Source organism: Schistocerca cancellata, chromosome 5 (assembly GCF_023864275.1).
Source record: "Schistocerca cancellata isolate TAMUIC-IGC-003103 chromosome 5, iqSchCanc2.1, whole genome shotgun sequence".
NCBI classification, from domain to species: Eukaryota; Metazoa; Arthropoda; class Insecta; order Orthoptera; family Acrididae; genus Schistocerca; species Schistocerca cancellata.
The window spans coordinates 638,251,584-638,323,672 of NC_064630.1; the positions used below are offsets into that span (position 1 = coordinate 638,251,584).

The 72,089-nt window shown below is 43.5% G+C and overlaps 1 protein-coding gene across 1 annotated transcript; it reads right to left on the reverse strand.

The window, feature by feature from the left end:
• Positions 1-11,181: 11,181 nt before the first annotated feature.
• Positions 11,182-60,675, reverse strand: LOC126188729 (c-Myc-binding protein-like). Its single transcript, XM_049930337.1, has 2 exons — positions 60,466-60,675; positions 11,182-11,424 (listed from the first exon to the last, which is right to left on the reverse strand). The coding sequence occupies exons 1-2, from the start codon at positions 60,673-60,675 to the stop codon at positions 11,182-11,184; spliced, it is 453 nt and encodes a 150-aa protein (XP_049786294.1).
• Between the last annotated feature and the right edge of the window lie 11,414 nt (positions 60,676-72,089).

Below are 72,089 nucleotides of genomic sequence, written 5' to 3' on the forward strand. Positions count from 1 at the left end.
AACAGCAGTGACTTTGCTTGTGACAACCTTCTCTTGATAAGCGGAATAGAAATTAAGAACAATAAACTAACAAGGTGGTGCTGAATTAAGAATTCACACTGCTTAATATAATGTTTTCAGACTATTTTCAATTTTTAGTCTTATTGCTGAAGAATAGTTGAAACAACTAAATCTGTATCTCAGATGCATAAGGTGAATGAAGTGATAATAGAAGACAAAAAGTGGCATATTGCATCTCAGAATTCTCCTTACAGGTATACTCTTGCTATTGAAGGATCTAACAGGCAGTTAAATGTCACACAGACAGACATTGTTTTATTTGGATCTGTAGATCCTCGATAATGGGATTACATTTGACAACACGTCTTCCATAATAAAGAGTAGCCAACATTTTTGAAACTGTTTCAGTCAAAGTAGAATAAGTCTTTTTTTGCCACGTAACATTATTCACCTAAATGAAATAGCATTGCAGTTATTGTTAACCGTCTACAACAGTTCATTAATTAGTTAGTTACAGTAATTACTCGTTCCATAGACTATATTCACAACAAATGGTCTAATGAGGAATGTGTCAAAAGAGAAAATACATTTATGATTATATATAACTGAAAAGTAGAAGAAAAAATATCTTGTAGATTTGTGCTGGCCATTAAAAAGTTTGTTCTGTCAGAATGACTATTTATATTCAAAAGTTCTTCTGTGGTACAGTAGAAGTTACGCAGAAAAAATGTGTTGATATACATTTGAAAACACTTTTGGTATCTGTCAGACATTTTATTTCCATGGGTAGATGGTCAAGGGGTTTTATAGCTGCATATATCACCCCATTCTGTAATAAAGTTAGACTCAATACATGTTAATACAGATCATTTTTCTCTCTGGTGTTGTACTTGTGACTATCTTTGTTAATCGCAAAACCAGATGGAGTATAGATGACTATTTTTGTATGTGTATAAATATACTGCAAGACTGTGGTTAATTTTCCCAGATGCTTAAAGAGATGCCAACTAGATTTATATATGCGAACCCCACACATAATTCTAATTGTCTCCTTTTGTGCAACAAATACTTCTGGCCTAAGAGAGGAGCTGCCCAAAAATGTTATTCCACAAGACACCAGTGAATGAAAATATGCTAAATATTGGATGTGATTTGTTTATTTCAAAGGTTAAAGCTAGCCAATTTGTGCAAAACCAGCCACTACTTTCACAAAAACATTAATTTATATTTTATCTGTTGGTTCTTCTTTGCCCAGCAAGATTTTTTCTGCTATCTAATTTCTCCCCATGCAGATGATGTAGCATCACTCATTGTATTACTCAGACAGCCTAGCATCTTTCGAAATTCTATGTCTTAAATAAGAACTAAACCAGGCACGTGCTGGACAATGCATTCTATAAAAACTTCTCTAATAGAACATTATAACTGAAACAATCCAATGTCTTCAGTAAGTCACGGAGGATCCCAACTGTGAGATTTTATCATTTAAAAATTTCATTACATGTTCTGTAAATGTATATGTTACTGTCAATGTAAGATGATTGGTAAATCCTAGAATTAACTGATGAAACCTAAGAATTACCACGTAACGAGAAATTTCGGACTTCTACCACATCGAAATGGTAAATCTTAGGTTTCACCAGTTAATTCTAGGATTTACCATTTATCTTACTTTTACAGTAATATATAATATAGAGCTTATTCAGAAAAGTGGCGTTTTTGAAATCCAAACTGTGATTTGGCTAAGTAGTCTATCCCATTACTTACTTATGTGGGTGAGGCAATGGGGTGCATTTAATTTCTCAAAAATTTCCGACTGTGTTGTAAGGAGTAACACTGGGCAGTTGTTACTGACATCTGTGGAGTCACTGTTCTCATAGAATGACCAGACAATATCATATGTAAATTTGTCTGGGGTAACACCCAGAATTAATTATGCAGTCACATAAGTGACTAACAACATCACATATTATAGAGCCCTAACTTTTGACTGTCTTATGGAGAGTCAGTTCGAGCTCAAGGTTTAGTCCTTCAGTGGATCTCAGTCTTTAAATTATATACGAGTGAGTATTCCTGAATTTTGTGGAAAAGTCAGATTGTTTTCTTTTGAAACCAGATTAACTATAAGGAAGTGATAAAAGTAATGAACTAGTCCGTTACCAAGGGTGTAGGTAAAGATGTTTTTTGTTTGTGGTAACAACTTCTGAAAAGTATTCTGTTAAGTGTTACTTCATAGCAAATCTTACTTAATTTTGGGGCAGGAAGTGTGGTGCAGTAGGATGTTGTATTATGAAATTGTGTTATTGTGCGCAGTGTCACAATTGAGCGCTTTGTTTGCAAACAGGAATGAATTGCAGTTTTCATAAATATCTATACGTTTATTTTTGTGAGTTGGTAATTTTTGCTTAAGTGTCCAGGAGCTGTTGCGAGCAGTGTGACGCAGGTGCCAACGTCGCGGAAGGTGGGCTGGCTAAAGTCTTCCGGACTCCTGAAGTTCTAGCAGTGCCCACCAATGAAGAAGTGTGATAAAAGCTTTTTTTTTCAAATATTGTAATTACCAAAAAGTTTATATAATTTGAGTCTTTTATGTGTAGCTTCTACCTGATCTGTAATGTCCATAATACGCAGAGAAGAACCCTTTTTTGTGTGTTAAAGTTTCATTCTAAAGTGAAAGGTGAATAAACTGCAATAGTCAACAGGACTCACATAGTGAAATACATATGAGAGTCATCCATAAAGGGTCATCCACAAAGTAAAGTACGACTGTGTACCACACCCAGTGCTGAACCCCTGCCACCGTGAATGCAAGCGTGCCAGTTATCTCCTTCCCCCATCTTAGCGTGAGCCGAGTTCTGTTGCCGAGCAGTCACGCCTCTATGTTCTGTAAACTTTTCAGAATAGCGACACTCTTTGAAAATCGCGCCAAATGTGAAGCGCGGAGTACCGTTCATTTAATGAATCCACAAAATATTTGGCAAACTGAAATTTGTAGACAAATAAAGAATTTTTATGGTGATAGAGATATGAATGAGTCTCAATTGACGTGGAATATTGTCTGCAAAGGTTTTTTTGATTCACTACTATATACCACTCATACAGGCCTGAACAGGCACCAAGTAATTTACACTTATTCCCGAAACTAAAGAAATTTTTGGGTGGAAAACAGTTGGTAACAGAGGAAGACCTCAAACAAGTAGTGACATGATGGCTCAAATCTTTGGTGGTAGAGGAGTACAACAAGGGAACTGAAATACTGATCCCGTGTTGCAATAAGTGCCTTGATAGTTATAGGGACTACATTTAAAAATAGAGTAAGGTATTGTAAGTTCCGAAATAAAATTTTATGTGATTACTTTAGTTTTTATTTAGTTATGCAACAATGTTATTTACAGGGCTATTACAAATGATTGAAGCGATTTCATAAATTCACTGTAGCTCCATTCATTGACATATGGTCACGACACACTACATATATGTAGAAAAACTCATAAAGTTTTGTTCGGCTGAAGCCGCACTTCAGGTTTCTGCTATCAGAGCGCTCGAGAGCGCAGTGAGACAAAATGGCGACAGGAGCCGAGAAAGCGTATGTCGTGCTTGAAATGCACTCACATCAGTCAGTCATAACAGAGCAACGACACTTCAGGACGAAGTTCAACAAAGATCCACCAACTGCTAACTCCATTCGGCGATGGTATGCGCAGTTTAAAGCTTCTGGATGCCTCTGTAAGGGGAAATCAACGGGTCGGCCTGCAGTGAGCGAAGAAACGGTTGAACGCGTGCGGGCAAGTTTCATGCGTAGCCCGTGGAAAATTGGCTCATGCCACAACTGGAGACCGACAGCGCCGACTTCATCTTTCAACAGCATGGTACCCCACCGCACTTCCATCATGATGTTCGGCATTTCTTAAACAGGAGATTGGAAAACCGATGGATCGGTCATGGTGGAGATCATGATCAGCAATTCATGTCATGGTCTCCACGCTCTCCCGACTTAACCCCATGCGATTTCTTTCTGTGGGGTTATGTGAAAGATTCAGTGTTTAAACCTCCTCTACCAAGAAACGTGCCAGAACTGCGAGCTCGCATCAACGATGCTTTCGAACTCATTGATGGGGACATTGATTATCGGCTTGATGTCTGCCGAATCACTGAAGGGGCACATATCGAACATTTGTGACTGCCTAAAAAAACTTTTTGAGTTTTTGTATGTGTGTGCAAAGCATTGTAAAAATATCTCAAATAATAAAGTTATTGTAGAGCTGTGAAATCGCTTCAATCATTTGTAATAACCCTGTACTTTCTGGATGATCCTCCTATATTAAAAGCTGATGACAATAATAGCGGAAGTGTAGGAATTCGATTTTACACAAATGTTAAAAAAAGAATAACACTTCGCTGTTTCTTCAAATCAATTAAAAGAATGCCAAGATAATGGCACTGGAAAAAATGGCTTATTATCTTCTGCATCCTTGACACATCTCCATGAGCTCCATCGCTAATGAGCGCATTGTCAACAAAATATTAGTATTGCTTCTTTTTTCTCCGGTAGAATGTATCACTATTAAGTCTTTCAATTGTGCTTCCCTTTTCCATGCATTTCGTAAACAAATAACTTCGGAAACACAGCTTGCTGTTGTAGACAAAGGCGTCGATGCTGATGCCGTGTTCTTTGACTTCCGGAAAGCATTCGATACAGTACCATACTGTCGTTTAGTCAACAAAATACAAACTGGTTTCAGTACTTCTTTGCAGTTATAACACAATACATGGCCAAATGAAATTATGGTTCCCGAGACCTTTCCAAGTGTTTCTGGTACCGCGTGCTGTGGGTTTTGAATCCGCGCCAGTCAGCATGGACGTTGAAGACCACTAGAGGTCTCTGCACCATCACGCCGTAAGCCGCGGCAGCGCGCGCCTCCTGGACCGCGTATAATGTGAGGGCGCCACGGCCAATAGCGGCGTACCCGATCATGTATTTAAACGCCTACCTCTCAGCCAGTCAGTCTGATCTTTTGTGTGCATCTATTGACATCTCCCCAACAGAAAGCTTGTTTACGTTACTTCGTTCCGTGTACGAGTGGATGTGGTTGATTTCTGGGGTTTTCTTGTGACTCTGTTGCTTCTTGCGTGTTGTTGTTCATAAGGCATCGCTCGGTTGTCCGTCATTGTTTGTGTCCGTCCTTTCCTGTTTGTGTTGTTGTTGGTGGGTCCCGCCGCGCTTTCCTTCACTGCAACCCACGACCGTTCCGGTCACGGTTACGACATTGTTAAACATGTCTGATGTATATATGCAGACTGAGCGATGAATGAAAATTTGTACCAAGGCTGGAATTCGAATTTGCCTCTCCTGTCCACTAGGCAGATGCGTCAACCACAATGGCGTCGTAGCACAATGCCTTTGCACAACTGGATGAACTACCCTAGCATGCCTGTCTCCTGATTCCAAATTCCTATTCACGACCCAGCTGGGGTGTGTCACATTGGTGAAGTGGTTAGTGCATCTGCTTATCGAGCAGGAGACACAAGTTCAAATCGCGGTTCTGGCACAAATTTACATTAGTTGATTCAGTGTGCGTATATACAACAGCCTACATAGCTTTTACTGGGTCCAAATAATGCAAATGTCATGTTAGGAGTACCCAAAGGAATGTTATAGAGCAGTTACTGTCCTCAGTGTACAAAAATTATGTAGTGGATATTGTCAGGAGTTCCAAGAGACCGTTCACAATTGATACTGTTGCTTACAAGTTTGTAATTCCAGAAACTGAAGTGAAAAGCAGAAACACTTTAGAAGTGTGATGTTAGTGCAGAGGCTGGCTGTTTATTCTAAACGTGAATAAATTTAGAGTACTGCGTGCAAATAGATGAAGAGATCCACTACTGTTCAACTACACTATTGGTGACAAATTACTGGAAACAGTAACTACCGTAAAACACCTAAGAGTAGCTATTTAGAATGACCTACAGTGAAATGACCATATAAAACTATTTGTAGGACATATACAGGTCAGGTTGAGAGTCAGCGGAAGAAATATAATTCAACCAAGGAAGAAGTGGCTGATCAAACACTTCTTGAGTAGTGCTTGTGAATATGGGATCCTAAACAGATAACACCAATGGAGGAAGTAAAGAAGATCCATAGAGGAACAGAGCATTTATTCGAATGATTGCGTAGTAAGCTCTCAAGTGTCATGGAGTTGCTCATCCAGTGTGAGAAGCAGACGTTACAGGAGAGGCGTTGTGCGTTACTAAGTAGTTTACTGCTGAAATTCCGAGAGAGTACACTCGAAGAAGAGTCAGACAGTGTACCAACTCGTATGACATAAATCTCGCAAAATGACTACTACTAGAAGATCAGAGAAACGGGAGCTTGCACAAACGTTCATTGATTGTCGTTCTCTCAAACATCATTCTTGAATGGAAGAGGAAAATTATAGTGGCATCAAAGATGTCCTCAGCCATACCCCATTAGGTGGCTTGCAGAATATAGATGTAGAAGTTCAGGTTATGCACAAATATCTCCAGTGTTTCAGAAGTCGAATGAACGAAACATAGAAGAGACACAGCAAAATGACACATGTCAGTGTATAGAGCATGCCTCCAATTTTGGTTTATTACGCAGCATGGTGTAGTTGCAGAGCACACCACTAGGGGGCATGCATGTTAGAGAATGGTGTACAATGGAGCGATGTGTGTAATTTTTTTCCCTTGAATCCGCTCTATATGAGTCCACAGTGACGGTTCAGCGAAGATATCGTATCATATATCTGGTAAAGTTCCAACAAACAAAACAACCGTGTGTGGTACAACACATTCCGCGAGAGTTGATGCTTATGTGGTGAGAAGATGTTTGCCAGGAGCGTCAGCAGAGAATGTAGATCATGTGCAGGATTCATTCGCCAGGAGCCCAAATGAATCGATGACACGTGCGAGGAGAGGACTCCAGATACTGTAGTCAATGTCTGATACATTCTATGTGAACATTTGCGTGTAAAGCCTAGCCAGCTGCAGTTGTTACATGTGCTGACTACTGGGGACAATGAGCCTCACTCTGATATTTGCAATGACTTTTCACAGAAGTGGATTTTCTCATGTGTCTGGAGGTGAGTTTTCATAATGTGTGTGTTTCAGGCATCGAACATCCTTGCGAGACTGCGCAACAAATTCGTGATTCACCTAAAGTTAATGTTTTTATGCCATAAAAGTGTTTGGATCATTTTTGCCTGCAGAGCAAAACCATGACTCATTTCGTGTATCTGCACATTATAACAATCGTAGGTTGACACTCTGTGGCCAGTACTGAACCTAGTAATGCCATATTTCTAAAGTGAAGACATGAGTATCATTTTTTAACTTACATGCTTTTCGTTTTTGGCAGGTGAGATTTTTTTATATGTTCAGAAAGCGTAAATGGTGTAACTCAAAAAAGAAAGGTTTCCAGGTACTGTACATTTGATTAAAACCCATTTGAATAAGAACAGTGATTGAATATATTAACAGAAATAATGTTTTAAAATAACGCATTAATTTCTCCTTTTGATGTACAAAAATTTATTTCACAATTTATATTTTCATACCTCTGTAACTTCTTGGAAGCCTATCTTTGTCATACGTGTATCTTTGATTTTGGAAGGGCAGGCTATTTGGCATATATGTAACAAAGTATGAGGAAGGAACTGAGTTAGCGTGCTTGTACTTCGGTACTAATTGGTTATTGCCTGTGGAGAGTTGTTGGATATTTGGATTATACAAAGAAAAGTCTGATTTCACTGTCATTGTGATGAAAATAGAATGTATTGTCTGTGTCGAATGCATACAAAGAGATTTCCCTTGGATTGAATAAACAGCCAAAAAGGAATTATGCATTTTATTCAAGCAATTGATAAAAACCTGAACCATTATTAAAACCAGGTTAACAGAAGAAATCACCCTCGAGACAACGTTGCTACAGTTAAGTATCTGCAATCAAAACTGGATTGTACTCGTCTCCAAATCAAGTCAAAGTGCAAAACAGAATCTGTTTGCTCTGAAATGTCTTAACTAACTACTTATTCTCAGGAATATCATTGTGGGATCTGGGTACATCTGAATGTGCTGCAGCAATGGATTATGCCACAACTGTAACTAGACGGTGGGAGATTTTATTTTGCCAACAAAACGGTGCTCTACACACTTTGTTTCAGGCGTTCGTGATTACCTAAAAGCCGAATTACCTCAATGTTGGACTGGGTGTGCTTCCATCGTAACTCTCCACTTCTTCAGTGATCGACATGGTCACTAGATTTAATTCCATGACATTTTTCCTTAGGGGTAGTGTCTGCAAAAGATTGTGTGCGTCCACGGTCACATAATCTGGAAGAGTTGCAAGGAAGGATAATTAATGCGGTAGCTGATACTGACCATGACATTTTGGGACATGTGTGGCAAGAGGTTGACTAATATATTGACTTGCATGAACGAAAGATCTCCTCGCTAAGCCATGGAGGCCCAATTGGCGTCTACCGGTTGCTGTGTCACCCTCTGTCTTGCGGCGTCATGCAGATGCGGTGTGGAGGGTCATGTGGTCAAGCACACCGCTTTCCCGGTAGTTTTGCAGATTTTCCAGATCTTGGAGCCACTACAGTTTTGTCAAGTAGCTCCTCAGTTGGCATTACGAAGCTGAGTGCACCCCTTACCGGTCCTCCCACCAAGGAAATATTCTTAGCAGTACCGTGCATCGAACCAGGGTGCTCCACACGGCAGTTATCCACACTGGCCACGCAGCTACGGAGGCAGTTGCATTGACATGTACTACATCAATATTTAGCACCTGTAATTTCATTGAACAACGTGGAGAGATGCCCTATCCACCAATGTGTGTCTAGTTCCTGTATGTCTTTCAGTGTTTGCACAGTCGCGTTCTGAAACCCCGGAGATATGAGTATCATTCGAAAAGTTCTACACACCTTATGACAGCTTCCCAGCGCTTTGGAAACTTCTGTATTTCGAGTAGGGCACCTTCATTGTTGAGTTGTCTGATTGCTCGGGTCATATCACAGGAAGCTTCATCAGTTGTATCAAAATGTTATTCCTTCAATTTCGGAAATAAATCGAAGTCTTGTGGGCTCATATCGGGACCACATGGTGTCAAGTATTTCCTATCCAAATTTGTCGAGCATTTCTGTCACTGGTAGGGCAATATGCGGTCTTGCATTATCGTGCAAAATGACACCAGCTCCGAGCATGCCAGATATTCTTTGACGAATTTTCGGGTGGAAAACATTATGCAGAAACAGCTTGTAGTACGAGCCTGTTACAGACGTCCCCTTGGGCACTCTATTTGCGAATATGAGTCCATTCATGCTATACGTAAATATACTCATCAGTGTCATCTTTAACTGTTGGTGACAAATTTTTTAGGGTGAGGGGAATCGGAACTTTTCCCTTGTGACATCTGTGACTTCAGTTCTCCGCCAAAATATGATATTCAGGTTTCGTCAAGTCAACAATACTTTTCAGAAGCTATTCTCCCAATTCTTTTGCGACCTGCTTTCCATTCTTCACTCAGGTGATGCGGAACCTCTCTGGCAGCAACTTTTCTCATTTTTAACTTTTCAGTTAGATTCTCTAAGATGAAGTGAGAGACATTCTTGCCTCATGTGCAATTTCCTCACAACGTTTTAGTCTATCTCATCTCAGAATGTCATTAATAATAACTTGAAAGATGTAGTCTGTTGCAGTTGATGAGCTTCCACTTCTTGTGTTGTCCTCAGTGCTTACCCGACCTTCATGAAAACAGGCAGACCATCGTGATAATATCCACTACGATATTCCCACAAACCTCTTCCAATGTGTTATAAATTTCCGTTACTGTTCTTTCCACGTAGGAATTCGATTTTGGTGTAGGAACGCTGGACACTACGCATAATCCGAGTTGACTTGGTTTCAGCTTCCATTTTGAAACTGAATTACGATACAGCTACGTGAACCAGTGAAACACATATACGACCGTCGCGCCTAAAGTCTCGGTCACAACTTACAGGGTTATTACAAATGATTGAAGCGATTTCACAACTCTACAATAACATTATTATTTGAGATATTTTCACAATGCTTTGCACACACATACAAAAACTCAAAAAGTTTTTTAGGCATTCACAAATGTTCGATGTGTGCCCCTTTAGTGATTCGGCAGACATCAAGCCGATAATCAAGTTCCTCCCACACTCGGCGCAGCATGTCCCCATCAATGAGTTCGAAAGCATCGTTGATGCGAGCTCGCAGTTCTGGTACGTTTCTTGGTAGAGGAGGTTTAAACACTGAATCTTTCACATAACCCCACAGAAAGAAATCACATGGGGTTAAGTCGGGAGAGCGTGGAGGCCATGACATGAATTGCTGATCATGATCTCCACCACGACCGACCCATCGGTTTTCCAATCTCCTGTTTAAGAAATGCCGAACATCATGATGGAAGTGCGGTGGAGCACCATCCTGTTGAAAGATGAAGTCGGCGCTGTCGGTCTCCAGTTGTGGCATGAGCCAATTTTCCGCGGGCTACGCGTGAAACTTGCCCGCACGCGTTCAACCGTTTCTTCGCTCACTGCAGGCCGACCCATTGATTTCCCCTTACAGAGGCATCCAGAAGCTTTAAACTGCGCATACCATCGCCGAATGGAGTTAGCAGTTGATGGATCTTTGTTGAACTTCGTCCTGAAGTGTCGTTGCACTGTTACGACTGACTGATGTGAGTGCATTTCAAGCACGACATACGCTTTCTCGGCTCCTGTCGCCATTTTGTCTCACTGCGCTCTCGAGCGCTCTGACGGCAGAAACCTGAAGTGCGGCTTCAGCCGAACAAAACTTTATGAGTTTTTCTACGTATCTGTAGTGTGTCGTGACCATATGTCAATGAATGGAGCTACAGTGAATTTATGAAATCGCTTCAATCATTTGTAATAACCCTGTACAAGAATTTCAACCTGATCGAGTGGCTGTAACGGTCGGGGACGCGCAGTGTGCAAGACTTTTGAAATGACCCTCGTACTTACGAATAACACTGTAAATGTAGATTTAGCTGGCAACTTCCAACCACGGTTCAATAATGAAAAAGAGTAGCTCTCTTTCCGGAATAAAATGGTTGCAGCGAGACGTTAGTTTAGCATCGGTTTTATTGACGGGAAATTAGCGTGGCGTGGCGCTTCAGTCGGCGGGCGCGGCCACGACCTCCTCGGTGACCTCCAGCGCCGCAGCCTCCGTCTCTTCGGCGTGATGCTCCTCGGCTGGCGGGGCCTCCGCTTCGCCGCCCTCAGCTGGCGCCGCCTCCTCCAGGTCGTCTCCGGGCCGCGGCTGCGCCAGGATCTCGTTCTCGGGCTCCAGCTCCGCCAGCTTGCCTCGCAGCAGGTCGTTCTCCTCGCGCAAGTTATGCAGGGCCGCCACGCTTTCCTGTGCGCATTTTTATTTATTTAACAATTACTGGCAGTGGTCAAATTGGCTCTCTTCAGCTATATGATTACATACACTACTGGCCATTAAAATTGCTACACCAAGAAATAATGCAGATGGTAAACGGGTATTCATTGGACAAATATATTATACTAGAACTGACATGTGATTACATTTTCACGCAATTTGGGTGCATAGATCCTGAGAAATCAGTACCCAAAACAACCACCTCTGGCCGTAATAACGGCCTTGATACGCCTGGGCATTGAGTCAAACAGAGCTTGGATGGCGTGTACAGGTACAGCTGCCCATGCAGCTTCAACACGATACCACAGTTCATCAAGAGTAATGACTGGCGTATTGTGACGAGCCAGTTGCTCGGCCACCATTGACCAGACGTTTATAATTGATGAGAGATCTGGAGAATGTGCTGGCCAGGGCAGCAGTCGAACATTTTCTGTATCCAGGAAGGCTCGTATAGGACCTGCAACATAGGTGGGGCATTATTCTGCTGAAATGTAGGGTTTCGCAGGGATCGAATGAAGGGTAGAGCCACGGGTCGTAACACATCTGAAATGGGGTCAACAGAAACATCCGATCTCACGCGTCGGCTTTGACCCGTGACGTAAGGGTGTTGTGGTGTGTGACGTCATTTCAATCTTTATGGTCTATATGTTTTGTCGCTACTCGTTATGTCTAATGAATCAATATTGTTTTTTTCTTTTTTTTTATTTGTTTCTTTTTTTTATCTTTTGATTGACCTACACATTGATCTGTAGCGTAGCCCTGAATACGAGGTTAGGTTGGGAGTTTTTTTTTTGGCGGGGGGGGGGGGGGGAGTCAGGGGGGGGGCGCAGCCCCCCCCTGCCTGGCCTTGAGTACCACTTGTTTATTATTATCTTTGTTTGCTATCAATGTTAGCAGATTGTTCTTGTGAAACCTTTGTGTGTGTTCTTTTTCTATGTGTTCGTCTTTGTGATACGTATGCAACGTTTCTATATCCGCCATATTGGAATTGTCGTTTCCGCTATATTTGTGACGTCATGGGTCAAAGCCGACGGGTTAGGTCGGACGCTTCCGTATTTCCCTGAAATGTAACGTCCACTGTTCAAAGTGCCGTCAATTCGAACAAGAGGTGACCGAGACGTGTAACCAATGGCACCCCATACCACCACGCCGGGTGATACGCCAGTATGGCGATGACGAATACACGCTTCCAATGTGCGTTCACCGCGATGTCGGCAAACACGGATGCGACCATCATGATGCTATAAACAGAACCTGGATTCATCCGAAAAAATTACGTTTTGCCATTCGTGCACCCAGGTTCGTAGTTGTGTACACCATGGCAGCCGCTCCTGTCTGTGATGCAGCGTCAAGGGTAATCGCAGCCGTGGTCTCGGAGCTGATAGTCCATGCTGCTGCAAACGTCGTCGAACTGTTGTCTTGGAAACGTCCCCATCTGTTGACTCAGGGATCGAGAGGTGGCTGCACGATCTGTTACCGCCATGCGGATAAGATGCCTGTCATCTCGACTGCTAGTGATACGAGGCCGTTGGGATCCAGTACAGCGTTTCGTATTACCCTCCTGAACTCACCGATTCCATATTCTGCTAACAGTCATTGGATCTCGACCAACGCGAGCAGCAATGTCGCAATACGATAAACCGCAATCGTGATAGGCTACAATCCGACCTTTATCAAAGTCGGAAACGCGATGGTACGCATTTCTCCTCCTTACACAGGGCATCACAACAACGTTTCACGAGGCAACGCCGGTCAACTGCTGTTTGTGTATGAGAAATCGGTTGGAAAATTTCCTCATGTCAGCACGCTGTAGGTGTCGCCACCGGCTCCAACCTTGTGTGAATGCTCTGAAAAGCTAATCATTTGCATATCAAAGCATCTTCTTCCTGACTGTTAAAGTTCGCGTCTTTAACACGTTATCTTCGTGGTGTAGCAATTTTAATGGCCAATAGTGTAATTTGGTAAAAGTCTACATCAGGGCCAGTGGCCGGTCTTTTGTGTCAGTGCAGCAATGTTATCAGCATTTTCCACAAAGTATGATGAGAACAAAAATACGTGCTGCAATAGTCTACAAGGGTTTGCCGCCGGATGATGTTGTGCAAATTCCACAATATTTCCTCGGAGCAACTGTCCGACAACTTCAGGAGGTTGAACCTTGCTGGTGGCTAGGTACGACTGGCGGTATCTGTACGTCGACGTCCCTTTATATAGAACATGCACGCAAAGAGTGTTCTGTGTACAGGGGCGTCAGTCGTACCTAGCCACCAGTAAGATTCAACCTCCTGAAGTTGTCGGACAGTTGCTCCGAGGAAATATTGTGGAATTTGCACAACGTCATCCGGCGGCAAACCCGTGTAGACTATTTGCAACATATCCACTGGGAAAGCTTGAACAGTCACAAAAGTGGGTGTGTCCGTTGCTCTATCTACACAGCTAATGAGAGAGAATCGGGCAGAGAACACGTTTGAAAGCAAGAGAGGAAGGAACATTGTCACTCTCTCACTTCAATATTGATGCGAAATCAGTTGAGTATATGGGATGAAAAAATAGCTGTGCCGTAAGGTCCCAGCCTACCCTCAAAATCTTATATTGTGGCATATTTGAAAAGAACAATCAAATGTTTCTGACAACAAAGATTATATACATTCTAAGGTAAAAAATAAATCAATAAACAGACGCATTACGAACGAATTATGGAACTGTCCGAATGGAATGGAAATCGGTACATGTGATGCAGATGTACAGACAAATAAATGATTTTAATTTCAGAAAATTTGTATGATTTATCCAATTAAAGAGCTTCACAAATCGAACAAGTCAACAACTCGTTGACCCACCTCTGGCTCTTATGCAATAAGTTTTTAGGCTTGATACTGATTGATAGAGTCGTTGGATGTCTTCATGAGAAAATCATGCCAAATTCTGTCCAATTGGCGCTTTAGATCGTCAGAATCCCAAACCAGTTGAAGCCCCCCCCCCCCGCCGATGATGACGCTCTAAACGTTCTCAATTGCGGAGAGATCATGCGACCTTGCAAGCGAAGGTTGGCTTTGGTAAGCATGATGACAAGTGGGAGAAACCCTCGCTGTGTGCGGATGAGCACTGTCTTGCTGAAGTGTAAGGGGCTACTATCATCGACGTACTCCTGTTCTGTAAGGCTGCCACGAATGACAACCGAAGGGATGCTGCTATGAAAAGGAATGGCATCCAGACCATCACTCCCGGTTGTCGGGCTGTATGGCAGATGACAAGTCATGTGGTATCCCAACTCTCCACGGCATCTTCACGCACGTCTTTACTTTGGCTCAGTTCGAAGCGGGTTTCAATTCTACTTCAGTTAATGAGATTCCAGGCCCCGATGACTAGTGATGATGTTTTTCAAGACGTCCCAGACAGCAATGGGATACCAACCTGAATATTGCCCGCCATGCTGCCCGACAGCATGCCCTCTTTAGTTATCATAAGCGGCACCCTCACAGCACAACGGTACATCGACGATGTTCTACGCCCCGTTTCGTTGCCCTTCATGGCAAGTCATCCTGAGCTTACATTTCAGCAAGATAACGCCCGTCCACACGCGGCAAGAGTTTCTACTGCTTGCCATCATGCTTTACAAACTCTGCCATGGCCAGCAAGGTTGCTAGATCTCTCCCCAATTGAGAACGTTTGGAGCATTATTGGCATGGCCCCCCAACCCTCTCCGGATTTTGACGATCTAGCGCGCAGTTGGACAGAATTTAGCACGATTTTCTCAGGAGGACATCCAACAACTCTATCAGTCAATGCCAAGCCGAAAAACTTACTGCGTAGAGGGCCATAGACACGGGTTCACAGGTAGATGCCGTGTTTCTTGACTTCCGCAAGGCGTTCGATACAGTTCCCCACAGTCGTTTATTGAACAAAGTAAGAGCATATGGACTATCAGACCAATTGTGTGATTGGATTGAGGAGTTCCTAGATAACAGGACGCAGCATGTTATTCTCAATGGAGAGAAGTCTTCCGAAGTAAGAGTAATTTCAGGTGTGCCGCAGGGGAGTGTCGTAGGACCGTTGCTATTCACAATATACATAAATGACCTGGTGGATGACATCGGAAGTTCACTGAGGCTTTTTGCAGATGATGCTGTGGTGTATCGAGAGGTTGTAACAATGGAAAATTGTACTGAAATGCAGGAGGATCTGCAGCGAATTGACGCATGGTGCAGGGAATGGCAACTGAATCTCAATGTAGACAAGTGTAATGTGCTGCGAATACACAGAAAGATAGATCCTTTATCATTTAGCTACAAAAGAGCAGGTCAGCAACTGGAAGCAGTTAATACCATAAATTATCTGGGAGTACGCATTAGGAGTGATTTAAAATGGAATGATCATATAATGTTGATTGTCGGTAAAGCAGATGCCAGACTGAGATTCATTGGAAGAAACCTAAGGAAATGCAATCCGAAAACAAAGGAAGTAGGTTACAGTACGCTTGTTCGCCCACTGCTTGAATACTGCTCAGCAGTGTGGGATCCGTACCAGATAGGGTTGATACAAGACATAGAGAAGATCCAACGGAGAGCAGCGCGCTTCGTTACAGGATCATTTAGTAATCGCGAAAGCGTTACGGAGATGATAGATAAGCTCCAGTGGAAGACTCTGCAGGAGAGACGCTCAGTAGCTCGGTACGGGCTTTTGTCAAAGTTTCGAGAACATACCTTCACCGAAGAGTCAAGCAGTATATTGCTCCCTCCTACGTATATCTCGCGAAGAGACCATGAGGATAAAATCAGAGAGATTAGAGCCCACACAGAGGCATACCGACAATCCTTCTTTCCACGAACAATACGAGACTGGAATAGAAGGGAGAACCGATAGAGGTACTGAAGGTACCCTCCGCCACACACCGTCAGGTGGCTTGCGGAGTATGGATGTAGATGTAGATGTAGAGAGGTGGACCAACTCGTTATTGACTTGCTCAGTTTGTGAAGCTTTTTCACTGAATAAATGATCCAATACTTTTCAAAATGTAATCGTTTGTTTGTCCACACATGTACTTCACGTCTACAGATTTTCGCCCCATTCGGATAACTGTTTCTTGGTGCGACGTTTTTGTTTTGTTTTGGAGTGTATTTCATTACTGCTCGTAGAAATACAGTGCCTCTTTTCGTGTCTATCGCTGGTTATGGAAAACTCGCTACACGAAACTGGTGCATTGCAAATGAATGAGCTGTAGAGAAACACTATTGTAACTGTCACTGGCTTCAATCTGGACTTTAGTCCACACTTTTTATGATTAATATAACATAATTCAAGACATTACAACAGTTAATGATCATTATGACAAAATGATGATGATGATGAAATGTGCACTGGAGAGGATGTTATAAGGAAAAGTATGTGCGATTTCTGTATGGAAAGCACCCGAAGGATATGAATGGAATGACAGTTGGGCAAGAAAATTTTTGTCGCAGCCTTCATTTGGGATGGGCTCGTTAGGGTATGTCATTGTTGGCAGGATGAGCAGATTTCAGGAATGAACTCAGGTTTTTGGAAGGATGGACTATTGAAATCCCGCTGAGAAAGGACGTGAAGTATTTAGAGATGGAGGGAAGCTGGGGCATGGTGATAGTGGCGCAGCAGCAGGTCAGGGCTAACAAGACTGTGGGGAGACTATTGAGTGTTGGGACTCAAGTTTACCAGAGATGAAGAAGAGACACGAAAATTCCAGATGTTTGACAAGATGTGGCAAATTTGTGAGCCGGTACAGCATGTTGATGGGAGAAAGTAGATGGGTATATGAAAGTGAGGTAGTGTGTGTATAGTTCAAGAATATGGAGTGACTGATAAAACTTGGCTTGAGAGCAAGTCCATGAGTACTTGCATAAGTCAGTATAGAATGGATGAATGTTTTGTATGTAGATGATAGGTGTAGGATTTACTCTCCATATTCTGTCGGTTAGTAATTTTGTGGGGCTAGTTGGGAAGGCATACACGTTAGATTTTGATTGAGTGTTTGTCCGAGGCATTTTATTGTTTTAGTAAGGTAGGTTGGACAGTTGTGGGTTGTCAGACAAAAGCCTCTGGGATGGAATTCATGAATGGTTTTTCATGTAATTATTCCCTTTGTTTTTGCAAGATAGATGGGAAGGTACCAGTGGTCACATCAGAAGGTAAAGTTGTTGAGAGAGGTTCAGAGGAATCGCTTAGGTAGGATGAAGGATAGGATGGATTACAAGGAAGGTAGTGTTATCAACATATTGGAATAGGTACACAGCAGGGGATGGTTATGAGAGGACAGGTGTGTATTGGAGATAAAGGAGCAGTGACAGGGTGGACCATTGAGGCATGCCTGAATGTAAATGGAAAATTCGGTGACGATGTGTGTTGTTGATTGTTGTATAAGATGGACAGTTAGTTGGAATGGAAGCCTGTGCTTACTTTGACGCAACGTTCATACGCTCACAGATGTTTTATGCCTTACGTTTTGGCGCTTCATATAAAATATTTAAGCCATCTTTAAGAACATAAGTCATCTCTTTATGCATGGGTCCATAACTGTTATGCATTTATGCATGACAACATTTTTATAAGTGACTTTAAAAAAAAAATAAACGCTTTATTTCATGTAATGAGTTTTATTCATTACACTTAATTTTGTTCCTTACACTTTTTATTCATTATACTTTATGTCATTGGCTAATTTCGTCTACATCACACAAAATATTACAATTTACTTGTTACACATCATGATCCACATATCAGTGTAAGAAGAACTACACAATGAGTCTCTATCAAAAATCCTGAGCACGCAACTATCAAAGATGTAAAGTATTATATAGAATTTACAGTACACTGCACTTTTCCGTCCAACACAAAAAACTTCAAATTTTAGATAGGATGAAGGAATCCTTCCTTCTTTCTAATTTCTTATTCATAATTAAATATTTTACACAACTGGAGATCACTCTTTTCAGTTGTCAGGCAAATCCGGTGCATAATAATCTTGCTTTACTTCCTCTTCAGTTTACTTAACCACTTAATCTCCTTTTTCATGCCCACGGTTGATGATTTCACATTGCATAGTATGTCATACCACTCTGTCTCTTTTCTATCATAAAACATGAAAAGAATTCCATCTTCCATTAAAAAGTTTTCATAAGGCTGTGCTTTTCTACATGTTTTGTCCCAGAAGCAGATCAATGTTTGATAGTGCAGGAACGCTCTTTCAAGACTAAAACCCGTCTTGGTATCCTTGAAATCTTTCCTATCCGTAATCTTTTCGGATTCAGTACAGTCTGTTACAACTTTGAAATATATTTTTAGAAAATACACTCACATTTCTTTAACGCATTAACTGAAGGTAAACTTCAAACTCATAACTACTATATTTGTCTTACTCATATACAAGATCGGATGGAACTTACCATTTAGAGATTTTTGTAATAACATGGCACCAAAGCCCTCTTTGCTTGTGTCTGTACGTAGCTCAGTTTCTCATTTTGGGGTGTTGATTTTTACAACTACATCCACTGAAAGGATATCTTTGAGCGTCTTAAATGCTCACCTCTGCTCTTTGAAACTTATACTCTCGATTATTTCTCGGTAAATCATTCAGAGGTTTGGTAATTGTAGAGTGATTTGAGATAAACTTGGAAAATACCCTATTAGTCCTAGAAAACTCTGTATTGCTGCATAAGGTTTCGTTTCTGGAAAGTTTTGAACAGCTATTGTTTTATCAGAGGCAGATCAGATTTATTCACACTGTATAGCATACCGAAGAAACGAACAACTCTCTTCAAGAACTGCGATTTTGCTAAATTAATTTCCATGTTGTATTCTGCTGTAGTTTTTAATACTAAACCAGCCTATTGAAATGCCTCATCATTACTCTTGGTTCATATAATAACATCGCCCATGTAAATAGATGCAATGTTCTCTCGAGCCAACGACAAAAACGTTCTTCTGTTCAACGTTATAACACTATAAGCGAATTTGAGAATTCGAATGAAACTTTCCTGAAAAGGCAACTTCTCTGAGTGTGTCGCAAACGAGATCTATTTTCGGTTTTTCTTTTCAACATCAGCGTGAAAACAAAATTCTTGAGGTCTAGCGTGTAAAGCACACATGTGTCTTGTAGTTCATTTAAAAGATCTTCATTGGGGGGGGGGGCAACGGGTAACCACCTTTCACTGTAATTTTATTTCGTGTTCTGTAGTCTATACAGACGCAATGTTGTCCATTTATTTTTAAAACTACAACTTGGTTAACATATTCAGACGAACATGGTTCTGTTATACCTTGATCAAGTCACACCTGGATTTAGTTGTCAACAGTTTCTTTCACTCCTGGTGACAATGTTCTTGGTTTACTTTAGGTTGGTTGCTCTTCTTTCACAATAATCTTCACTGAGACATCAATGGACCTTGTCTTTGTTGGAGTGTAATTAGTCACTAAATCTTCTATAGGTTCCTCTGTTTTATCACTAACGGAGCTTTCAGTATCTGATTCTGGTCTGTCAGCTATATGAATACAGAAAAGATGAGCTTCTCGTTCTGGCTTCCTAAGAGTAACTCTGTCCTTGTTTACTAAAACGTCAGTTTGGTCTAGAAGATTGCTCACAACTTCTATTTTTTAATTCATGGTACCTCTAGAACCCAAATGATAATCTTTTTCAAATTTCTGATTTGGTAACCTCAATCAAAATGGGAAGACTAACATGGTTAGGACATGTTCAGCGGATGACAGATGATGGATGATGGAGAGGGTTGTATGAGCGCACGACGGCAAGGTCTTCAGCGCCCGCTCAGTAACAGACTGAGACGGGTGTCAAGAAAATACTCAGAACAGTAAGATAAGACAGAAAGTAAAACACATGTAACAAGGTTGGAAAAATATGTGCATATCCACACCGAAACGTCGGACGAAGCATGCCGTCAGCAGTAAAACATGGACAACACAAGAAGAAAGTGGTAGAAGGAGCTAAAACAATATAGCAGATGGAAGTGGCTGGCTAACCTCAAGGAAAACAGGGAGGAGCCAGCCGCTTTGCAATACACTAAATCCTCCAGCCTAAAAGTTTAGGCCATAGTCCAGACACATCACAAAACTTTAAAACCCTAGACACACACGTCTCATCATTAGCTAAAACACAGGGCAGATCCCCATCAACTTGTGCTTCTGTCCTTCCATCACGGTATAAAATGTAGTCTGTTAAAATGTGCCGGACAGAGATGTGCACACCACAAGCATCACAAAACGGGGGATCCTCCCGCCATAATAAGAAGCTATGTGTGAGAGGACAGTGCCCAATCCGAAGACGCGTGAGGGTCACTTTCTCCCGCCTGAGCAACCGGCAGGAGGAACGCCATGGCCGAGTTGTTGACTTCACCAACCGCAGTTTTTTGGCCGTCACCGCCAGCCATTCTTCCTACCACAACTCCATGTACTTCCTGTGGAGTGCAGAAATGACACACTGCAAGGGAATAGGACACTGGACCACGTCCTGCTCTCTGCAGGCATCCTTAGCAGCCTGATCAGCCTGTTGATTGCCCTACATTCCTACATGACCAGGCACCCCGCCGTTGGAGCAAGTACAGTTGGTCATATATCAGCTGGACAATCTCCTCAGTTGGGTACAGATTCTGCAATGGTTGTAAGGCACTAAGAGAATCGGAGCAGAGGAGAAATCGATTGCCCCGAACACGATTCATCTGCTCCAGTGCCTTTAGGATTGCGTGAAGCTCCGCTGCGAAAACGGAATATTCATCAGGGAGGCGAATCTGGGTAACATGATCAGGGAACATAGCGGATGGCAGAAGAAAGGCTTCCAAAGAAGATGATGATGGGGCTTCCTGGTGGTAGAAGAAGGAAAGGAAGACCGCGTGTGAGATGGCTGGAAGATGTGGAATCCAACCTGAGAGTGGAGGGGGTGAGGAGGTGCAGGCGTGCTGAACACTAAGACGATTGGAAATCTGCGAGTAAGGAGGCCAAGGTCCACAGAGGACCGTAGTGCCATGGAGTAAGTAAGTAATCTTCACACCATCAATTTCAACAATGCCTATAACATACTCGCGTCGAGAAACTAAATTTTTCCCAAATCCTGTCAATACTACCCTTGTATCTTACGAATGTGGAGCATTGATGATCTGGGAAATATTTTGTCTTAATAAATTAAGTTGACCGCCAGAGTCAGTAAGCATCTTCGCCTCTCATTTACTTATTCGGAATGCACTCGAGGTCTAGGGGTAGTGTCACGGATTAGTTATCGAAACGTCCTCCGTCCCATGCTCGAACCCTGCCACAGCTTAAATTTTGAATAAAAATCGTTAGCAATGGCGTGGCGAAAGCCTTCTGGCATAAGATGCCACTCTCGTTCTGCCAACAGCCTTGTCAAAGGGGGCAAGGGAGTGGAGAAAGGCTCAGGCCACTCTCTTGTCCTTGGGGTGGGAAACTGCCCCGACAAGGCGGAAGAATCAGCAATGATCAGTGGCATAAGGATACAGAAGGCTCTGGAAACCACTGCATTAAAGACACATAATATTTATCCACAGGGCATGTTGCCTGCAACTGAAAAAAGTATCAGGATGATCTATCCATCGGCAAAAGATTTTGGACTAATTCCCAACTCAGATCTCTGGTAGGGGCTCCAAGAGGGGAGGTAGCCATGAGAAAAAGACTGAATAACCAGTAAAATGACGCTGTTTTACGGGTCGAGGCGTGGAATGTCAGATGTTTGAGCTGGCGGGGAAGCTAGAAAATCTGAAAATGGAAATGCTCCTGACTCAATCTAGATAAGGGGGAGGGGGGGGTCATGAAATTAAATGTAAAGAAGACAAGGATTTCTAGTCAGGCGAGTATGCAGTAATATCAACAACAGCAGAAAATGGTATGACGGGAGTAGGATTCGTTATAGGAAGGTAGGGCAGAGAGTGAGCTACTGCGAACAGTTCAGTAATAGGTTTTCATCATCAGCATCGGCAGCAAATCAATACCGACAACAATAGTACAGATATATATGTCGACGTCGCAAGCAGAACACGAATCAATAGAGGAAGTACATGAAGATACTGAACAGGTAATTCAGTAGGCCTACATAACGGGAGATGAAATTCTGATAAGTCGTGGGTGAATGGAATGCAGTTGTAGGGAAAGGCGCAGAAGAAAGGGTTACAGGATAATATATATTGGTTGGTTGATTTGGGGGAGGGGAACAAACAGCAAGGTCATCAGTCCCATCGGATTAGGGAAGGATGGAGAGGGAAATCGGCCGTGCCCTGTCAAAGAACCATCCCGGCATTTGCCTGATGCGATTTAGGGAAATCACGGAAAATCTAAACCAGGATGGTTGGACGCGGGTATGAACCGTCGTCCTCCCGAATGCGAGTCCAGTGTGCTAACCACTGCAGTTAGACAACATCATGGTTATGCAGAGATTCCGAAATCAGATATTGGACTGTAAGGCGTACCCAGGAGCAGATATAAATGTTGTTGTTGTTGTTGTGGTCTTCAGTCCTGAGACTGGTTTGATGCAGCTCTCCATGCTACTCTATCCTGTGCAAGCTTCTTCATCTCCCAGTATCTACTGCACCCTACATCCTTGTGAATCTGCTTAGTGTATTCATCTCTTGGTCTCCCCCTACGATTTTTACCCTCCACGCAGCCCTCCAATACTAAATTGGTGATCCCCTGATGCCTCAGAACATGTCCTACCAACCGATCTCTTCTTCTGGTCAAGTTGTGCCACAAACTTCTCTTCTCCCCAATCCTATTCAATACTTCCTCATTAGTTATGTGGTCTACCCATCTAATTTTCAGCATTCTTCTGTAGCACCACATTTCGAAAGCTTCTATTCTCTTCTTGTCCAAACTATTTACCGTCCATGTTTCACTTCCATACATGGCTACACTCCACACAAATACTTTCAGAAATGACTTCCTGACACTTAAATCTATACTCGATTTTAACAAATTTCTCTTCTTCAGAAACGCTTTCCTTGTCATTGCCAGTCTACATTTTATATCCTCTCTACTTCGACCATCATCAGTTATTTTGCTCCCCAAATAGCAAAACTCCTTTACTACTTTAAGTGTCTCATTTCCTAATCTGATACCCTCAACATCACCCGACTTAATTCCACTACATTCCATTATCCTCGTTTTGCTTTTGTTGATGTTCATTTTATATCCTCCCTTCAAGACACCATCCATTCCATTCAACTGCTCTTCCAAGTCCTTTCCTGTCACTGACAGAATTACAATGTCATCGGCGAACCTCAACGTTTTTATTTCTTCTCCATGGATACCTACACCGAAGCTTTCTTTTGTTTCCTTTACTGCTTGCTCAGTATACAGATTGAATAACATTGGGGACAGGCTACAACACTGTCTCACTCCCTTCTCAACCGCTGCTTCCCTTTCATGCCCCTCGACTCTTATAACTGCCATCTGGTTTCTGTACAAATTGTACATAGCCTTTCGCTCCCTGTATTTTACCCCTGCCACCTTTAGAATTTGAAAGAGAGTATTCCAGTCAACATTGTCAAAAGCTTTCTCTAAGTCTACAAATGCTAGAAACGTAGGTTTGTCTTTCCTTAATCTTTCTTCTAAGATAAGTCGTAAGGTCGGTATTGCCTCACGTGTTCCAGTATTTCTACGGAATCCAAACTGATCTTCCCCGAGGTCGGCTTCTACTAGTTTTTCCATTCGTCTGTAAAGAATTCGTGTTAGTATTTTGCAGCTGTGGCTTATTAAACTGATTGTTCGGTAATTTTCACATCTGTCAACACCTGCTTTCTTTGGGATTGGAATTATTATATTCTTCTTGAAGTCTGAGGGTATTTCGCCTGTTTCATACATCTTTCTCACCAGATGGTAGAGTTTTGTCAGGACTGGCTCTCCCAAGGCCGTCAGTAGTTCCAATGGAATGTTGTCCACTCCGGGGGCCTTGTTTCGACTCAGGTCTTTCAGTGCTCTGTCAAACTCTTCACGAAGTATCGTATCTCCAATTTCATCTTCATCTACATCCTCTTCCATTTCCATAATATTGTCCTCAAGTACATCGCCCTTGTATAGACCCTGTATATACTCCTTCCACCTTTCAGCTTTCCCGTCTTTGCTTAGAACTGGGTTTCCATCTGAGCTCTTGATGTTCATACAAGTGGTTCTCTTATCTCCAAAGGTCTCTTTAATTTTCCTGTAGGCAGTATCTATCTTACCTCTAGTGAGATAAGCCTCTACATCCTTACATTTGTCCTCTAGCCATCCCTGCTTAGCCATTTTGCACTGCCTGTCGATCTCATTTTTGAGACGTTTGTATTCCTTTTTGGCTGCTTCATTTACTGCATTTTTATATTTTCTCCTTTCATCAATTAAATTTATTATTTCTTCTGTTACCCAAGGATTTCTACTAGCCCTCGTCTTTTTACCTACTTGATCCTCTGCTGCCTTCACTACTTCATCCCTCAAAGCTACCCATTCTTCTTCTACTGTATTTCTTTCCCCCATTCCTGTCAATTGTTCCCTTATGCTCTCCCTGAAACTCTGTACAACCTCTGGTTCTTTCAGTTTATCCAGGTCCCATCTCCTTAAATTCCCACCTTTTTGCAGTTTCTTCAGTTTTAATCTACAGGTCATAACCAATAGATTGTGGTCAGAGTCCACATCTGCCCCTGGAAATGTCTTACAATTTAAAACCTGGTTCCTAAATCTCTGTCTTACCATTATACAGTCTATCTGATACCTTTTAGTATCTCCAGGGTTCATCCATGTATACAACCTTCTATCATGATTCTTAAACCAAGTGTTAGCTAAGATTAAGTTGTGCTCTGTGCAAAGTTCTACCAGGCGGCTTCCTCTTTCATTTCTTAGCCCCAATCCATATTCACCTACTACGTTTCCTTCTCTCCCTTTTCCTACACTCGAATTCCAATCACCCATGACTATTAAATTTTCGTCTCCCTTCACTATCTGAATAGATATAGATACAGATCACAATTTAGTAATGATGGAGAGTAATCTGAAGTTTAAGAGACTGGTCACGGAACTCAAGGTGGAAAGAAGTGGGTTTCGGAAAAACTAAGGAATGAAGAGATATATTTGAAGTTCTCTGAGGCTTTATGTACTGGGATACTGAACAGCTCAGTAGGTAGTTCGGTTGAAGACGAATGGGCATTTCTAAAAAGGGCAATCGCAGAAGCTGGAAACAAAAACATAGGTACAAGGAAGGTAACTGCGAGGAAACTATGGGTAACAGAAGAAATACTTCCGTTGCTAGACATAAGAAGAAAGTACAAAAAGGTTCAAGAGAATTCAGGAATGCATAGGCACAAGTCACTTAGGAACGAAATAAATAGGAAATGAAGGGACGCGAAAGTGAAAAGGACGTATGAAAAATGTGAAGAAATCGAAAACGGAATGATTGTCGGAAGAAAAGACTTAACGTATGGAAAAGTCAGAAAAACCTTCGGTGAAATCAAAAGCGAGGGCGGTATCATTAAAAGTGCAATGAGATATTCCACTGTAAGATGCAGAGGAAAGAGCAGATAGGTGGAAAGAGTTCATTGACGGCCTGTATGAGAGGGAGGACTGGTCTAATGACATGACAGAAAAAGAAACAGGAGTTAGCAGGGGAGAGACAGGGGATCCATAGGGTATCCAGTACTAGAATCAGAATTTAAAAGAAGTTTTAAAGATTTAAGATCAAGTAAGACAGAAGGTATAGAGAACATTCCCTAGGATTTTCTAAATTATTTGGGGGCGTGGAGGGGAGGGGGGAGGAAGTGGCAACAAAACAACTATTCACGTTGGTGTATAGAATGTACGACACCGCTGACACGCCATCAGACTTTCTAAAGACAATCATCGACAGTATTCCGAAGATTACAAGAGCCGAAAAGCGCAATAACTATCGCACAATGAACTTAACAGCTCATGCATCCAGGTTGCCGACAAGTATAATAATACAGAAGAATGGAAAAGAAAATTGAGGATCAGGTAGATGATGATCAGTTTGAATTCAGGAAAGGTAAAGATATCAGAGAGGCAGTTCTGACGTGGCTGACAACGGAAGACTGAATAAAATGAAGACACATTCATAGGATTTGTCAACCTGGAAAAGTATTCGATAGTGTAAAATGGTATAAGATGTTCGAGATTCGGAGAAAAATAGGGTAAGTTGTAGGGAATGATCGGTAATATGTAGTACGTACAAAAATCAAGAGGGAACTATAAGAGTGAGGACCAAACTGAAACTGGAAGACCAAATTGAAAAGGGTGTCAGACAGGGATGTATTCTTTCGCCTCTACTGTTCAATCTATACAACGAAGAAACAACGACAGAAGTAAAAGAATGGTTCAAGAGTGAGATTAATACTGGAGGAGAAAGGATATCAATGATAAGATTCGCTCATTACATTGCTACTCTGATTTAAGTGAAGAAGAATTGCAGAAACTGTTGAATAAAATGAACGGTCTTATGAGTACAGAACATGGTTTGATAGTAAATCGAAGAAAGACGAAAGTAATGAGAAGCAGCAGAAATGAGACCAATGAGAAACTTAACATGAGATTTGGTGATCAGTAAGTAGATGAAATTAAGTAGTAAAAAAAAACCAATGACGAACTGAGAAGAGAAGAAGTAAAAAGCACGCTAACAATGGCAAAAAGGACATTCTTGGCCAAGAGAAGTCTACTGCTGTCAAACGGTGTCTTTAATTTGAGGATAAATTTCTGAGAATGTAGATTTGGAGCAGGGCATTGTGGTAGTGAAACATGGAATGGAGGAAAACCAGAACAAAGGAAACTCAAAGCGTTTGATGTGTGTTGCAAAAGACGAATGATGAAAATTAGGTGAGTAGGGGGAACAGATCGGTGCCACCTCCCCTCTCCATTGTTGCCAGATGTATCCAAGATAGCAGCAATGACTTCATCCAAGATGGCGGCCTGTAGACTTGGAAACGGCACATGACGTCATCCAAGATGGCGGCCATGACGTCAGCTGATGACATAAGTACTGTTAACCAAGTTGACAGCTTTTGGCGGGAAAGTGCCGCGCCCCCCTGCCACACCCCGCTGGTGGGAAGTTCAAATGCCACACACCTCTACTAACCTAAGAAAATGGTGGGAAGATGTGTAAAATGGCCTATCTCCACTAACTGAAGTCATCCTACTGCCACCTCTTCCTAGGGATTGGAGGGAAATTTGAATTTTGGCGGTAAAGAAAAGGCCAATAGAGCTATCTCTACTCACCTAAGAAAATAGTGAAGAAAGGGCACTTGGGCTACCTCCACTCAACTAAGTCCCCGAATTGCCACCTCTTCCTAGGGATTGTTGGGAAGTGTGAATTTTGGTACTAACGAAAGGTCTCTTGGGCTATCTCTACTAACCTAAGAAAATGGTGGCAAAGAAAGGGCACTTGGGCTACTTCCACTAACCTAAGTCACCCAACCGCCATCTCTTCCTTGGAACTGGAGGGGGAAAGGACTCAGACTGTGCTGGACGTAAGTCTTTATTTTGCGTGCACTATTTATTTAAACAATTTGAGGCAGTACCACCATCAAGTGTACTCACCATTGGGTCCAGAGTCCAACTGACCTAGTACACAGTACTGCCAACAGAGAGAGCTATCGTCCATTCCATGATGCTGGAGAGAGGAAGGAGTGTACTTGATTTATTTTGGAACAGTTTATTTAGGGATGGATTTTAGATAGTATATTTATCACACTGATACAAAATACAGGCTCTGATGTACTTGGGGTCACGCCACACAACCTTCAGACCTGTAAACAAATCATAAATTACTGAAATAACGCCTTGCAGACACGCAAACAACTCCTAAATTACCGAAATAATTTCAGTACATAGCACACAGACATGCAAACTCCTCCTAAATAATGCAGTACACTGATATGCAGACACGAAATCAACTCGTAAACTGTCCAAATAATGCATATCACAGCCTACAGACATCCGCTCGCAAAATAATGCAACAGACATGCAAAACAACATACGCAGGTACTGCCCCCTGCCCCCTGGGTACTGTATCGCACAGGAGGTTACCACACACACTCCTAGAAGTCGGGGTGCACCGGCAGCTGCCAAGCCATGCACAGGTGCCCACTCGGGTCCCTCTAGCATGAGGCGGCGGCATCCCTTTCATACTTGACACCTGAGAAATTCCTCTTGAAATAAGTGATCACCTAGGCACTGTTGCTGATGTGACCAGACAGTAGCGAAGACTTAGTTGCAAAGCACAGATGCTCCAAGGGCAAGAGCGTTGGCACTGCCGCAAGACACCGCTGGATGCTAGCCAGCGCAAGCCATCACTCTCACGCTGCTGCCGACAGCATGTCAAAGTCATCTTGGCGGTTAAATTTCTTCAAGTGTTATACTGATGTCACATGTCTATCTAAATAAGCACCAAGTCATCCTCTGGGCCACGACCACATGTGTTGACTGCTGTTGGTGTAAATCCCTCTCTCTACCTATGGTCCAGCGAAGACCTAATTGTCGAGCGGCGCACCCTTACATATGTTGCAGAAATCCATCCCAAAGTAGTACAGGCTGCTTTATCCCTAGTGATTCTAATGGGACTTAAGTGACATGTGGCTGACACATCACTGTGCGTAGCTAAATACCATTGCAAATGCATCTAGCAACGTTCTCAATGTTATACTGAAGCCACATGGCTATCTAAAATAAGAATCAAATCAAACTCCTGGAAATTGTATAGTGCCCCAGAAAAACTTGACGTGTGCTTGTGTAGGAGATTTCGTTACGTCTCGGGTTGTATGCACGGAAATTCTTGCCCTAACAGAACGTGATTACGAAAATAGTGCAGAATAATGTCGAATGCATTCTTCCTCGTGATCCTTACGTGACACCCCATCCATCACGTGTTCCCCTTCCTGCTTTCAACATAAGCAAATGTTCACATCCGATCACGGATCAGAAATTATACTATGCCTGCCTCAGCCCTAAATAAAAGGATCGTCAGTAATGGGGTGCTTCCACACTGGCGGCATCAGTAATTCGGCAGATAAATTCGATAAGAGCCAATAATAATGCACAATTCATTCACAAGACATCCTTTGTGCAGGGATATAGGAGTCTGTACATAACGGTGAAAACGTTTGCATACGTTGTAAGCAGGAAGGGTAACACGTGATGGACAGGGTGTCACGTTAGGATCACGAGGAAGAATGCATTCGACGTTATTCTGCGCTATTTCCGTAAACAGATTCTGTTAGGGCAAGAATTTCCGTGCATACAAGCTGAAACATCACGAAAACTCCTACAAAAGTGCACGTTAAATTTTTCTGGGACACTATACAATTTCCGAGTGTTCGACTTGGTTCTTATTTTAGATAGCCATGTGGCTTCAGTATAACATTGAGAACATTGCTAGATGCACTAAAGTGCATCAGCCACACGTCATGTAAGTCCCATTAAAATCACTAGGGACAAAGCAGCCTATACTATTCTGGGACAGATTTCTGCAGCAGCTGCGAGGGTACGTCACTCGGCTATTAGGTCTTCGCTGGACCATTTGTAGAGAGTGGGATCACACCAGCAGTGGTGAAGACAGACTCATGTGGCCCAGAGGATGAGTTCGTGCTTATTTAGATAGACTTGTGACGTCAATGTATCACCCAAAGAGCTTTAACTGCAGAGGTGAATTTGACATGCTGCCGGCAGCGGCATGAGAGTGATGGCTCACGCTGGCTTGTGTACAGCGGTGGCTCATGGCAGTGTCAATGCGTGCGCGCCCTTGGAATATCTGTGCTCTGCAAATAGGTTTTCTCTCCTGTCCGGTCACATCAGTAACGGTGCCTAGGTGATCACTTATTTCAAGAGGAATTTCTCAGTTGTCAAGTATGAAAGGGATGCCGCTGCCTCATGCTAGAGGGACCCGAGTGGGCACCTGTGCATGGCTTGGCTGCTGCCGGTGCATCCCGACTTCTGGGAGCATGTGCAGCAGCCTCCTGTGCGGTCCAGTGGACAGGGGGCAGTGTGCAGTGCCTGCATACGTTGTTTTGCATGTGTATTAAATTATTTTGTGAGCAGGTCTGTAGGCAGTGCTATGTGTTATATGGACAGTTTACAAGTTGATTTCTCATCGGCACGTCAGTGTACTGCAATATTTAGGAGGAGTTTGCATGTCTGTGCGCTGTGTACTGAAATTATTTCGGTAATTTGGGATTTGTTTGCATGTTTTCAGGGCGTTATTTCAGTAATTTATGATTTGTTTACAGGTCTGTATGCTGTGTGGCATGATCCCAAGCATGTCAGAGAATGTGTTTTGTGTCAGTGTGATAAATATACTATCTAAAATTCATCCCTAAATGAATTGTTCCAAAATAAGTGAAGTATACTTTTTCCTCTCTCCAGCAGTCCAGTGCAGGCTGAGTCATTATCCCCTCCAAACAGCCGTCTTGGGTTACATCACGAAACAGACAACAGCACCCTATGGTGGTGGGGCTGTGTACTAGATCAGTTGGACTGCAGACACCATGGCGACTACATTTTATGGTGGTACTGCCTCTAATTGTTTAAATAAATAGTGCACGCAACATAAAGACTTATGTCCAGCACAGGCTGAGTTCTTTCCCCCTCCTGTTCCAAGGAAGACATGGTGGTCGGGTGACTTAGGTTAGTGGAGGTAGCCCTTTCTTTGCCGCCATTTTCTTAGATTAGTAGAGACAGGCCAAGTGACCTTGCTTTGCTGCCAAAATTCACACTTCCCACCAATCCCTAGGAAGAGGTGGCGGTCAGGTGACATGAGAAGGATGTAGTCCAATTGACATGTCTTCCCATCATTTTTGTAGGTTAGCAGGGGTTTGTTGCATTATCCTTATGGAATTTGAACTTCCTGCCAGGGGGGTGTGATATGGGGGGGCGTGGTAGTTTCCCACCAAAATCCGCCATATTTGTTAACAGTAATTGTGTCATCAGCTGATGTCACGCCCGCCATCTTGGATGACGTCATGCACTGTTGCCAAGTCTATAGAATGCCATCTTGGATGACATCATCGCTGCCATAATGGAGACATGTGACAACATTGGAGAGTGTGGTGGCGCCAGCCTAGTCCCCCTACTGAGGTGGACTGATAAGGTAAGGAACGAGGAGGTTCTCTGCAGAATCGCTGAGGAAAGGAACATACAGGGAACACTGACAAGAAGAAGGACAGGATGATAGAACATCTGTTAAGATATCAGGGTGTAGCTTCCATAGTACTGAATGGAGATGTAGAGGGTAAAAGCTGTAGAGGAGGACAGAGATTGGAATATATCCAGCAAATAAGTGCAAGTGCAGCAAACCAATCAATAGGCTGATGAGTCAATCAATCAGATTTTTTTTATTTTACAGTTGTTAATACTCTTATTAACGGTATCTGCATTCATTGTCGCCTTTTGATTGTTCTCATTCGTGCATTCTGATGAGATATGACCACACTCGTTATATCTGAACCATCTGAGGCTCTTGCCCTTGTGGTTGTAATCACTACACCTGTGCCCACTGGCACTTGTTGGAATACCAAGGTGCGCTTTTAGTATTTCTGTTACTTGAGTTTTTAGCATCTTTCGTTCTGGAGTTTCAGAATTTTTCATCGCTGTAACTGTTGTTATTTCTTTTCGGTAGTAATTTCACAACTCTTTCGCAATGCCTTAGGTTTCCTTAAACTATTTCACACTTCTAGCACAGTAGGAGTTTTGTACCTGAATCGTCTTCTATCCCATCAACCAAATACTGATGTAATGAGTCGTTATCAGTATCAGCATGGCTGACAATTTCTTTCATTAGGAGAACATATTTTTGAAGGGACTCTTCCCGTTTCTTTTTCTGTAATAGACAGCAGTTGGTGGGTGTCCGCAGCACTTTCTTCCACGTCGAATTCTTCTTGCAAGGCTTTCTATGGTGCAGCCCACGATTTAAGACTATCCTCAACGTGAATAAACGTTTTAGACATATCTTCAAACTTCTTCTTCTTCTTCTTTTTTTTCTTCAAACGAGCATCTGCAGTTGACTCCAACCCATTAAAAAAGCCGTTTCCTCGTAATTAACGATCCACATTTTAGCTAGATATCCGTCACTGCCGCTAATTTCGTCTGTTTCTAAATCGGAATCTTTTTCCGTCTTCTTTTCAAACTCAATCAACTATCGCTACCCATTTGGATTGCATCCTCTTCATCATCAGCGTCATAGCCGTCTTTCACATTCTATGTCATCGCTAATTTTCACCACAAGTTTGTCACTGTTACATAAATAAAAACAAATTTCGATAGTCGTTTAATTTCCCTTCCAACTGTCTATGTCCAATATGGTGAGATGGCTCCGAACTCCGCTCCTGAAAATGATACTTCAATAAATGACTTCTTAGCTTCAAGTTCACCAGGTATTGATTAACAAGTAAAACCAGAAAATTCTCTCAGTCGTTTTCAATTTTTTTTTGGAGCCGTTTCGAAAATTAACTTATTTAGATATTTAGTTGTTTTAACGGGCGAAGAGGTTATACACTACTGGCCATTAAAATTGCTACACCAAGAAGAAATGCAGATGATAAACGGGTATTCATTGGACAAATATATTATACTAGAACTGACATGTGATTACATTTTCAAGCAATTTGGGTGCATAGATCCTGAGAAATCAGTACACAGAAGAATCACTTCTGGCCGTAATACCGGCCTTGATACGCCTGGGCATTGAGTCAAACAGAGCTTGGATGGCGTGTACAGGTACAGCTGCCCATGCAGCTTCAACACGATACCACAGTTGATCAAGAGTAGTGACTGGAGTATTGTGACGCGCCAGTTGCTCGGCCACCATTGACCAGACGTTTTCAATTGGTGAGAGATCTGGAGAATGTGCTAGCCAGGGCAGCAGTCGAACATTTTCTGTATCCAGAAAGGCTGGTACAGGACCTGCAACTTGCGGTCGTGCATTATCCTGCTGAAATGTAGGGTTTCGCAGGGATCGAATGAAGGGTAGATCCACGGGTCTTAACACATCTGAAATGTAATGTCTGCTGTTCAACGTGCAGTCAATGCGAACAAGAGGTGACCGAGACGCGTAACTAATGGCACCCCATACCATCACGCTGGGTGATACGCCAGTATGGGGTAACCGCAGCCATGGTCTCCGAGCTGATAGTCCATGCTGCTGCAAACGTCGTGGAACTGTTTGTGCAGATGGTTGTTGTCTTGCAAAGATCCCCATCTGTTGACTCAGGGATCGAGACGTGTCTGCACGATCCGTTACAGCCATGCGTATAAGATGCCTGTCATCTTGACGTCTAGTGATACGAGGCCGTTGGGACCCAGCACGGCGATCCGTATTACCCTCCTGAACCCACCGATTCCATATTCTGCTAACAGTCATAGTATCTCGACCAGCGCGAGCAGCAATGTCGCGATATGATAAACCGCAAACACGATAGGCTACAATCCGACCTTTATTAAAGTCGGAAACGTGATGGTACGCATTTCTCCCCCTTACACGAGGCATCACAACAACGTTTCACTAGGCAACGCTGGTCAACTGCTGTTTGTGTATGAGAAATCGGTTGGAAACTTTCCTCATGTCAGCAAGTTGTAGGTGTCGCCACCGGCGCCAATCTTGTGTGAATGCTCTGAAAAGCGAATCATTTGCATATCACAGCATCTTCTTCCTGTCGGTTAAATTTCGCGTCTGTAGCACGTCATTTTCGTGGTGTAGCATTTTTAGTGGCCAGAGGTGTATTTTAATTAGGTTTTTAGCTTTCACCCAACGCTGCCATTTCTAGATTTTTTTCCTCGGCTATTTCTGTTTTCGTCCGAATGTTTAAAAGTTCTCCTTGCGTCGCTCTGCTACTGCTATTCGTTATTAAAATGTGAATCCCCGTAAAGCTGCCACGCGGGGCAGCCGCGCGGTCTTAGGCACTTCGCCACGGCTCACACGCCCCCCACCCCCCACCCCCCCATCGGAGGTTCGAGTCCTACCTCAGGCATATCTGTGTGTGTTGCCCTTAGCGTAAGTTAGTTTAAGGTAGATTAAGTAGTGTGTAAGCCTATGGACTGATAACCTCAGCAGTCTGGTCCAATTTTTTTCCGCGTCGTGGAATCCAGAATCAACACATTTACACGTTGCTACGTCTCAGAAAAGTTTGTCGTAAGCGTCGTAGATCAGGCAGGAAATCTGTGTCGTCCCTTTTACAGTTTATATCAGGCAGAGGCCCCAAAATGTGTAGGAAACTGGTTCTGAATTTCAGGTAGAATTATTTCATTATTTTCACAGTTGCAATCTCTAATGCTCGACGGAAAAAACAGCAGATTCGTATTTTTCCGCCGGGTGCATTTTCTCTCGTGTTTCGGCAGATATCTGCAATTTCGTTTTTGCGATGTGTTGATGGAGACAGCTCAAACTAATACTGCTCATCAGGTCTTTCATGCGACGCCCAGCGTCGACGGAAAGCGTCGACATGTTTCCCGGTACAAAGAAGATAACTTTTAAAGTGGAATTTTACGTGCCCATTCCATACAGCGCCCTTAAGTTAATGAAGTGCGATGTTTTGTTTATGTGTATTAGCGGGCATGGCAGTAGCAACCTGCGCGGGCCAGGGCAGTGCTCTCGCTTCTACAGTACTGGCTATGCTTTGTGTTTTACTGTCCCTGTTACTACGTATCGAAAAAACGAACATTGCATTAGATAATCTGGGGTTGTTCTATGGAAAGGGCACACAAAATTCCGCTTTAAAAATGATTTTTTTTGTTATGGGAAACACACTGAGAGTTTCCGTCGACACTAGGCGTCGTATGAAAGACGTGTGAGGACCCTTTGTCTGATCCGACCCCATCAACACATTTTAAAAATGAAATTTCTGATATCTTCCGAAACACCAGAGATAATACATCAGATGGCTCTTAGGAGAGATACCATGTATATTCGTAACCTTTTATTTGAATTAATTGACTCCATCTAAGCTACTTGATTTATTACATTTACTTAAAGCAACAGCAGTCTGGCTCGCCGCCATATTAACTACACTTGTAGAAGCCGAACGAAGCATATAAACATTATGAGTTGGGGCAATCAGTTATCTGACTTCATCACGTTTTGCAGTTTCAGATCACTAGCAGTAATTATTAGCTCTCTGCACGAAATTAAGTTTTAGATGGGCCAAGGTAAGTCGATGGCTGCTATTGTGGACGATCGCTGCTGACTGAATGTACTACAGAGTGAACTAGTATATTAGCGACGTGACAGCAAGGGGCTTTCTAATTACAGCATTAGGTGGAATTTACACTCTGAGCTCGTTTTCGGATCTTAAAGGTTAAAGACTAGTTTAATTATTCTTGCAAATTCAGGGTCAATGATTGCATATCTGAGGGGGCAGCCCCATTTGCACTGCTTGGTTCTATAAGCTGAAAACAAACACATCATTCAATTCTTGGACAATTTCTTGATGAATCACTACTTTTATTTAATGTTCAACAGTAGCAACGCAAACTTAATTTCAGTTGCGCTTAAATTTTGTAAACATGTACGTCTTGACCGTTTTGTTAAAAATTTGTGTTCACACATCGTTTCGAATTTGTTTTCTGGGCCATAAAGGTTCATATTTTACTAAATTGCGTAATAGTTTACAAAGTTAACCCATTTTTCTCGTGGTAGTACTTTAGATTTTTCTCACAAACACAACTCAGAACTGTTACACTCAGGGGCTACTCAGACTCGCCAAATATGTTATGGTACTCTTGGTACATCTGTGATAGTTTATGTAGTCAGATGGAAGACGCCTGTTTTTTGAAGTATTTCTTGTATAGCAGCTGTCACATGATGATATCGAGAATATGTGCTGCCTGGCTCTTTCGATTTTTGGATCAGTGAGTCTGGTTTTAGGCACATGTCTCTCTCAGTTGTCACCGTGAATAATACTGGAAAATTAAGCTTGCACTTTTGTAGAAACGGTGGCTCTAAGCGTGTTACTAACATCGAGAGTCTATGTCAACCATGCTTTACAAATGGGAAGCATTTTATTACTGACTATTGATGGTATTTGAGGATGAGGAATATCGTTCCCTGCTGTGTAATAAATTAAACTCTCTGCTTTTTTGTTTGCTTCTCTGCAGTTCTAATAAGATGAGTGACATCAGCACTACGTTTAGAATAATCCCTTATGTTTCATACTTCTCCAAAAGTCGTTTCCCTTCATTGCTTGTGAAACGTTCTTCACCCTTAGATCTACATTCATTCAGTTCCTTGCACTGACTGGCTCGCACTTGACTGTGACTTTCTGTAGTATATTGCAAAGTGAATAAAGCAGTAAACTTCTACGACCATCTAGAATTTGGCTGACAGCAAAATGAACAGTAAAGTCAATAATTTTACCAAAAACCTATGAAAAACTGTGCCATTTCAGCCAGTGTAAAAGGATACATGTAGACATATACTTTCCAGCCCGTGTTATAAAAAGGATGCATACTTATAGTCTTCCACCCGAAGATCATATACACTCTAAGGCCAAAACCCGATGCTTCACGAAGAAATTATCCCAATGTGATGGAAATTCCTAGATATGATGTATGTGTACAAACAAACAAATGATTACGATTTCAGAAAAATTGGATTATTTAATCAAGAGAAAATGTTCACACTAACTGAACAAGTCAATAACGTGTCGGTCCACCTCTGGCCCATGTGCAAGCAGTTATTTAGCTTGGCATTAATTGAGAGAGCTGTTGGACGTCTTCCTGAGGGATTTCGTCCCAAATTCTGTCCAGATGGGGACTTATATCGTCTATATCTCGAGATGGCTGGAGCACCCTGCCCACCATGCTCCAAACGTTTCCAATTGATGAGAGATCCGGCGACATTGCTGGCCAAGATAGGATTTAGCGAGCAAGAAGATAAGCAGCAGAAACTCTCACTGTTTATGAACTGGTATAATCTTAGTGAAAGATAAGCCCCAGGTGGCTTGGCATGAAGGCCGACGTACCTGGTGAGCTGTGAGAGTGCTGCAGATGGCAACCAAAGATATCCTATTATAAAAAGAAATGTCACCGTAGACCAGCACTCCTGGTTATGAAGCGACATGGCGGGCGACAGACAGGATGGTATCCCATCATGTCTTCCAACTCGTATCTCATTGGCCGGAGTAGAATTGTCTTAGATGACCAGAGAAGCCGTGTCTGGAGATTCTGGAGGTGTGGAAGTACATAACTATTTTTTACTAAAGTCGTCGGTGTTAGTATCGCAGCTATACCATCACGAAAGCCCCGACTCTTGGGGTGACATCCGGAATGCTGTTCTACGACCACAGTTCAACTCTACGTCAGGGCAGCCCGTCCAGAGATCACGGGACGCAGAGCCGCAACCACATTGGGCCTGGATGGGACCGGAAGTAGTGTGCCGGCCGTCAACGTGATTCAGTGGGTCACGGCTGTTACGTCATCTGCTGCCACCGTTGGTAGCACGAGGGACACAAAGTGTGCTGCTGCACACATGGCTGCAGCCAGCTGTAGCCGTCGTACCCGGAATTATCGCTGGCAGGAGAAACTGCGTAGCAAGCCATCGCTCGGCCTTTGCCCACTCTGTCAGCACTGTTGGACGATACGTCACACTGATGCTGCCCTGTAATGAATCATGGTGGGAAGCCACAATAAAGTAACTGGGAATTCCTGGCTGTTTGGCTAGCCCCGCACGGCATCCCCCTGAATCGTCCTGGCACCAGTCTCTACAATAGTGCCAGAGACTGAGGTCGCCTTTTCAGCAGTGTGTCTAAACCAATAGCCCTTAGGCAGTGTGAGTCAAGAAATTTAATTGTTGTTGGAATGTCTTGGTCATGGAAAAAAGGCTTGACTGCTACGCTATTTGTAAAATGATTTACGTTAAAAGTAAGGATTTAATGGATTTTCCACACCTTAGGGGAAATGGAGGTCACGAATGGCTAGGACTTGTCAGACGTATGAAGTGTAATTTAGAAGGATATTCAGCACCACGTACAGAATCAGTGTTGGCAGTGTTTCACATGTAAGCATTACGGGCATATTACCAGACAATGCTGAAAACCGAAATGGTCGATGACTATATGTAACAATTAGGTAAATGTGTTTTGTTTTGTGTGTAATTATTGATGTTACAGAATGAGTACCAAGGAGGACAGGGATTTGGTAAAGTTAGAGATGCAAGGTGTATCAGAAACAGAGGCAGTTCGCATATTATTGGGAAAGGCAGCATAATTGACATCAGAAAATATGAAGTTACATGGTCTAGTGGAGTTGCAGTCGCCACAGCAAAGTATAGATTTGTCAGTCACAGGTTTAGTTGCTCCTTTCTCTGGTAAATCAGCTGAGGATGGGCAAGCGCTTTTCGAGAATCTTAGAAATTTGGCATAGATGGAAGGGTGACCAGACACAGAACTATTGAGAATAGCAAAAGTAAGATTAATGGGAGAACGAATGCTTATACGGGCTATACGGAGGCTCTCAGGGGAACTGGAACATTTAAAGAATTTAGAAAGGGATTAGTTCAAAGGTGTGCAAAGCAGAACAGTGCCAGACGTTCCAGGGAACATCTAGGCACGGTAACAAAGAAGGATGCGGAGTCAATAGAAGAATTTGCGGATTGGATAAGGAAGATAACGGGTTGTACATGTGAGTTGGGAAAGACTGTTATGGTGAATGAAGTAATTTTGCAGGAGGTTGAGCAAAGGACGCTTGATGAATTTTTAATAGGGGTGCCTTTGGAGACGTCAAGAAGAGCGGTTGCAATTGATTTGTGCACAGCTGCCAGATTAGCGCCAGAGTGCGAGGAAATTGACATGTCAACCAGACTGCAAGTTAGACAGACAGCTCTTTCAACCATTCTAAGTTGTTAATGTGGACGGATGGGGACTGTGTGGGAGCAACATCACCAGCCACAGCACAGGGAAGTGGGGACAGAGATCAAAAAAAGAAAAATGCTCTAAGCACTATGGGATTTAACATCTGAGGTCAACAGTCCCCTAGACTTAGAACTACTTAAACCTAACTAACCTAAGGACATCACACCCATCCATGCCCGAGGCAGGATTCGAACCTGCGACCGTAGAAGCAGCGCGGTTTTGGACTGAAGCGCCTAGAACCGCTCGGCCACAGCAGCCGGCGACAGAGATCAGCGTAATGGTAATGGTATTTTCAGGAGCTGGGTATTCTGAAAGGAGCGGGCATTAAACGTAAAAGAGTCTACCTAAGATCATTCCCAGTAACATTAGATGTTACCAAGTCTTATGCAGAGGTAGATTGTTTGGTCGTGGGAATACGAGTAGTAGGGAAAAAGAATTGCACGATATTGTTGGACACACGGGTGCATGTGTTGGCTATCAGTGGTGATCTGGTGGAACATAAGCAGTGGAACCCACTACCGCATAGACTGTTTGGTCTGTGGAACAGAGATATCATACGATTGGGAGCGGTGGGCTTAGTTTCTTGCCTGGGTACAGTTCAGTTCAGGCAATGTGTAGGGACTGAGATACACGTGAGTGAGGGCTTTGACATGATTCTTGAGTTGGATTCCTTGGATCAGCATTGCGTCATAATCGATCTTAGGCCGTACATGGTGGAGCCTGATGAAACAATGTTTCATTTGTATGAAACCATCGCCAATGTAGCAGTGTCACAAGGTGAATCCAAGAACCATTTAAACCGCGAGCAATCACACAAAGACTCAAGTCACACGATTGGGTACCTAAGGTTACAGGGAAATCGCTTTGTGTAAATGTTGAGCGTAACTTACTAGTAGGGATAATGCGTGTGGTGGAACCATTGGAACTAAATGAAGTATTGGGTCAGGTAAGTTACTTAATGAAAAGAAGTGTTTTATTAGTAAGTGAGGTAAATGGTGAGAAAATGGTGTCCGTGTTTATTTATCATTTTAGCACTGATGATCTGAGGTTAACAAAGGGCTGTTGATCGCTAACATGGATATCCTGGAGGAGGAAGAGTAGAGTACAAGCGGTGCCGGGCATGAACAATCGGCAAACACTGTTTAAACTGCGTTATGAGGGAAGGTGAAGCACGCAAACGTAAGTGATAAAGAACACTTGGAAGGTTTCTGTTGGAATGTTGAAATTTATTTATTTATTTATTTTTGAGAGGTCCGTTACCAGCAACGCATATTACGCAGCACCAAAAACCAGCAGGAGATGAATCAACTGTTTACTGCAAACCATAGAGAGTCCTGAGGTACTTTCAGCATATTCTGGAGGAGTTTATCGATTACCAGCCGAAGGATGGAATTATTGAGGAAAGCAAAAGGCCATAGGGGCAGGAGTTGTTGTCACGCCCAAGAAAACAGTGGCTGGGTCTTGTAAATATAAGTTTTATTGCGATTATCGACTTCTGAATGCTAAGACAGTAACGTATGCCTACACTCTGCGAAACATGATAAAAACCATAGGCTATTTAGGCCAGTGCAAGTATTTTCAACGATGGACTTAAGGAGTGGGTGCAATCAGCTACAAGGTGCTTGAGAGGACCAACCAAAACCAGTAATTTCTTCGTTGTAGGGTCATTATCAATACAGGAGGATGCCTTTCGGATTAAAGAATGCACCTGCGACGTTTCAGAGGTTTTCGGACGGAGTTCTCAGAGGACTGGAACCACGTCAGTTCATGGTATCTTGGTGATATAACCGTCTTTGCGAGTAATATAGGCCAGCACATACAACGCCTAAGGGAAGTATTCCTGAGATTGAGGACCGCGAATTTAACGATGAGTACAGGTAAGTGTAATACTGTGTTAAAAGAGTGGCACACATTGGTCACATAATTAACAATGATGGGGTTAAGACAGGCCCAGAGGTTGGTTAAAGTTATATATAAATTTTCGGTATCTGAATCAGTGAAGGAACTACACTCATTTCTTGGAGTCGCAAATTATTATAGAAGTTTCATAAAGGGTTTTGCAGATGTTGCCAGATCATTGACGCAGTTGGTGGGGGAAGACTCGAAATTTGTTTGGTCAAAGGATTATCAACAAAATTTTGACAAACGGAAGGAAGCTTTTCCAGCAAGTACCAACTTAGTGTTTCAAAATTTCAAGAAAGAATTCATTCTGTCATGTGATGCAACCAGCCATGCATTTGGTTGTTTGCTGTCTCAAGAAATAGAGGGCGTGAAACACACGGTAGCCTATACATCAAGACAAATGAACTCATCAGAGAGACATTACTCCACAAAAGAAAAAGTAATGTTGATCCTCATCTATGGAATCACCTACTTCAAGTTATCTCTGTGGGAAATAGTTTCGAGTGAGAATGGAACATGTTGCGTTGAAATGGTTTCTGGGGTTGAAGGCTCCATCCACTAGGTTGGCACGACGGGCAGTACAAGTGAGTGACTTTGAGGTCGTACATAAGCCTGGAAAGAAACACGGTAACACGTGATCTGAGTAGGAAAGAACGTAGCAGTATTGCAAATAGGTGGTAATGAGCTTAAGGTATGGCAAACAGCACAGAAGCTGGGTGATGAATGCAAACAGTGTAGTAAACGATCACAGTTTTGTATACATGATGGGCTGCTGTGCAAAGAAACCAAGTTGGGGCCATAGTGGTAGTGCCAGAAAAGCTGGGGGATAGAGTATTAAAGGAGACACGTGATCGTCGGTTAGCAAGTCAAGGGGGTGTAGGTCTACCAACAGAAGAGTAATGGAGAGGTTTTAGTGGAAGAATAGGAGGACGGTCATGGACCAGTATGTGCGGAACTGCATACAGTGTATACAAAGAGTGAATATGTGGTGAATGAGAGTACAATTGCAAAGATTCTGAAGAATTGTCACTGTTTCAATTGCTCAGAATTAATATCTCAGGTGCTTCCAACAAAACACCTGCAAGGAATAAATACGTACAATTACAGGCGATTCTTCAAGACATGTGGCAATGCTCACAATGCCCAAGCAATTGGCAGCAACAGTGGCGCAAGAGCTAGTAAACAACTGGATACTGAAGTTCGGAGCACCTGAAACGATAGTGGAAGATAACAGAACCAACTTGGTGTTGCATGTGTTTAAGAAACTGTGTAAGCTGTTACGTGTGAAGAATTTTAGAATGAGTCCTCTACGTTCTCAAGCTAATGAAAGAACGGAAAGGGATCATAGAACTGTAGGGGAGATGCTAGGACACTATGTGGACGCACACCATACCATTTGGGATGTTTATTTAAGGCATCTAGTATCAGAAAACAACTCGAAGCGGGACACGAATACAGGATTGTCACCAAATGAGGTGTACATGATCGTCAGATGTCATCTCCATTAGATATATTAAAGATCAGGAAAATAATGCAAGAGAATTGTTTAAAGAGTTTGTGAGAGTCATAAAGGAAATATGGAACAGGCTTCACAATGCTAATATATGGGCACTAGAAAAGAGGAAGCAGTGAGCGATACGGCAAGGTTGCGGCAATCCAATTTCGGTCAATGAGTAATGTTATCGACCTCTTACACTCCAAATGGAAAAACGAAGCAATTTTTTGCAAGATATCAAGGGCCATACCAAATTGTGAAAAACGAAGCAATTTTTTGCAAGATATCAAGGGCCCATACCAAGTTGTGAAAACTATGTCAATAGTGAACGTCAAGATTCAGTTGCGAACAAAGACGGCAGTTGTACATGTGGAACGTTTGAAACCATTCCAGATGAGTCCAGAAGTTACCTCAAGCATGGTGGAGTCAGACTGGAAACAAATAGTGAAAGAGAAGGTCTGGAGGGGAGAGCGAGAGGTTGTAGGTGAACCGCTAATAAGAAGTCCATATGCGTTAAGACCTAGAGGATATAGAGCAGACTTACGTTCTATTGTGCTCGATATAAGGGTAGCATGGTGTATATTGTAGGGGAGCTGAATTGCTGGGGGGGGGGGGGGGGCAGCAGAGGACATCAGGGGCAGAAAAAGTTAGTGGGTATCAGTGTTTTCAGTAGCCATGCTGCTGGACGTCATCGGAGTGAAAGCGTTACAGAACCAGCAACTGGAAGGAGGAGTGCTGTTCGTGAAGCAAGAAAATATATGGTGGTTGCCAGTCAGCGCTGGGTGATACAGGTGATATTTAACACGTGGGAGATGACTAGAGGACGCACTTGCCAGATCCCGGCAGGATGCAGAGAATCAAAGAGTACTTGAAGGAGTTAGAGGGGCATGTATGTGGATGCACGGGACTTATGAGAAGCTGAGGGACGAGAAGAGGCAGGTTCTGGAGATTATACCTCATAAAAGTCGTCGGAGAGGTTGGACTGATGCAGAAGACCGACTTCTGAATGGCACATCACGCATATCGCAAGTTTGGAGAAATGTGTTTTAAACAATTCTCGGTTACTTCGCCAGCTGACACAGAAACTAACCAACTACGCGAAAACCGTGGAGGAATCAGTGAATCAGAACATTAGGAGGTTACAAACAGAAGTAGAACTTTTGGACAAGAAAGCAGTGGTAAAGAAATTGTTAAAATGTTCGGAAAATAGTATATGGGAAGCGCGCGGAAACGTATCACAGTTGCGGGAAGCTATTCAGCAAGCCACCTGAGGACGACTAGCAGTAAATTTGTTGTCATCGGATCAGTACCTGGAGGAGCTACAGAAAGTGGAAAAGGAGATACCTTACCTCCAGAATTAAGGTTGACTCTGGAAACTAGCCGTTTTATTTTAGCCTAGCCACGGTAGCAGCGAGGACTGATGGAGCAAAAATGTACACTTCAGTTTCCTTTTCATTAGCCGGAGCCGGCCGTAGTGGCCGAGAGGTTTTAGGCGCTTCAGTCCGGAACCGCGCTGCTGCTACGGTCGCAGGTTCGAATCCTGCCTCGGGCATGGATGCGTGTAATGCCCTTAGGTTAGTTAAGTTTAGGTAGTTCTAAGTCTAGGGGACCGATGACCTCAGATGCTAAGTCTCATAGTGCTTAGAGCCATTTGAACCATTTGAACTAGCGCGGAAGCAGACACAGAACCAATACTACATAGTCCAGGCATATCCGATTAAGTGGAAGACGCTGAAAAAGTTTATCAGGAAAAAGGTTCAGCGATTGTTATTTATTGCAGAAGATAAGAGCAGGCATGTGGAATTGGAAGAAGCGGAATTGCAGGTGTTACAAGGGTGAAGTACAGTTTGTCTGAACAGTGTAGTTAGAGGTCAGAACTCCTGTGAAGTAAAGTTACTGCTGGGTCAGAAAACGGAAATCGATTGCAAGAAACAGGTGATTAAGCTTGCGTTGTACTTCCAGCAGATTGAGGCACATTTGTTGTACTCCCCTCCAGAAAGTGATAGTAGTAGTCCGTTGTGTCGAAAAGGGAAAACTCACGACAGCGAGAAGGGCAGAGCTGAATCGGAGTGGACTTTTAGTAAACGGGACATCATGTGAAACAGCGGAACCTACTTTCCGTCTACCTGCCACAATTTCAAGGATAAACCATTAAAGCATTTCGCCGTCCTAATAGTATTGGCAATAGGAACCGAGGGAAGTGTTACCAGCCGCAAGAGCTACACTTTAGGACCCGAGTTAATCCAGCCCACAGACAAATTTATTAATGAACGTGAGGGACGAATAACTGTGCAGACGTTGGTGTAGAATGTCAGTCAGTACAGGGAGGAACTGCCAGACGGAAACAACATTGAGCGTTGCCATACCAGGTGCGGCAGCGACTCTTGTTCCGCTTAGCGTAGTCCTTGTTTGCATGTGCACGATGCGAAAAACAGGACGAAGTTGGGACCCAGCCACTGTTCAAATCCCGGTGGACTGGATTCCTAGAGCTACGAGGCAGAAGAGGGAACTGTAACTGAAAGTTAAACCAAAGGGAACTAACGGAACGTGGGATAAGTAGTGCTTAAGAGAAAGTGGTGGTAAAAGTCATCTTGAGCAGAGGCTGGATCGGAACCAGTTGGGCCAGCCGTCAGGGAACTTGTCACTCTAGTTTCATAAGGAATACCTAGTTTAAGGTGACCCAAGGGACCTGGTCTTGCTAAGGAAGAGGGCTGCGTAGCGCACCGAACATATTCAGACAGAAATATGCTAAGTACGAAGTAGATTGCAGCAGCGCCAGCTTCAGTCGAGCGCTGATGTTATGCTTTACAACGCTTAACACAACTGTCGCAATGTTGCGAGGCAAGCCGGCCCGAAGGGGTGTGGAAACAGTTGATACAGCAGCGCCTAAGCGGAAGAATGCGGATGTTTCCACACTGGCAGCGACGGAAGCGTTTAGTAAACACGCTGCAAGCCATAGCAAGGCCCAAGCAAGCAAAGCCCAAGCAAGCGCAACCTGAAAGCATATAAACACCTAGCCATTTTGTACTAAAGTAATTTGTGTTAGTATCGCAAGGAATACAAACGTCTCAAAAATGAGATCGACACGAAGTGCAAAATGGCTAAGCAGGGATGGCTAGAGGACAAATGTAAGGATGTAGAGGCGTATCTCACTAGGGGTAAGATAGATACTGCCTACAGGAAAATTAAAGAGACTTTTGGAGATAAGAGAACCACTTGTATGAACATCAAGAGCTCTGATGGAAACCCAGTTCTAAGCAAGGAAGGGAAAGCAGAAAGGTGGAAGGAGTATATACAGGGTCTATACAAGGGCGATGCACTTGAGGACAATATTATGGAAATGGAAGAGGATGTAGATGAAGATGAAATGGGAGATACGATACTGCGTGAAGAGTTTGACAGAGTACTGAAAGCCCTGAGTCGAAACAAGGCCCCCGGAGTACACAACATTCCATTGGAACTACTGACGGCCTTGGGAGAGCCAGTCCTGACAAAACTCTACCGTCTGGTGAGCAAGATGTATGAAACAGGCGAAATACCCTCAGACTTCAAGAAGAATATAATAATTCCAATCCCAAAGAAAGCAGGTGTTGACAGATGTGAAAATTACCGAACAATCAGTTTAATAAGCCACAGCTGCAAAATACTAACACGAATTCTTTACAGACGAATGGAAGAACTAGTAGAAGCCGACCTCGGGGAAGATCAGTTTGGATTCCGTAGAAATACTGGAACACGTGAGGCAATACTGACCTTACGACTTATCTTAGAAGAAAGATAAAGGAAAGGCAAACCTACGTTTCTAGCATTTGTAGACTTAGAGAAAGCTTTTGACAATGTTGACTGGAATACTCTCTTTCAAATTCTAAAGGCGGCAGGGGTAAAATACAGGGAGCGAAAGGCTATTTACAATTTGTACAGAAACCAGGTGGCAGTTATAAGAGTCGAGGGACATGAAAGGGAAGCAGTGGTTGGGAAGGGAGTAAGACAGGGTTGTAGCCTCTCCCCGATGTTATTCAATCTGTATACTGAGCAAGCAGTAAAGGAAACAAAAGAAAAATTCGGGGTAGGTATTAAAATCCATGGAGAAGAAATAAAAACTTTGAGGTTCGCCGATGACATTGTATTTCTGTCAGAGACAGCAAAGGACTTGGAAGAGCAGTTGAACGGAATGGACAGTGTCTTCAAAGGAGGATATAAGATGAACATCAACAAAAGCAAAATGAGGATAATGGAATGTAGTGGAATTAAGTCGGGTGATGCTGCGGGAATTAGATTAGGAAATGAGACACTTAAAGTAGTAAAGGAGTTTTGCTATTTGGGGAGCAAAATAACTGATGATGGTCGAAGTAGAGAGGATATAAAATGTAGACTGGCAATGGCAAGAAAAGAGTTTCTGAAGAAGAGAAATTTGTTAACATCGAGTATAGATTTAAGTGTCAGGAAGTCATTTCTGAAAGTATTTGTATGGAGTGTTGCCATGTATGGAAGTGAAACATGGACGGTAAATAGTTTGGACAAGAAGAGAATAGAAGCTTTCGAAATGTGGTGCTACAGAAGAATGCTGAAGATTAGATGGGTAGATCACATAACTAATGAGGAAGTATTGAATAGGATTGGGGAGAAGAGAAGTTTGTGGCACAACTAGACCAGAAGAAGGGATCGGTTGGTAGGACATGTTCTGAGGCATCGAGGGATCACCAATTTAGTATTGGAGGGAAGCGTGGAGGGTAAAAATCGTAGGGGGAGACCAAGAGATGAATACACTAAGCAGATTCAGAAGGATGTATGTTGCAGTAGGTACTGGGAGATGAAGAAGCTTGCACAGGATAGAGTAGCATGGAGAGCTGCATCAAACCAGTCTCAGAACTGAAGACCACAACAACAACAACATCGCAGCTCTACCTCCAGAGGCACTCTGACACTTGGGACGCCATCTGGAACGCCGTTCCAGGATCACAGTACCACTCCATCAGGACAGCCCACCCTGAGATCACGGGGCGCAGACCCGTTACCACATTGGACCCGCCCTGCCCCGTGAAGCAGCGCGCTGGCTGTCAACGTGACTCAGTGGGTCACGTTCATTACTGCTCCTGCCACCGCTGCTAGCCAGCGAGAAGGATTCAAGAAGCGCCACCACACGTGAAGCCACAGCCGCTGGAGCCCAGAGTTGTCGCTGGCAGAAGCAGATGCGAAATGCGCCACCACTTGGCCTACACCACACTCTGTCAGCATTACTGGATGACACGCACACGCAAGATCACGGAATGCCGCAGCCACTCAGACGCTGCTTGTAATGAATCACGGGGGGAAGCCACGATAAGCTAATTTTTAATTCTTGGCTGTTTGTCTGACTCTGCTCGACGACTACCTGAACATATGTGACCACAGACCTCTTCATCAGAAATGTAAAACTGTGCACTTTATCAATCTAAAAGAGCTAGTATCCTATGACTACAGTAACAATGAGTCACAACTGGAATCGGCAAACGCATACAGACACCTGGGCATAACAGTTTGTAGAGATATGAAATGGATCACAAAGTCTCAATCATTGGTAAAGCAGATGTTCATAGGTTCACTGTAGAATAAGAATGAAATGTAGTCAGTTCATAAGGAAGACTATCTATAAAACACTGTTGTGACCCATCGTAGAATACTGCCCACATGTGTGGGACCAAGACCAAATAGGACTCACAGGGGACATTCAACTACACTTAGAACGACAGAACTTATGCGCACAGGTTTGTTTGACCCATAGGAGAATATCACGGAAATGTTGAAGAAACTGAACTGGTAGACGGTTGAAGATCGATGCAAACTATCCTGAGGAAGTTGACATAGTAACATTCAAGAAGGAAAGATGCCTGCAGGTGCGAAGGATGGGGAAAACCTTCCCAGTCAAGCAGATGAACCTGCACTTCGGGGTATCCCCGCCATTTATGCCATAAAGATTTTACATTTATTTTAAATAACCAGCTTTAAATGATAAATGTAGGAATATACTACCAGCCATACCTATCAGTCCAGTATGAATGACGAGGACAGGTTTAGGCTAATTACAGCTCTCACTGAAGCATTTAAGCAATAGTTCTTCTTACGCTCCTTCTTTCCTAAGTAACCCTAGCCGGCCGCTGTGGCGGAGCGGTTCTAGGCGCTTCAGTCCGGAACCGAGCTGCTTCTACAGTCGCAGGTTCGAATCCTGCCTCGGGAATGGATGTGTGTGATGTCCTTAGGTTAGTTAGGTTTAAGTAGTTCTAAGTCTAGGGGGCTGATGACCTCAGATGTTAAGTCCCATAGTGCTTACAGCCATTTGGACCATATGAAGTAACCTTAACAACTAGTATAGTGGGAACTACCCTCTACTATGCACTTCTCAGTGGTTTTCACAATAAGGATGCAGATGTAGACGTAGCTCTATTGTTATAAAGAAAATTGTTTTCATGTTTTTAAGCCACATACACTACTGGGAGTAAGAGAAGAAGCTACATACAATTTAACTCCACAATATGCATGCACAACCACCTTTTAGTTAGTATGAAAATGCATTTTATGTACATTACATGTACCATTACTGATCAACAGGTATACATCATATTTTATGTTGAAGTATGTTTGGAAAGAGGAAGAGAGGCTATTTCTAAAAACTGTGTTTGTAATTCGGTTTTAATGTTTTCTACAGTATTTTCTGAAGATCAAGTCATAAGTAAAAGACAATTATTATTGCGTCCAATAGAAAAATTAAAAAAGAAATGGTAATCACTTCCAGTTCTATAAATTTAGGCATTACAAATCTTGTTCGGGCATCTTCAGTCCTGTAAGAACCGTCAGCTCTTCTATCTTCTGGGCAAGGCTTGGAGATTAGAGGGGGGGGGATTAGCAAATCCTTCCTCGATCTTTTCCGGGGGGAAATTTCACTGGGTGCAGATTTCACTGACTGCAGTTGACAGGCCCTCATGCACAGGTAGGCTGGTCCGCCGATCAAGTTGCCAAGCAGGTCATCCCAAACAGTTTGCTTGTGTATTGGTGATGGGCTCGTGGTTGGGTCAATGGTCTGGATCCGTCAGTTCCAACAGCAAGTCCCTACCTGATTAGTCCGACTGTTATCTGCCAGACCACACTTCGTCAATACGGCCAAGTAGAGTCTGCCAAGTGGTCGCTGGACAGGTAGCTGTTGCGGTGGTAAGTGGGTTGGAGGATCAGTTGCGCTGTAATGGGTGCATTAACTCTCCCATTCACTGTCCAGCATGTCAGGTGACCCACTCGCCGACCTGTTCGAATGTATGTGGACACTGGCGATTTTGGCGGACGTTACCTGATTGCACTGACGGATTATGGGCCGGTGGGTAGGGGTGCGGCAAGCAGATAAAGGCATGCACTTCGAACTGATGGACTCAGACCACAGTTCCTACATCAAGCCCATTGTCCGCAGATAGGCGAACAGGTCGGGGCAGACCCACTCAGTGAGCTGGTCAACAATCCATTCCGGCTGCATATGGGGACCTTAACAGAACACCCAACAGGACGCGGAGGCGCTTAGCGAGATCCTATTAACAAAAGAAAATTAAAAGTACTGCATCCACTGGACATCATTACCCTAAAAGAGGAGCAGATGTTTCTCCAGTAGGTTTACCAAAAACCGGGAGAATCGATTGTCAGATTGTCAGAGCCCTAGTATGTGCCTACTCTGCTGAATAAATTATGCAGACGAAGCATTAGTCATTCCATAGCAGGCGAAGTCCAGAACGGCTAACGATGTTCAACAGCCGTCAGCGGGTCGACCTCAGAACTTTTAGATGTCTTGGCTAAGATGAGCACTCTTGAAGGAAAATTAGTGACAGTCAGGTAATACACTCCTGGAAATTGAAATAAGAACACCGTGAATTCATTGGCCCAGGAAGGGGAAACTTTATTGACACATTCCTGGGGTCAGATACATCACATGATCACACTGACAGAACCACAGGCACATAGACACAGGCAACAGAGCATGCACAATGTCGGCACTAGTACAGTGTATATCCACCTTTCGCAGCAATGCAGGCTGCTATTCTCCCATAGAGACGATCGTAGAGATGCTGGATGTAGTCCTGTGGAACGGCTTGCCATGCCATTTCCACCTGGCGCCTCAGTTGGACCAGCGTTCGTGCTGGACGTGCAGACCGCGTGAGACGACGCTTCATCCAGTCCCAAACATGCTCAATGGGGGACAGATCCGGAGATCTTGCTGGCCAGGGTAGTTGACTTACACCTTCTAGAGCACGTTGGGTGGCACGGGATACATGCGGACGTGCATTGTCCTGTTGGAACAGCAAGTTCCCTTGCCGGTCTAGGAATGGTAGAACGATGGGTTCGATGACGGTTTGGATGTACCATGCACTATTCAGTGTACCCTCGACGATCACCAGTGGTGTACGGCCAGTGTAGGAGATCGCTCCCCACACCATGATGCCGGGTGTTGGCCCTGTGTGCCTCGGTCGTATGCAGTCCTGATTGTGGCGCTCACCTGCACGGCGCCAAACACGCATACGACCATCATTGGCATCAAGGCAGAAGCGACTCTCATCGCTGAAGACGACACGTCTCCATTCGTCCCTCCATTCACGCCTGTCGCGACACCACTGGAGGCGGGCTGCACGATGTTGGGGCGTGAGCGGAAGACGGCCTAACGGTGTGCGGGACCGTAGCCCAGCTTCATGGAGACGGTTGCGAATGGTCCTCGCCGATACCCCAGGAGCAACAGTGTCCCTAATTTGCTGGGAAGTGGCGGTGCGGTCCCCTACGGCACTACGTAGGATCCTACGGTCTTGGCGTGCATCCGTGCGTCGCTGCGGTCCGGTCCCAGGTCGACGGGCACGTGCACCTTCCGCCGACCACTGGCGACAACATCGATGTACTGTGGAGACCTCACGCCCCACGTGTTGAGCAATTCGGCGGTACGTCTACCCGGCCTCCCGCATGCCCACTATACGCCCTCGCTCAAAGTCCGTCAACTGCACATACGGTTCACGTCCACGCTGTCGCGGCATGCTACCAGTGTTAAAGACTGCGGTGGAGCTCCGTATGCCACGGCAAACTGGCTGACACTGACGGCGGCGGTGCACAAATGCTGCGCAGCTAGCGCCATTCGACGGCCAACACCGCGGTTCCTGGTGTGTCCGCTGTGCCGTGCGTGTGATCATTGCTTGTACAGCCCTCTCGCAGTGTCCGGAGCAAGTATGGTGGGTCTGACACACCGGTGTCAATGTGTTTTTTTTCCATTTCCAGGAGTGTAGATACCAATTTCTTAGGGTGAACTATAGCTTCCGTCGGGATATTATCAATCAAGAAATAGCGGAAGAGCTTACACACAAACATCCCCTTCGCTACCTGTGCGTTACTGGCATGGCAGTTGCCGATGTTTTGGGGGTACTACCATCGCACGAATGAGCTTCAACCATGCGTGACATTGGTGTTAACGTCATCCAGTCCGCGTGAATACGACGATACCACTGACATAATTTGTTGTAGAACCTTAGAAAAATTTTGGGCTAAAATGTAATGAAGAATCTTGAGCAACATTGGCTCTTCCATGTCAGTAAGTGTGAATTACGGAAATATCGGTCATACTAAAACTGAACTCGAGCTTCTGTTGCATGACATCCTAAAGGCCAATGGACAAGAAAATCAGAAAGACGTAGCATTTCTGAAAAACAATAGAATCATTACGATTCCAATATGTGGGGTATCAAAATAAATTTGTTACTAAATGGAGAATTTGTCGGTAGGTGGATGGAGCATAGGCGAAAGTGGGGCAAGACCGGTTAGTGGGGTGAAACCAGGTGCCGTGTTTCTAATCTCATTATTTATGCACTGTAGTGGAGAGATACAGAACTGTAATCCGCTAGTGAAGAAGAAAGAGCGATCGTACTGGCGTTCTGTTGCTGTTCAGTTCACTTCGTCTGTGGAAGTAAATTTGTTTTACGATATCCACTGAATAATGCTCTTTTGTTTTTTTAAACCGTGGTTATTTTATAGTCACTAAACTTATAAAAACTCTATTTAATCAGGAATATTAGCTGAATAGTAAGTACTTATATACTAGTAAGCACAGGGATCTGGTTCAACAATAGTGTGCTTTTGTTTCGTTTTTATAATCTGTACCTGGTCTTGCTCCACCATACAATATTACACTACTTTTTTGTTTTTGAAGTATGAAATACACTGTGAACTTTCCAGAGGAAGAGACAAATAGAAAATAAAACAATGAAGCCAAGAGAGCATGGAAGTGGCAATAGACGAAGTGTTATCGGGTTGGATGGGCTACTTGAAGGTGCAAGAACTTTCAATGCTCCACAAAGTATCTCAGAAGATAGATTAAAAGAGGGTGGGACAAATCAACTAACTTATAACCAAAGAGGTAAGAACGATGGGGTCATGCCTACTAGTGTTATCAGAACAACAAGAAAAAGAGTTAGTCAACCATATATTATTGCTAGAGAGTAGGACTTTTGCTTTAACTTTGAGGGATGTCTGTAGATTAGCATACAAACTTGCGATAAAATATAATTTTAAGTATAAATTAAACGATGAAACGAAGATGACAGGAACGGACTGGTTATGTGGTTTTCTAAAAAGAGTGTCTTTGGGATTTTCTGAAAATACTTCAATATGAAGAGTCGTGGGCTTCAATAAACAGCCTGTTGGAAATTTTTTTGATTTATTATAATATGTATATGAGAAGCATAAATTTTTTCCTTGTGATATATGCCATGCTAATGAAACAGGAGTGACCACTCTTCCTAATAAGCCATCAGAAGTTCTTGCTTTACGCGGAAAAAATAGGTTGGATTATTGGCATCAGCTGAATGTGGTACTCTACTTATAGCTAACATTTGTATTCGTGCAGTCGGTAACTTTACACCAATAATTTTTATTTTCCCTTTCACATTGATGAAGCACTGTCAGCTACCTTTCCTCAATACAATGCTTCTGGATGGACATAAACTGAAATTTTTGTGTACTTGTTCCGAAAATTTCTTGAGTTTTTTAAGCCATCTGCAGATAAACCAGTACTTTTGATTTTGGGTGGGCATGCCACACATACGAAGAGCCTCAATCTGATCAACTTGGCCTGACAAAATGTTGTTACCTTTTTGTGGTTGCTACCACATGTTTTCCACAGAATGCAACCACTGGCCGTGACCTTCATGGCTCCTTTGAGCAGCTATTGCCAACAAGAAGCTCGTCACTGGATTGCAACACGTCTGGAAAGGCTGTGAACATTAATCAGGTAGACAACTAGTACGGCGCTGCTTACCTTATAGTAGGAATGCAGACTGCAGCAAATGAGTTCAGGAAAGTGGGAATTTACTCACACACATGAAATATTTTTCCAGACCACTTCTTTGGCCTTTCTATACCACTTCTTTGGCCTTTCTATGACCACAGATAGACCTGGTCCATCAGAGGTAACTACCTTTCCAGAAGAAAGCCTATTTCTGGATGAAAGCCCTGCTTTAGATGAGAACCCACCTCTATTGGCAAATTTGATTCCAAAAGAAGACCAAGCTGCAACAGAAAATCCTGCACCACAAACAAAGAAAAAAACCTGGGACTCTAGCTAAGCGTCGATCTCTTCTAGAAACCAAAAATGTTGAGTTATTTATGAATGAGCCCTGCTGCCCCAAAAGTTTGGAATCACAAGGTTCTGGTAGTAACACCTTGGCTATGTCGTCTGTGATTGCTGTTATCAGCCAATGATGTAATGCCCCCCCCCCCCCCCCACCTCGATATGGAACAAGAAAACAGAAACAAGTGGTAAAAGAAGGGGAAAAACTGTCATTTTAACATCATCATATAAAACTGAATTGCAATGTCAATTAAAAGATAAGAAAAACATACAAGAGCAAATGGACTCAAGAAAGAGAAAATTGCTTTTTGGAGACATGGAAAACAGGGAATGACATCATCAAAGAAAATCAGCAATAAAGGGAAGCTTGTGAAGAACCGCCATAAAAAGTAGTGTCATCAAAAAATTCTTTGTGCTTCGACAATGAGTCAGTGGATGAAGACGATAAAAACAAATCAGACGCCAATTGCTTGTATTGTGACGACGTATCTTCCAACTCAGAAGAAACAGAAGATTGGATTCAATGCTAAAAATATCTCTGCTGGGCCCACGAAAGCTGCAGTGCAGCAGGTAATGAGGATTCTTACATTTTTACATGTAAATTTTGTGAATAATATTTTAAATTAATTTATATCTTAATAATCATATCTGCAGATTTTCCACAGAAGATCTACAATTTTTTACATTCCCATTAAGTTAGTATGTGTACCCGCTAAGATCACACTAGTGGGATAAGAACAGGTGATTTGATTTTTTTCTGTAAAAGAACTTCTCATTAAAAAAGTAATGAAGCTATGACTTTTCAGAAATAGTATATTGTGCCCAGTTAAACAATGATTATTTTTACCAAATCTGACAATCTTTAAGTTCAATAGCTTAGCTTCAAATGGGCTTGGAGTATTAAATACCCAATCTTACCCCAGTTTCCCCTATGTCTTAGATGTAGAGTCGCCGACACATGTAGAAATAGTTTCAAGCGTGTCCCAGAGAAATGTAATGTGACCCACGCAATTCATTTTATGTACGAAAGATGTGGCAGGCAATATCAATAATAACCGCAGACTCTTTTAGACGGCACAATCAGTGAGATCTTCGTAAAATTTCAAAGTGGCGCCAAGATTGGATACTTGCTTTAAATACTCATAAACGTCAAATTTCCCACTTTACAAACACCAGAATCGTAGTAGATTATTACTAGTGTACCAGTGAGTCACAACTTGAATCACTCAACTCATACAAATACTTAGGTGTAACAGTCTGTGAAGATATGCTCTTGAATGACCACTTGAGCTCAGTATCTTAGGTAAAGCAGACTGCACGGTTCGCTTCATTGGTAGAATATTGGGAAAACGTAGTCAGCCTGCAAAGCAGATTCTCGTTGGAATCGTACTGGAACCCGTGTGGAATCGATATAAAATACGACTAACAGGTCTTTTGAACGAATACGAAGAAGGGGTTTGTTTGACTCATGTGAGAGTGCCACGGAAATTCCGAAAAACATCTACTAGCAGACGGATAAAGACAAACGTCAACTAAACAGCCTTCGTCCGAACGCCGAGTTACAAAGTCTCAAGATCCAGCATTAGCTGAAGAATCTAGGAATATTGCAGACACCGCGAAAACAAGATTAGAGAAACTGGGCATTCATGTAGTAATTCTTTCCACGCTCTTTATGCAAATGAAACGAGGAGAAACCCCAAAGCATAGTGAAATGAGAAGTACCCTCGAGAATTGTTTGCAGAATACAGACACACACACACACACACACACACACACACACACACACACACACACACACATTGATGAGACAAAACATTATGATTGCCTGCTGAACAGCTTGTTTGTCCATCTTTGGAACGAAATAGATCACTGTTTCTGTTTATCAGGGATCCGTTTGTTGGCAGGTTTGTGGAGGTACACAGTGACAATTGTTGAATTATATGAAGAAAAACGTAAATTAGTTACAAAATACGACGTACACACACTTTATTCAACATGTAAACGTCACTGCACGTATTCGGATTTGGATTATGACATGTTAGTTACGCCTGCCATCATTGGCGATGATGTGGCACAGACGAATAGCGAAATTCTGCATGATTCGCTTAAGTATCGGAACATCGATGCTGTCGATGACCTTCTGTACAGCTGTTTCCAGCTGCGCAATGATTCTGGGGTCTGCATGATTCGCTTAAGTATCGGAACATCGATGCTGTCGATGACCTTCTGTACCGCTGTTTCCAGCTCAGCAATCATTTTGGGGTTATTTCTGTACACCTTGTCTTTCATATAGCTCCACAAAAAGCAGTCGCATGTGTTCAGATCCGGAGAATATGGCGGCTAATCGAGGCCCATGTCAGTGACGTCTAGGTACCCCAGTGGCAGAACGCGGTCCCCAAAGTGCGCCCCAGCACATCAAACACACTCCTGCTTCGATGGGGTAGAGCTCCGTCTTGGATGAACCACATCTTGTGGAAGTCAGGGTCACTTTGGATGAAGGGGATGAAACCATCTTCCCAAACCTTCATGCACCGTACGGTAGTCACATTGCCATCAAGGAATATTGCACCGATTATTCCGTGACTGGACATTGCACACCACACAGTCACCCGTTGAGGCTGAAGAGACTTCCCGATAGCGAAATGCGGATTCTCACTCCCTCAAATGCGTCAATTTTGCTTATTGATGAACACATCAAAATGAAATTGGGCTTCGTGGCTAAATCAAACAGTTCTAGCATACTAATTCCCATCATGCCCCGCGGCCAACGGTGCAGTTTAAACATCCTGACGCAAATCTTTCAGTGGTTACGACGATTTTATTTCGTGTAGTTCAATAATTGTCACGCCGTACGTGGCATTAGATGTCTACGCATAGGCCATGTAATTCGTGTAAATAACGGACTGCTGGTTTGTCTACGCTATGATGGCGCCCGATAGCGACCCATGTGGGTACCGTACGATTTGTTGTTGTTGTTGTGGTCTTCAGTCCTGAGACTGGTTTGATGCAGCTCTCCATGCTACTCTATCCTGTGCAAGCTTCTTCATCTCCCAGTACCTACTGCAACCTACATCCTTCTGAATCTGCTTAGTGTATTCATCTCTTGGTCTCCCCCTATGATTTTTACCCTCCACGCTGCCCTCCAATACTAAATTGGTGATCCCTTGATGCCTCAGAACATGTCCTACCAACCGATCCCTTCTTCTGGTCAAGTTGTGCCACAAACTTCTCTTCTCCCCAATCCTATTCAATACTTCCTCATTAGTTATGTGATCTACCCATCTAATCTTCAGCATTCTTCTGTAGCACCACATTTCAAAAGCTTCTATTCTCTTCTTGTCCAAACTATTTACCGTCCATGTTTCACTTCCATACATGGCTACACTCCATACAAAAACTTTCAGAAATGACTTCCTGACACTTAAATCTATACTCGATGTTAACAAATTTCTCTTCTTCAGAAACGCTTTTCTTGCCATTGCCAGTCTACATTTTATATCCTCTCTACTTCGTCCATCATCAGTTATTTTGCTCCCCAAATAGCAAAACTCCTTTACTACTTTAAGTGTCTCATTTCCTAATCTAATACCCTCAGCATCACCCGACTTAATTCGACTACATTCCATTATCCTCGTTTTGCTTTTGTTGATGTTCATCATATATCCTCCCTTCAAGACACCATCCATTCCGTTCAACTGCTCTTCCAAGTCCTTTGCTGTCTACATCAGGCGAATTTGGTCGTTGAGATATCCAAATGAGTTCATTATAATGCTCCTCAAACCACAGTAGCACGGTTCTGGCTCCGAGACACGGACAATGATACTGTTGGGAGATGCCGTCACCGTCGGGGAAGACATCAAGCAAGTAGGGATGCAGTTGGTTCGCAGGTGTAAGCGTGTCTTCGATTACTACCACATGTCCCATGCAAGGGCAGGAGAATGTCTCCCATAGCATAATACTGTTCCACCAGCTTGCGTCCTTGGTGTGATGCACGTTTCGAGCCGCCGTTTATCTCGATGACGAGGTTCGTGGAGACGACCATCGACCTAGTGTAGCAAAAATGTGATTCACCGAAGAGCCGACCGTTTCCATTGATCAACGGTCGAATCCCGATGGTTCCGTACCCATTGCAATCGTAACTACCGATGTCGCTGTGCCAACATGCGAGCACCAAGGGATGGTCTGCTGCGGAGCTCCATGTTCAACATTGTACAGTGAAAGGTATGTCCCGAAACACTTGTGCGTGCACCACCACTGTACTACTTCGCCTGAAATGCCACAGATCGCCATCTGTCCTACTTTACAGAGCAGACAAGCCTCCGAATCCCTCGTCCTGTGAAGAATCGTGGACGTCCAACCATTTAGCCTATAGTTGTAGTTTCACTGTCATTCTACCTCTTTGCGTAGATGCTCACGACAGTAGCACATGAACATTGGACCAGCTTCGCCGTTTTCGAGATATTCATTCACAGGCTCTGAATGATGATAATCTGCCCTTTGTCAAAGTCGCATATATCAACGAGTTTCCCCATTTGCAGCTCACAGTTTCGCTAGGGTGATCCCCAGTCCGTATCTGCTGCGATTAAGTATTTTTGCTACTGTGTCACGTGCCCGCCAACGCCGGCAGGAAGCATCCAACGTTGCGGTAGTCAGTGGTCATGATATTTTCGCTAATCAATGTAAATGTAGAACTGTTCAATAACTAGTGACATCTGTTGACATCTGTACTGTAGTACAGATATAGTATACTCATACTCGTTGTAAAACCAATAATAGTGTTTAGCTCGATTCCGCTCATTCCTGTAAACATATTACAGTTATCTGACGTGCAACACGCTCCTTAGACTGTAGCATACCTGGCATTTAGTTACAGGAGGACAGGCTGTGTTAAGAGTAGATTATTAGCTAGATCACGTAAGATCTGGTTGCGTGCAGTATTCGAACAGCTCTAGCTGAATTTTTTTATCAGTATTTTTGCTATACGGCGTGACCCGCAACTGCATTGGCAGCACTTTTTGCATAAGATGATGCATACGAGATTTTTAAATTAACTTGCATACAGACACACATTTAGTGGAGAATAGATGTCTGAATATCACATTGGCCTTCTCAAAATCTATTGGAAACTGGAGAAACCTAAATAGGATTTAGAATTTAGTACCAGAAAACGGTAGGACAGAGATATCAAATGTTTTCTACGTCCTTTTTTCACTATGTTGCACCGATTCAATGATAACATAAAAAAATCTTTCAGAAAATTTGTAAGATACTGAAGTTGCTTCACAATGCATTTCCAAGTTTTAAATAAAGTTATATTTATTGCTATTGTAACATTACAAATATAATTTTTAATAATTTCGGTTCTCCTACAGTAATACGTAAAAGTGTAAGAAGAATTTGAATTTTATTCGATCATGACGTTAACCCAGCTCAAATCGGTATAGTGAATATAGTGAATAATCCTCAGTTAGACTGCAGAGACAAATTTGCTGGAGAAATAAACGTTATACACCTCACATGTTCCAGGTATGAGGTATGAAAGAGCGAATGCGTAAAAGAAAGAAAACAGGAATCAAATCTTTTCATTTTCGGAAATTATGTGGGCCCTACACACACACGCGCACACACACACACACACACACACACACACACACACACACACACACACACACACCTACACAAACATAATTCACATCGTATTTATTATTACGCATTAACTTAGTCTGTAACTGGTTTTGTATTTTCCACATTCCAACCATTTTAATTCTAATGCAGCCTAACTCGAATTTTTTTCTCTGAAATAACAACGTGCTGATACTACAACGATATCTACAGACAGAATTTTGTGGTGATTTGTGTATTTTGTTCGTCACTTTGAGGTATAATTGTGACTAAATTGAATTTATTTCAGAGATTTTAGACGTACAAGAATAATTTAAAGGTTAAATAAAAAATATTGAAAACTTAATATACTGTCTGGGAAATCAAAGTTATATGAATATACCATGATGCTATTAAATATCTTGTTTGGTAATGATTAGCGCAGAAACTACAGCTGTATCATTTGTGTGTATTACGTGGCAAATTTTAAAAGAAGTTACTGTGATGTGTAGCATGTCTTGAGGAGAAAAAAATTATGCTCGTGGAAACATAAGACTCACCTGGACCTGTTCACGCGCCTGCTCCATCTCGCCAGCAGTGGGGCGTAGGTCGCCCAGCGCCTTGCGAACGTAGTCGACAGGGTCCGGTGGTTTGTCGTTTTCCTCGTAGAGGGCGACGAGTGCCCTTGTCAGCGCGTCCATAACGCCCCCACGCTCCAGATACTGCCGGAACTCCTCGCGCTTCTCATCCACCGGCTTTGCCTCTGCCATGGTGACTGCTTTTTAAATACAGCACAGGTACGCCCTTATAAATACGACGCTCGCTGTTATGTGGCGGGAGCGGCGCAGATAGTTTAACTTAGCTTGTCTTTTCTACGTGTCACTCAGTAGATTTCCTTTCCAGTGGCATCTGTACCACGCCCAAAATTTAGCGTACATTTCTCCAAAAAAGTTATTCCCATGGAATAACGGCACCTGTTATTTATCTTGAAAGCAAAGACAGTATTTATTTCGTTTATTTCAAAAGGCGTCCGCAAGAGGCGCTTCAGTTCCGCAAAGAGTAAAAGATCTTCGTAGGGATCATAGTCGATGTCTTATTTGTGCAAATAATTGAATAGTTAACCTACGGCATATGTCTTACATCTCGAATTTTTAGTATTTGTGCGCGACCTTTATATCGATATCATTTTGTCTTTCATAGGAACGTAATAAAGGGTCAAGAGAAATATGCGATGCTGCTGTCTGCGTTGACCAGTGGCGTAATGGTAATGGCTGCTGTGGCGTCACTTCTTTTGAAAGATACTTTTTTACTGGGTTGTTCAAACGAACAACCCAATATATTTACTGTTAACATACAAATTACTTTTTAGTCGTTGCTGTGTATGAGAAAAAATATTATATTTCTTATTTCTGCGCTAATTCTAAGATTTCGTCAAGTTATAAGTCTTCTTTGATTGCGAAGTATGGAGACGGCGGCAGATCCGCATATTGTACCTATTTCTGCCGATATTTTAAAGCCAGCGGGAGAGCTTATCGTGAAAATCCGGGACTGCGTTTCATTCATCTGAATTTGGTTGGGAGTACAAGACATCCGAAACAACGCGTTAACTTTTTTGGAGAAATGTGGCTTCATGTTGCACTAGCCATATCGATTTGCTTATGAAGTTTTTATGTACTATGTACTGTATTTACACTTGAGCTATAGGGCTATACCCAAAGTTTATTTTGCGGTATTAACCTTGCTCCCTTTTCGATATATATTAATTTTTAATCTGTGACTGAGCATCGTAATTGCAAATCGTATTATTTTCATCCGATTTACAATATTCGCGTAGTGAGAGGTGCTTGTTTCATTTGCAGCTATCCTTCGTCCACAAATTGGTGTCAGCCCTGACGCCAGCATCAACCAACATGCATGGGACATGTCTGGCTCACAGATCCCCGTGCATTTGCGGTTTTGAGCGTGAGTAATATTGTTCCACTGTTCCTGAGACATTTCGAAAAACTCAATTTGGAGAGAAATACGACGAAGACGACGAACGAACTCGATTTCGAAACAACAAAAACAGAAAACAAAAACGTTGGAGCCAACGTGTGGTCGACTTATCGTTATTGGCCCAACGCCCTTTGATGCTTGAGCGAAATACCGCCAAGCAACAGAGTAATATGAACATCAGGGCCAACGTTGGTTCCAATGCTATTTTATCTATTCACACTTTGCTCGAACACTGTTGACGCCAACGTGGCCAAAGATATGATGTTATAGTCGTCATTTTGATTACGTAGTCTGACGTACATGTACATCCCTGGTTAAATTAGACACACAGGATCGCAATCTTAACTTTATGTTGTAATAAAATCTTTTCTGTAGAACAATTTTCTGCTGAAATAATGTATTCTGCGATTGGCTTTGTCTTTTTCAATTCTTGCTGAGCACGAATGAACTGATTTTTGGCACAAGTTAACTAGGACCAATCATTCGGAAAGTGTGTGGTATCCCGTAATTTACAAAGGTGATTTACTGTGATTTAATGTAGTCCATTGTTAAAAGTTTTGTCGCCGTTCCTGTATTATTTTCGTAAAAATGGCAAGAAAACAAACCGCCTTCATTATTGTGATTTTGTTACAATTTACAACACATTCCAAGGCATGTTGGTTGATCTTAGACTGTGCTTGGCAAACTTTGACAACACTGTCTGAAACAGGAGACTACTGGTTCTGTTAAGTGTACATAGGCGTACCACAGATGAGATTCTTGAAAAAGAACTTGATGGCCGGTAGGATTTTAAAGATTAACAAAAATTAATTATTCCTTTATTACACTGTTTGTAGCAAACAGATGAACGTGTCTCTTACCGAGATGCTACTCTGTAATGGCAACAATTTGTATTGGTGGAAGATCGTCCTTCTGGAATGCCTTTCTACATTTCTTCTTCTCTTTACGATGTGTAAGTGTTGTTCCCGTACGTATATCGTATTTCGTGCAACGTTAAGCGAAGAGGGTGTACTTCGTCATTTACTTTGGAATCAGGGCCTATTATATTAGATTTTCTGTTAGTGTACTGTGATGCAGGACAAGTAGAGGAAAAGGCTGTCGCAGTCTAAGGGTTGCGCATCGATATCATACTGTTCAGTTCACTTCACATGGACGCAACACTTGACACCAGCCCTATGAAATTTTAACTGAGAACAATGATAATTACAAAATACTACAATGGCGACTAAAATGTTGCATTAACCATTACAGAGGAAATTTTGCTTTCCTTACCGGCGGCGTGAATAGCGCCTGTGGCCATAATTGCGTGAACTAGCGCAAATCATCGTCTGTCGTAATAGATGTTTTAGAAAATATCGTTATGACTTATTTAATGTAAATATTGTTTAGCAGTAATAACATTCTGGGGTTAGTTGCTCTATCTTTATAATCTCATTTATTTTGATTATACAACATATTGACATGTTCTAATTCGGCTGGGAACTGATTATTTTATTAGTTCAAACTATACGTTGCATCCACTATATCAATCAGTACCACGTATTAAAATTTTTTTGTCCACTGTATGTTTTTTTTCCCTTTAACAACGATTTTTGACCGACATGTTTCCTGCAATACATTATGAAAAATGTGAGCACTTCAAATATGTGTTGTGAATAATAGGTAAACGTCTCATGAGTAATTTTTAAAAGCCATTTTCGCCATGGACACCACTATTTATTATAATTTTTACAATTATAGGTTCTACTTCTTAGTCATTTTTCATATGGTTAAGGATCTGAAAACACAGAAATCCATGGTGAAAACATTGACTTTTAAAAAATTAAATGGGACAGCGACTCAAGACGAATACAATTATGTAATACGAATATAATTGTTGAACTCTTCTCATACGAACAATTTACTAGCCAAGACCGCAATTGTCGAATATTCACCTGTAGCTGGCATCTTATGCATTTTCATGTATGAAAACGGTGATTCCAATTTGTCGAAACTAGTTATCACTATACAAACAATTGCGATCTTGGCAAATAAAGTGTTCGCACAAGAAGACTTCAACATTTTCAATTGTAGATCGCCTCCTACTAGACTGACTGTGTCTGGTTATCGTCATAGGAATGTTATTGATGAATACACCGAAGCGCCAAAGAAACTGGTAAAGGCATGCGTATTCAAATACAGAGATATGTAAACAGGCAGAATGCGGCGCTGCTGTCGGCAACGCTTATATAACACAAGTGTCTGGCGCAGTTGTTAGATCGGTTACTGCTGCTACAACGGCAGATTATCAAGATTTGAGTTGCAACGTGGTGTTATAGTCGGCCTAAGGACGAAGGGACACAGTATCTCCGAGATAGCGACAAAGCGGGGATTTTCCCGTACGACCATTTCACGAGTGTACCGCGAATATCAGGAATCCGGTAAAACATCAAATCTACGACATCGCTGTGGCCAGGAAAATATCCTGCAAGAACGAGGCGAACGACAACTGAAAAGAATCGTGCAACGTAACAGAAGGGCAAACCTTTCGCAAATTGCTGCAGATTTCAATGCTGGGGGCTTCAAAAAGTGTCAGCGTGCGAACCATTCAACGAAACGTCATCGATGTGGGCTTTCGGAGCCGAAGTCCCACCCGTGTACCCTCAGTGATTGTATGACACAAAACTTTACTCCTCGCCTGGGCCCGTCAACACCGACATTGGGCTGTTGACGACTGGAAATACACTCCTGGAAATGGAAAAAAAGAACACATTGACACCGGTGTGTCAGACCCACCATACTTGCTCCGGACACTGCGAGAGGGCTGTACAAGCAATGATCACACGCACGGCACAGCGGACACACCAGGAACCGCGGTGTTGGCCGTCGAATGGCGCTAGCTGCGCAGCATTTGTGCACCGCCGCCGTCAGTGTCAGCCAGTTTGCCGTGGCATACGGAGCTCCATCGCAGTCTTTAACACTGGTAGCATGCCGCGACAGCGTGGACGTGAACCGTATGTGTAGTTGACGGACTTTGAGCGAGGGCGTATAGTGGGCATGCGGGAGGCCGGGTGGACGTACCGCCGAATTGCTCAACACGTGGGGCGTGAAGTCTCCACAGTACATCGATGTTGTCGCCAGTGGTCGGCGGAAGGTGCACGTGCCCGTCGACCTGGGACCGGACCGCAGCGACGCACGGATGCACGCCAAGACCGTAGGATCCTACGCAGTGCCGTAGGGGACCGCACCGCCACTTCCCAGAAAATTAGGGACACTGTTGCTCCTGGGGTATCGGCGAGGACCATTCGCAACCGTCTGCATGAAGCTGGGCTACGGTCCCGCACACCGTTAGGCCGTCTTCCGCTCACGCCCCAACATCGTGCAGCCCGCCTCCAGTGGTGTCGCGACAGTCGTGAATGGAGGGACGAATGGAGACGTGTCGTCTTCAGCGATGAGAGTCGCTTCTGCCTTGGTGGCAATGATGGTCGTATGCGTGTTTGGCGTCGTGCAGGTGAGCGCCACAATCAGGACTGCATACGACCGAGGCACACAGGGCCAACACCCGGCATCATGGTGTGGGGAGCGATCTCCTACATTGGCCGTACACCACTGGTGATCGTCGAGGGGACACTGAATAGTGCACGGTACATCCAAACCGTCATCGAACCCATCGTTCTACCATTCCTAGACCGGCAAGGGAACTTGCTGTTCCAACAGGACAATGCACGTTCGCATGTATCCCGTGCCACCCAACGTGCTCTAGAAGGTGTAAGTCAACTACCCTGGCCAGCAAGATCTCCGGATTTGTCCCCCATTGAGCATGTTTGGGACTGGATGAAGCGTCGTCTCACGCGGTCTGCCCGTCCAGCACGAACGCTGGTCCAACTGAGGCGCCAGGTGGAAATGGCATGGCAAGCCGTTCCACAGGACTACATCCAGCATCTCTACGATCGTCTCCATGGGAGAATAGCAGCCTGCATTGCTGCGAAAGGTGGATATACACTGTACTAGTGCCGACATTGTGCAATCTCTGTTGCCTGTGTCTATGTGCCTGTGGTTCTGTCAGTGTGATCATGTGATGTATCTGACCCCAGGAATGTGTCAATAAAGTTTCCCCTTCCTGGGACAATGAATTCACGGTGTTCTTAGTTCAATTTCCAGGAGTGTATGTTGCCTGGTCACACGAGACTACCGGCCGGAGTGCCCGAGCGGTTCTGGGCGCTACAGTCTGGAACCGCGCGGCCACTACGGCTGCAGGTTCAAATCCTGCCTCGGGCATTGATGTGTGTAATGTCCTTAGGTTAGTTCGGTTTAAGTAGTTCTAAATTCTAGGGGACTGATGACCTTAGAAGTTAAGTCCCATAGTGCTCAGAGCCATTTGAACCACACGAGACTCGTTTCCAATTGTATCGAGCAGATGGACGTGTATGGGTATAGAGACAACCTCATGAATTCATGGACCCTGTATGTCAGCAGGGGACTGTTCAAGCTGGTGGAGGCTCTGTAATGGTGTGGGACGTGTGCAGTTAGACTGTGACAGGTGACATCTGCGTAAGCATCCTGTGTGATCACCTGCATTCATGCATGTGCATTGTACATTCCGACGGACTTCGGCAATTCCGGCAGACCAGTGAGTCCAGAATTGCTACATAGTGGCTCCAGGGACACTCTTCTGAGTTTAAATACTTCCGCTGGCCACCAGACATGAGCGTTATGAGCATATCTGGGATGCCTTGCAACGTGGTGTTCAGAAGAGATTTCCAGCCCCTCGTACTGTTACTTATTTATGGGCAGTCCTTCAGGATTTATGGTGTCAGTTCCCTCCAGCACTCCTTCAGACATTAGTCGAGTCCATGCAACATCGTGTTGCAGCACTTCTGCGTGCTCTCGGGGGCCCTGCACGATATTAGGCAGGTGTACCACTTTCTTTGGATCTTTAGTGTATATGTACATATATAAAGTAGGCACATATTTGGACTGAAGTAGGTTTGTTAACCAAAAAGAAAAATATCATGTAGTACAAGTTGTTGAACGTCAATTTAGTGTAAGTTATTTAACGTATGCCACACCGAACTGATATTCGAAACACACAGTAGCCATGGTAAGATCATATAAATTATTAAACAGCGATCACATTATTGTTATTATAGAACTTTATTGTAACTGACGGCTGATGCGACCCAAGCTTCTCATTAGAGATTGTCGCGTCTTTCACGGCACAGGAGTTGAGAAATTTAGAAGAAATCAGCGTATGAATTAATTATTATTTGCTACACATATTCCTGGTGTGCAGTTCATTATTTGAAGTCGTATGTAGTACGCTGTGGTGGGTATTATTAGCTTGTCCTTGTATTTGTAACACTGTTAAATAACGCTAACAATTTTTCTGTAATTAGCCTGCTGATTTCATACTCTAACTGTTGTCTTCTTTTCATGTCATCAACTTTGTATCTAATCAAAACGTTCTATATTGCAGTAATTATGCATATTGGTATCTAACCTTTCTTGCTGACAAGTGCATTACTAACAAAGTACAAACATCAAAAAACGGTTCCCAGAACTCCTGAAGATAGACGTCGACTGTGGATACGTTTTGCATCACTCCAGTTCCCAGAACTCCTGAAGGTAGACGTTGACTGTGGATATTGTATCACAGACACAGTCCCTTTGACAGTTCAGAGATGTCACTAACCCCCAGGAAGATGTAAACAACTATGCATGAGCAGCGCCTATTAGACGGAGGGCGTCCGACAGATGTTCAGCTCCAGTCATTCCACCAGGAAGGAGGTGCACGGCTCGCGTTGTCTGTAGACGGTCAATACCGCGGTTCGATCGCGCCCGCATTGTTACTTTGTGCCAGGAAGGGCTCTCAACAAGGGAAGTGTCCAGGCGTCATGGAGCGAACCAAAGCGATGTTGTTCGGACATGGAGGAGATACAGAGAGACAGGAACTGTCGATGACATGCCTCACTCAGGCCGCCCAAGTGCTGCTATTGTGCCGGCCGAAGTGGCCGTGCGGTTAAAGGCGCTACAGTCTGGAACCGCAAGACCGCTACGGTCGCAGGTTCGAATCCTGCCTCGGGCATGGATGTTTGTGATGTCCTTAGGTTAGTTAGGTTTAACTAGTTCTAAGTTCTAGGGGACTAATGACCTCAGCAGTTGAGTCCCATAGTGCTCCGAGCCATTTGAACCATTTTGCTGCTATTGTAGTGGATGACCGCTACCTGCTGATTATGGCTCGGAAGAACCCTGACAGCAACACCACAATATTGAATAATGCTTTTCGTGCAGCCACAGGACGTCGTGTTACGACTCAAACTCTGGTACCGCGCGCCGCGGAATTTGAATCCCCACCAGACGTCATGGACGTCGAAGACCCCTATAGGTCTCTGCACCATCGCGCCGTAAGGTGTGGCGGCGCGCGCCTCCTGGTCCGCGTTTAGTGTGAGGGCGCCACAGTGGAACACGTTGTTCCAGCGGCCAATAGCGGCGCCGCCAATACAGTTCTTAAGTGCCTGCCTCTCGCTTAGCCAGCCAGGTAATCATCGTAGGTCGTACCACTCGCTCCTTCTAGCTCCTGGATTTCTCCCTTACCGTCTGCGCCCGTCCTGCCCCTCTCTCCCCCACCCTCACCTACCTTGGCCTCACCATTGACCGTCACCTCACCTGGAACCCTCATCTCCAATCCATCCAATCCAAAGACCACAATCGCTTCCGAATCCTTAAACCTCTCTCTGGCCGGACATGGGGGTTGTACCCCTCTACCATCCTCCACACCTACAAATCCTTAATCCATCCCATCCTCTGTTATGCCAGTCCCACCTGGATATCTGCCCCCCCCCTAAATTCTTTAAGTCCCTCCAGATGCTTGAGCGTCATGCACTCCGCCTCGCCTTCTGTATACGCCTCCTGTCCCCCACTTGGATCCTCTATGACCTCATTGCTTTCCCCCATCTGCTCCTATTTTTCGAACATATCCACATACTCTACACCTCCCGCTGCCTTGATCCCCCTCACCCTCTGGTTGCTCCTCACCCATCCCCACCCCCTGCCACACCTTCACTGTTGTGTCCCCCCTACCCTCCATCTCTACACCCTTCATCTCCTTGCCCAAGGTGGCTTCCATCAACTCCCCCTCCCAGATGATGCCCTCTCTCCCTCCATTTATCCCTCCTATCAACTCTGATCCTCACCCCCCTCCTTTCCTCTGTCCTTTTCCCTGGGCTCCCTTTTCCCCCCCTTCCCTCCTGTTTTCTCCCTGCCTAACATCTCCTTACCTCCCATCTCTCCCCCCCCCCACCCGAGTCCTTTTGTATTCCCCTCCTCTGCCTTCCCCACTCCTTGCGGCGTCTGCCCAGCACCCCCCCAACCCTCTTATGGGTCCTCATCCTCCAACGGCTCCTTTCCTCCCTCCCCCCCTTCGTTTTTCCTCTCCTTCCCCCCCTTTTGTTTTCCCATCATCTGTCCAGTTTCCCACCACCTGCTCTCGGCTGTGGTATGTCATATTTGTCAACTTTTTAGTGCAGTGTTAAAGTGAATGTTCCGTTTTGTTCGTCTTTCCAAAGTGTTGCGAACAGAAACCAGACTGTCGCCGTGTTTTTTTAAATTGTCTGTCTATTATTTTACCTGTATGCTTCATATGTCTTTTATTAGCATCATCATCCATTTGTTCTATGTTGTAAGTTCCACGATTTTATCGCCATTTTACCATTTAAGTCTCCGATTTTATCGCCTCTTTTTATTATTTATAATCTTCATCTTTTTAAAACAAAGTCTGTAGGCTGAAGAGCAGCATACTAAGCTGCTGCCAGCCCGCCCCCTTTGGGGGGAATCGAAAAAAAAGCTTAGCCAGCCAGTCTACGTCTCTGGACACTTTGCTTCGTGTTAGACAGCTTACTTACTTTCTTGTTCTGTGTACAAGTGGACGTGGTTGTTAGGTTTCCTTGTCACTCCGTTATTTCGATCTTGTTGTTCGTTCTGTCCTACGTTGGTCGTGTCCGTCCTCTCCCATTGTGTTGTTGTTCACGGGCCGCTCCGTGGCTCCCGACGCACTTTCCGTCACTTCAACCCCACGACCGTTCCGGTCGCAGTTGCAACACAAACTGTGCGCAGCTTCACTCCCGACGTTCATGGCCACGTCCATCTTTGCAACCACGACACCATCACCATGCAGGGCGGCACAGATGAGCCCAACAAGATGCCGAATGGACCGCTCACGATTGGCATCACGGTCTCTTCACCGGTGTCGCATATGCCTTCAAGCAGACAGTCATCGGAGACGTGTTTCGAGGCAACCCGGTCAGGCTGAACGCCTTAGACATACTGTCCAGCGAATGCAGCAAGGTGGAGGTTCCCTGCTGTTTTGGGGTGGCATTATGTGGGGCAGACGTACGCCGCTGGTGGTCATGTAAGGTGCCGTAACGGCTGTACGATACGTGAATGCCATTCTCCGACCGATAGTACAACAATATCGGCAGCATATTGGCGAGGCATTCATCTTCATGGACGACAATTCGCGCCCCTATCGTTTACATCTTGTGAATGACTTCCTTCAGGATAACGACATCGCTCGACTAGAGTGGTCAGCATGTTTTCCAGACATGAACGCTATCGGACATGCCTGGGATAGACTGAAAAGGGCTGATACGGAAGACTTGACACGCCAACCACTCTGGTGGATCTACACCGAATTGCCGTTGAGGAGCCGGACAATCTGGACCAACAGTACCTTAATGAACTTGTGGATAGTATGCCACGACGAATACAGGCATTAGTCAATGCAAGAGGACGTGCTACGTGGTATTAGAGGTACCGCTGTGTACAGCAATCTGGACCACCACCTCTGTAGGTCTCGCTGTATGGTGACACAACATGCAATGTGTGGTTTTAATGAACAATAAAGAGGGCGTAAATGATGTTTATGTTTATCTCTATTCGAATTTTCTGTACAGGTTCCGGAACTCTCGGAACCGGGGTGATGCAAACCTTTTTTTGATGTGTATATATAGTACGTGGCTGACTTACCGGCTTGAGTTACTTACGCACAATTGGGTCTATCAGAAATAGGATCGATCAAATAACAGTGAGTTTCAGTGACCCAAAGTCTAAAGATTGTCGACAGGGGTTACGTGACTTTTGGAAAGGGTACCAAATGGTCTGTGTTTAGTACGTTTACCCTTACAGTTCCGTGTATGTAGTATAGCTGCCTATGTGCCGTGGAGATGACTCGGCTGACCGTAGAATGATAAAGCAACTGTAGGGTCCAGAGGGCTGAAAGAATGAGGGAACGGTCTTTCATAAGCTGCTAGTGATACTACATGTGGAACACATTAAAAGGAAATAAGCCGTTTATTTGTTGGTGAATATCTCGTGAACAGTGATACAGTGCGCGTTAACAAGCACAGTTTGTGTAGAGGCTGGACAACGTGGAAAGAAAATCAATTGCCAACGACAAACTAAAATAAAAAACCAAATGTTTTGCGAATGAGGGACAGTTACACAAACATCAGTGCAGTATGCGGTATTAATGAAATAAAATGGATATAGTGATGACAGTGAAGCTTCACCAAACCATGTATGGTTGTTAAAGTAGAAAACTTTGCTCCCGATAGAATCGTATATCCACGAATATAATTACTGTTATTACTTGCCGTATACTAATATTACCGTAAAACCTAATGCTTCTAAAGGAAAAAAATGAAAAAGAAAAAAATACTCTATACCAACAAAAAATTTGTACTGGTCGTGTAAAATATTACACAAATACTGGCACTATTGTTTGCACCACTGCTTCTATGGCTATCGTCGTTATACTTCTCCCATCTGTTGCATTTCCTTGTGGAACATGGAAGCCTAAAGTTAAGTATTACACCTGTCCTTAATCTACCAGGGTCCCAACAGTCCTCTGCTTGATTCCGTGAACGCCGCATACGCCGTCTGGAGATTTTATACTGTGATAATCGATTCCACAATTCACTGTACCGTCACAGATTCACATTTCCGGATACTACTAATAAGATGAACAGTTTTAGCAGTCCATTTCCTTCGGTGGCCGCCGACCACAGATGCCATGTTTTTATCTGTACGGAACGTACACTACTGGCCATTAAAATTGCTGCACCAAGATGAAATACAGATGATAAACGGGTATTTATCGGACAAATATATTATACTAGAACTGACATGTGATTACATTTTCCGCAATCTGGGC

What these genes read in the sequence shown, in the direction of transcription:
- LOC126188729 (XM_049930337.1), bottom strand. Translation starts at nt 60,675, where the DNA reads ATGGCAGAGGCAAAGCCGGTGGATGAGAAGCGCGAGGAGTTCCGGCAG. An exon ending in AGGCGCGTGAACAGGTCCAG is followed by an intron (nt 11,425 to 60,465) that starts GTGAGTCTTATG and finishes AAATGCGCACAG; the next exon opens with GAAAGCGTGGCGGCCCTGCA.